This window comes from Hyla sarda, unplaced genomic scaffold (assembly GCF_029499605.1).
Source record: "Hyla sarda isolate aHylSar1 unplaced genomic scaffold, aHylSar1.hap1 scaffold_1739, whole genome shotgun sequence".
Classification (NCBI taxonomy): domain Eukaryota; kingdom Metazoa; phylum Chordata; class Amphibia; order Anura; family Hylidae; genus Hyla; species Hyla sarda.
This window is the reverse complement of record NW_026608381.1, coordinates 159-72247: the sequence shown is the minus strand read 5'-3', so window position 1 is coordinate 72247 and position 72089 is coordinate 159. Positions and strand designations below refer to the sequence as shown.

Sequence of the window (72089 nt, the reverse complement as noted above, 5' to 3'; positions counted from 1 at the left end):
ACTGACACCTCTCATCCCCCCCCATACTATATAACACTGACACCTCTCATCCCCCCCATACTATATAACACTGACACCTCTCATCCCCCCCATACTATATAACACTGACACCTATCATCCCTCCAATACTATATAACATTGACACCTCTTATCCCTCCATACTATATAACACTGACACCTCTCACCACCCCCTATACTATAACACTGACACCTCTCATTCCCCCCATACTATATAACACTGACACCTCTCATCCCCCCCATACTATATAACACTGACACCTCTCATCCCTCCCATACTATATAACACTGACACCTCTCATCCTTCCATACTATATAATACTGACACCTCTCCTCCCCCCCATACTATAGAACACTGACACCTCTCTTCCCCCCCATACTATATATCTATAACACTGCCACCTCTCATCCCTCTCATACTATATAACACTGACACCTCTCATCCTTCCATACTATATAATACTGACACCTCTTATCCCCCCATACTATATAACACTGACACCTCTCATCCCCCCCATACTATATAACACTGACACCTCTCATCCCCCCCATACTATATAACACTGACACCTCTCATCCCCCCCATACTATATAACACTGACACCTATCATCCCTCCAATACTATATAACACTGACACCTCTCATCCCCCCCATACTATATAACACTGACACCTCTCATCCCCCCCATACTATATAACATTGACACCTCTTATCCCTCCATACTATATAACACTGACACCTCTCACCACCCCCTATACTATAACACTGACACCTCTCATTCCCCCCATACTATATAACACTGACACCTCTCATCCCCCCCATACTATATAACACTGACACCTCTCATCCCTCCCATACTATATAACACTGACACCTCTCATCCCCCCATACTATACAACACTGACACCTCTCATCCCCCCCATACTATATAACATTGACTCATCTCATCCCTCCATACTATATAATACTGACACCTTTTATCCCCCATACTATATAACACTGACACCTCTCATCCCCCCCATACTATATATAACACTGCCACCTCTCATCCCTCCCATACTATATAATACTGACACCTCTCATCCCCCCATACTATATAACACTGACACCTCTCATCCCTCCATACTATATAACACTGACACCTCTCATCCCCCCATACTATATTACACTGACACCTCTCATCCCCCCATACTATATAACACTGCCACCTCTCATCCCTCCCATACTATATAACACTGACACCTCTCATCCCCCCCATACTATATAACACTGACACCTCTCATCCCTCCCATACTATATAACACTGACACCTCTCATCCTTCCATACTATATAATACTGACACCTCTCCTCCCCCCCATACTATATAACACTGACACCTCTCATCCCTCCCATACTATATAACACTGACACCTCTCATCCTTCCATACTATATAACACTGACACCTCTCATCCCTCTCATACTATATAACACTGACACCTCTCATCCTTCCATACTATATAATACTGACACCTCTTATCCCCCCATACTATATAACACTGACACCTCTCATCCCCCCCCCATACTATATAACACTGACACCTCTCATCCCTCCATACTATATAACACTGACACCTCTCATCCCCCCCATACTATATAACATTGACACCTCTCATCCCTCCATACTATATAACACTGACACCTCTCATCCCTCCATACTATAGAACACTGCCACCTCTCATCCCCCCCATACTATATAACACTGACACCTCTCATCCCTCCATACTATATAACACTGACACCTCTCACCACCCCCTATACTATAACACTGACACCTCTCATTCCCCCCATACTATATAACACTGACACCTCTCATCCCTCCCATACTATATAACACTGACACCTCTCATCCCCTCCATACTATATAATACTGCCACCTCTCATCCCCCCCCATACTATATAACATTGACTCATCTCATCCCTCCATACTATATAATACTGACACCTTTTATCCCCCATACTATATAACACTGACACCTCTCATCCCTCCAATACTATATAACACTGACACCTCTCATCCCCCCCATACTATATAACACTGACACCTCTCATCCCCTCCATATTATATAACACTGACACCTCTCATCCCCCCATACTATATAACACTGACACCTCTCATCCCTCCAATACTATATAACACTGACACCTCTCATCCCCCCCATACTATATAACACTGACACCTCTCATCCCCCCCATACTATATAACACTGACACCTCTCATCCCTCCAATACTATATAACACTGACACCTCTCATCCCCCCCCCCATACTATACAACACTGACACCTCTCATCCCTCCAATACTATATAACACTGACACCTCTCATCCCTCCAATACTATATAACACTGACACCTCTGATCCCCCCCCATACTATATAACACTGACACCTCTCATCCCTCCCATACTATATAACACTGACACCTCTCATCCCCTCCATACTATATAACACTGACACCTCTTATCACCCCCATACTATATAACACTGACACCTCTCATCCCCCCCCCATACTATATAACACTGACACCTCTCATCCCCTCCATATTATATAACACTGACACCTCTCATCCCCCCCATACTATATAACACTGACACCTCTCATCCCTCCAATACTATATAACACTGACACCTCTCATCCCCCCATACTATATAACACTGACACCTCTCATCCCCCCCCATACTATACAACACTGACACCTCTCATCCCTCCAATACTATATAACACTGACACCTCTCATCCCTCCAATGCTATATAACACTGACACCTCTCATCCCCCCCATACTATATAACACTGACACCTCTCATCCCCCCCATACTATATAACACTGACACCTCTCATCCCCCCATACTATATAACACTGACACCTCTCATCCCCCCCATACTATATAACACTGACACCTCTCATCCCTCCCATACTATATAACACTGACACCTCTCATCCTTCCATACTATATAATACTGACACCTCTCCTCCCCCCCATACTATAGAACACTGACACCTCTCTTCCCCCCCATACTATATATCTATAACACTGCCACCTCTCATCCCTCTCATACTATATAACACTGACACCTCTCATCCTTCCATACTATATAATACTGACACCTCTTATCCCCCCATACTATATAACACTGACACCTCTCATCCCCCCCATACTATATAACACTGACACCTCTCATCCCCCCCATACTATATAACACTGACACCTCTCATCCCCCCCATACTATATAACACTGACACCTATCATCCCTCCAATACTATATAACATTGACACCTCTTATCCCTCCATACTATATAACACTGACACCTCTCACCACCCCCTATACTATAACACTGACACCTCTCATTCCCCCCATACTATATAACACTGACACCTCTCATCCCCCCCATACTATATAACACTGACACCTCTCATCCCTCCCATACTATATAACACTGACACCTCTCATCCTTCCATACTATATAATACTGACACCTCTCCTCCCCCCCATACTATAGAACACTGACACCTCTCTTCCCCCCCATACTATATATCTATAACACTGCCACCTCTCATCCCTCTCATACTATATAACACTGACACCTCTCATCCTTCCATACTATATAATACTGACACCTCTTATCCCCCCATACTATATAACACTGACACCTCTCATCCCCCCCATACTATATAACACTGACACCTCTCATCCCCCCCATACTATATAACACTGACACCTCTCATCCCCCCCATACTATATAACACTGACACCTATCATCCCTCCAATACTATATAACACTGACACCTCTCATCCCCCCCATACTATATAACACTGACACCTCTCATCCCCCCCATACTATATAACATTGACACCTCTTATCCCTCCATACTATATAACACTGACACCTCTCACCACCCCCTATACTATAACACTGACACCTCTCATTCCCCCCATACTATATAACACTGACACCTCTCATCCCCCCCATACTATATAACACTGACACCTCTCATCCCTCCCATACTATATAACACTGACACCTCTCATCCCCCCATACTATACAACACTGACACCTCTCATCCCCCCCATACTATATAACATTGACTCATCTCATCCCTCCATACTATATAATACTGACACCTTTTATCCCCCATACTATATAACACTGACACCTCTCATCCCCCCCATACTATATATAACACTGCCACCTCTCATCCCTCCCATACTATATAATACTGACACCTCTCATCCCCCCATACTATATAACACTGACACCTCTCATCCCTCCATACTATATAACACTGACACCTCTCATCCCCCCATACTATATAACACTGACACCTCTCATCCCCCCATACTATATAACACTGCCACCTCTCATCCCTCCCATACTATATAACACTGACACCTCTCATCCCCCCCATACTATATAACACTGACACCTCTCATCCCTCCCATACTATATAACACTGACACCTCTCATCCTTCCATACTATATAATACTGACACCTCTCCTCCCCCCCCATACTATATAACACTGACACCTCTCATCCCTCCCATACTATATAACACTGACACCTCTCATCCTTCCATACTATATAACACTGACACCTCTCATCCCTCTCATACTATATAACACTGACACCTCTCATCCTTCCATACTATATAATACTGACACCTCTTATCCCCCCATACTATATAACACTGACACCTCTCATCCCCCCCCCATACTATATAACACTGACACCTCTCATCCCTCCATACTATATAACACTGACACCTCTCATCCCCCCCATACTATATAACATTGACACCTCTCATCCCTCCATACTATATAACACTGACACCTCTCATCCCTCCATACTATAGAACACTGCCACCTCTCATCCCCCCCATACTATATAACACTGACACCTCTCATCCCTCCATACTATATAACACTGACACCTCTCACCACCCCCTATACTATAACACTGACACCTCTCATTCCCCCCATACTATATAACACTGACACCTCTCATCCCTCCCATACTATATAACACTGACACCTCTCATCCCCTCCATACTATATAATACTGCCACCTCTCATCCCCCCCCATACTATATAACATTGACTCATCTCATCCCTCCATACTATATAATACTGACACCTTTTATCCCCCATACTATATAACACTGACACCTCTCATCCCCCCCATACTATATATAACACTGCCACCTCTCATCCCCCCATACTATATAATACTGACACCTCTCATCCCCCCATACTATATAACACTGACACCTCTCATCCCTCCATACTATATAACACTGACACCTCTCATCCCCCCATACTATATAACACTGACACCTCTCATCCCCCCATACTATATAACACTGACACCTCTCATCCCCCCCCATACTATATAACACTGACACCTCTCATCCCCCCCCATACTATATAACACTGACACCTCTCATCCTTCCATACTATATAATACTGACACCTCTCCTCCCCCCCCATACTATAGAACACTGACACCTCTCTTCCCCCCCATACTATATATCTATAACACTGCCACCTCTCATCCCTCTCATACTATATAACACTGACACCTCTCATCCTTCCATACTATATAATACTGACACCTCTTATCCCCCCATACTATATAACACTGACACCTCTCATCCCCCCCCATACTATATAACACTGACACCTCTCATCCCTCCATACTATATAACACTGACACCTCTCATCCCCCCCCATACTATATAACATTGACACCTCTCATCCCTCCATACTATATAACACTGACACCTCTCATCCCTCCAATACTATATAACACTGACACCTCTCATCCCTCCATACTATAGAACACTGCCACCTCTCATCCCCCCCCATACTATATAATACCGATACCTCTCATCCCCCCATACTATATAACACTGACACCTCTCATCCCCCCCATACTATATAATACCGATACCTCTCATCCCTCCATACTATTTAACACTGACACCTCTCATCCCTCCAATACTATATAACACTGACACCTCTCATCCCTCCATACTATAGAACACTGCCACCTCTCATCCCCCCCATACTATATAATACCGATACCTCTCATCCCCCCATACTATATAACACTGACACCTCTCACCACCCCCCCCATACTATAACACTGACACCTCTCATCCCCCCTTACTATATAACACTGACACCTCTCATCCCCCCCATACTATATAACATTGACTCATCTCATCCCTCCATACTATATAATACTGACACCTTTTATCCCCCATACTATATAACACTGACACCTCTCATCCCCCCATACTATATATAACACTGCCACCTCTCATCCCCCCATACTATATAATACTGCCACCTCTTATCCCCCCATACTATATAACACTGACACCTCTCATCCCTCCATACTATATAACACTGACACCTCTCATCCCTCCAATACTATATAACACTGACACCTCTCATCCCCCCATACTATATAACACTGACACCTCTCATCCCCTCCATACTATATAATACTGCCACCTCTCATCCCTCCATACTATATAACACTGACACCTCTCATCCCTCCATACTATATAACACTGACACCTCTCACCCCCCCATACTATATAACACTGACACCTCTCATCCCCCCATACTATATAACACTGACACCTCTCATCCCCCCATACTATATAACACTGACACCTCTCATCCCCCCATACTATATAACACTGACACCTCTCATCCCCTCCATACTATATAACACTGACACCTCTCATCCCCCCATACTATATAACACTGACACCTCTCATCCCCCCCATACTATATAACACTGCCACCTCTCATCCCTCCATACTATATAACACTGACACCTCTCATCCCCCCATACTATATAACACTGACACCTCTCATCCCCCCCATACTATATAACACTGACACCTCTCATCCCCCCATACTATATAACACTGACACCTCTCATCCCCTCCATACTATATAATACTGCCACCTCTCATCCCTCCATACTATATAACAATTACACCTCTTATCCCCCCATACTATCTAATACACCTCTTATCCCCCCATACTATATAATACTGACACCTCTCATCCCCCCATACTATATAACACTGACACCTCTCATCCCTCCAATACTATATAACACTGACACCTCTCACCCCCCCCATACTATATAACACTGACACCTCTCATCCTTCCATACTATATAACACTGACACCTCTCCTCCCCCCCATACTATAGAACACTGACACCTCTCTTCCCCCCCGTACTATATATCTATAACACTGCCACCTCTCATCCCTCTCATACTATATAACACTGACACCTCTCATCCTTCCATACTATATAATACTGACACCTCTTATCCCCCCATACTATATAACACTGACACCTCTCATCCCCCCCATACTATATAACACTGACACCTCTCATCCCCCCCATACTATATAACACTGACACCTCTCATCCCCCCCATACTATATAACACTGACACCTATCATCCCTCCAATACTATATAACACTGACACCTCTCATCCCCCCCATACTATATAACACTGACACCTCTCATCCCCCCCATACTATATAACATTGACACCTCTTATCCCTCCATACTATATAACACTGACACCTCTCACCACCCCCTATACTATAACACTGACACCTCTCATTCCCCCCATACTATATAACACTGACACCTCTCATCCCCCCCATACTATATAACACTGACACCTCTCATCCCTCCCATACTATATAACACTGACACCTCTCATCCCCCCATACTATACAACACTGACACCTCTCATCCCCCCCATACTATATAACATTGACTCATCTCATCCCTCCATACTATATAATACTGACACCTTTTATCCCCCATACTATATAACACTGCCACCTCTCATCCCTCCCATACTATATAATACTGACACCTCTCATCCCCCCATACTATATAACACTGACACCTCTCATCCCTCCATACTATATAACACTGACACCTCTCATCCCCCCATACTATATAACACTGACAACCTCTCATCCCCCCATACTATATAACACTGCCACCTCTCATCCCTCCCATACTATATAACACTGACACCTCTCATCCCCCCCCATACTATATAACACTGACACCTCTCATCCCTCCCATACTATATAACACTGACACCTCTCATCCTTCCATACTATATAATACTGACACCTCTCCTCCCCCCCCATACTATATAACACTGACACCTCTCATCCCTCCCATACTATATAACACTGACACCTCTCATCCTTCCATACTATATAACACTGACACCTCTCATCCCTCTCATACTATATAACACTGACACCTCTCATCCTTCCATACTATATAATACTGACACCTCTTATCCCCCCATACTATATAACACTGACACCTCTCATCCCCCCCCCATACTATATAACACTGACACCTCTCATCCCTCCATACTATATAACACTGACACCTCTCATCCCCCCCATACTATATAACATTGACACCTCTCATCCCTCCATACTATATAACACTGACACCTCTCATTCCCCCCCATACTATATAACACTGACACCTCTCATCCCTCCCATACTATATAACACTGACACCTCTCATCCCCTCCATACTATATAATACTGCCACCTCTCATCCCCCCCCCATACTATATAACATTGACTCATCTCATCCCTCCATACTATATAATACTGACACCTCTCATCCCTCCATACTATATAACACTGACACCTCTCATCCCCTCCATACTATATAACACTGACACCTCTCATCCCCCCATACTATATAACACTGACACCTCTCATCCCCCCCATACTATATAACACTGCCACCTCTCATCCCTCCATACTATATAACACTGACACCTCTCATCCCCCCATACTATATAACACTGACACCTCTCATCCCCCCCATACTATATAACACTGACACCTCTCATCCCCCCATACTATATAACACTGACACCTCTCATCCCCTCCATACTATATAATACTGCCACCTCTCATCCCCCCCATACTATATAACAATTACACCTCTTATCCCCCCATACTATCTAATACACCTCTTATCCCCCCATACTATCTAATACTGACACCTCTCATCCCCCCATACTATAGAACACTGACACCTCTCACCCCCCCCCCATACTATATATATAACACTGCCACCTCTTATCCCCCCATACTATATAATAGCGACACCTCTCATCCCTCCCATACTATATAACACTGACACCTCTCATCCCTCCATACTATATAACAATTACACCTCTTATCCCCTCATACTATATAACACTGACACCTCTCATCCCCCCCCATACTATATAACACTGACACCTCTCATCCCCCCCCATACTATATAACACTGACACCTCTCATCCTTCCATACTATATAATACTGACACCTCTCCTCCCCCCCATACTATAGAACACTGACACCTCTCTTCCCCCCCATACTATATATCTATAACACTGCCACCTCTCATCCCTCTCATACTATATAACACTGACACCTCTCATCCTTCCATACTATATAATACTGACACCTCTTATCCCCCCATACTATATAACACTGACACCTCTCATCCCCCCCATACTATATAACACTGACACCTCTCATCCCTCCATACTATATAACACTGACACCTCTCATCCCCCCATACTATATAACATTGACACCTCTCATCCCTCCATACTATATAACACTGACACCTCTCATCCCTCCAATACTATATAACACTGACACCTCTCATCCCTCCATACTATAGAACACTGCCACCTCTCATCCCCCCCATACTATATAATACCGATACCTCTCATCCCCCCATACTATATAACACTGACACCTCTCATCCCCCCCATACTATATAATACCGATACCTCTCATCCCTCCATACTATTTAACACTGACACCTCTCATCCCTCCAATACTATATAACACTGACACCTCTCATCCCTCCATACTATAGAACACTGCCACCTCTCATCCCCCCCATACTATATAATACCGATACCTCTCATCCCCCCATACTATATAACACTGACACCTCTCACCACCCCCCCCATACTATAACACTGACACCTCTCATCCCCCCTTACTATATAACACTGACACCTCTCATCCCCCCCATACTATATAACATTGACTCATCTCATCCCTCCATACTATATAATACTGACACCTTTTATCCCCCATACTATATAACACTGACACCTCTCATCCCCCCATACTATATATAACACTGCCACCTCTCATCCCCCCATACTATATAATACTGCCACCTCTCATCCCCCCATACTATATAACACTGACACCTCTCATCCCTCCATACTATATAACACTGACACCTCTCATCCCTCCAATACTATATAACACTGACACCTCTCATCCCCCCATACTATATAACACTGACACCTCTCATCCCCTCCATACTATATAATACTGCCACCTCTCATCCCTCCATACTATATAACACTGACACCTCTCATCCCTCCATACTATATAACACTGACACCTCTCACCCCCCCATACTATATAACACTGACACCTCTCATCCCTCCATACTATAGAACACTGCCACCTCTCATCCCCCCCATACTATATAATACCGATACCTCTCATCCCCCCATACTATATAACACTGACACCTCTCATCCCCCCCATACTATATAACACTGACACCTCTCATCCCCCCATACTATATAACACTGACACCTCTCATCCCCTCCATACTATATAACACTGACACCTCTCATCCCCCCATACTATATAACACTGACACCTCTCATCCCCCCCATACTATATAACACTGCCACCTCTCATCCCTCCATACTATATAACACTGACACCTCTCATCCCCCCATACTATATAACACTGACACCTCTCATCCCCCCCATACTATATAACACTGACACCTCTCATCCCCCCATACTATATAACACTGACACCTCTCATCCCCTCCATACTATATAATACTGCCACCTCTCATCCCTCCATACTATATAACAATTACACCTCTTATCCCCCCATACTATCTAATACACCTCTTATCCCCCCATACTATCTAATACTGACACCTCTCATCCCCCCATACTATAGAACACTGACACCTCTCATCCCCCCCCATACTATATATATAACACTGCCACCTCTTATCCCCCCATACTATATAATAGCGACACCTCTCATCCCTCCCATACTATATAACACTGACACCTCTCATCCCTCCATACTATATAACAATTACACCTCTTATCCCCTCATACTATATAACACTGACACCTCTCATCCCCCCCATACTATATAACACTGACACCTCTCATCCCCCCCATACTATATAACACTGACACCTATCATCCCTCCAATACTATATAACACTGACACCTCTTATCCCCCCATACTATATAACACTGCCACCTCTCATCCCCCCATACTATATAACACTTACACCTCTCATCCCCCATACTATATAACTCTGACACCTCTCATCCCCCCCCATACTATATAACACAGACACCTCTCATCAACCCCATACTATATTACACTGACACCTCTCATCCCCCCTCATACTATAGAATACCGACACCTCTTATCCCCCCATACTATATAACACTGACACCTCTCATTCCCCCCATACTATATAACACTGACACCTCTCATCCCCCCCATACTATATAACACTGACACCTCTCATCCCCCCCATACTATATAACACTGACACCTCTCATCCCCCCCCATACTATATAACACTGACACCTCTCATCCCCCCCATACTATATTACACTGACACCTCTTATCCCCCCCCATACTATATAACACTGACACCTCTCATTCCTCCATACTATATAATACTGACACCTCTCACCCCCCCCCATACTATATAACACTGACACCTCTCATCCCTCCCATACTATATAACACTGACACCTCTCATCCCCCCATACTATATAACACTGACACCTCTCATCCCCCCCATACTATATAACACTGACACCTCTCATCCCCCCCATACTATATAACACTGACACCTCTCATCCCCCCCATACTATATAACACTGACACCTCTCATCCCCCCCATACTATATAACACTGACACCTCTCATCCCCCCCATACTATATAACACTGACACCTCTCATCCCCCCATACTATATAATACTGACACCTTTTATCCCCCATACTATATAACACTGACACCTCTCATCCCTCCCATACTATATAACACTGACACCTCTCATCCCCCCCATACTATATAACACTGACACCTCTCATCACCCCCATACTATATAACACTGACACCTCTCATCCCTCCCATACTATATAACACTGACACCTCTCATCCTTCCATACTATATAATACTGACACCTCTCCTCCCCCCCATACTATATATCTATAACACTGCCACCTCTCATCCCTGTCATACTATATAACACTGACACCTCTCATCCTTCCATACTATATAATACTGACACCTCTTATCCCCCCATACTATATAACACTGCCACCTCTCATCCCCCATACTATATAACTCTGACACCTCTCATCAACCCCATACTATATAACACAGACACCTCTCATCAACCCCATACTATATTACACTGACACCTCTCATCCCCCCTCATACTATAGAATACCGACACCTCTTATCCCCCCATACTATATAACACTGACACCTCTCATTCCCCCCATACTATATAACACTGACACCTCTCATCCCCCCCATACTATATAACACTGACACCTCTCATCCCCCCCATACTATATAACACTGACACCTCTCATCCCCCCCCATACTATATAACACTGACACCTCTCATCCCCCCCATACTATATAACACTGACACCTCTCATCCCCCCCATACTATATAACACTGACACCTCTCATCCCCCCCCATACTATATAACACTGACACCTCTCATCCCCCCCATACTATATAACACTGACACCTCTCATCCCCCCCATACTATATAACACTGACACCTCTCATCCCTCCCATACTATACAACACTGACACCTCTCATCCCCCCATACTATATAACACTGACACCTCTCATCCCCCAATACTATATAACACTGACACCTCTCATCCCCCCATACTATATTACACTGACACCTCTCATCCCCCCCCATACTATATAACACTGACACCTCTCATCCCTCCATACTATATAATACTGACACCTCTCATCCCCCCCCCATACTATATAACACTGACACCTCTCATCCCTCCATACTATATAATACTGACACCTCTCATCCCCCCCCCATACTATATAACACTGACACCTCTCATTCCCATACTATATAATACTGACACCTCTCATCCCCCCCCCCATACTATATAACACTGACACCTCTCATCCCTCCATACTATATAACACTGACACCTCTCATCCCCCCCCCCATACTATATAACACTGACACCTCTCATTCCCATACTATGTAATACTGACACCTCTCATCCCCCCATACTATATAACACTGACACCTCTCATCCCCCCATACTATATAACACTGACACCTCTCATCCCTCCCATACTATATAACACTGACACCTCTCATCCCCCCCCATACTATATAACACTGACACCTTTCATCCCCCCCCCATACTATATAACACTGACACCTCTCATCCCCCCCCCATACTATATAACACTGACACCTCTCATCCCTCCCATACTATATAACACTGACACCTTACATTGTGTTTTTGTGCCCTTGTTATGTAACCTCTGTGTCCCTTGGTTGGATAGGGTTGTAAGCTGCAGTATCTTCTATAGTACAGATCAGGACATATTTCCAGTGAATTAGACTTTATTTTGTGTTAACAAATCCAAGGTACAATATAGCATTACAGAGTAGTAAGATAGCAGCACATTGCTGTATGCAGGGTCACATAGCACTGGTGACACACATAGCGAGGTCATGTACAGGGTCTACTGACCTCACATACAGGTTTTACACACTGGAACATAAGCCCCTCCTACTTACTATCCCCCCGTCTGTGCACAGTCTGGAGCAATCAGTTCAGTACAAAGAGAATGGAGGGGGATACATCTCCATTATAGCGAAATAAGAGGATCTGCTGAGCTGGTGATCAGAGCCTTATCAGAAGTGAGAGTGAGCATCATTGGGAGAGATCTGAGCCTTATTGGAGGGGATCTGAGCTTTATAAAAGGAATCGGAGCCTTATCAGAAGTGAGAGTGAGCATCATTGGGAGAGATCTGAGCCTTATTGGAGGGGATCTGAGCTTTATAAAAGGAATCGGAGCCTTATCAGAAGTGAGAGTGAGCATCATTGGGAGAGATCTGAGCCTTATTGGAGGGGATCTGAGCTTTATAAAAGGAATCGGAGCCTTATCAGAAGTGAGAGTGAGCATCATTGGGAGAGATCTGAGCCTTATTGGAGGGGATCTGAGCTTTATAAAAGGAATCGGAGCCTTATCAGAAGTGAGAGTGAGCATCATTGGGAGAGATCTGAGCCTTATTGGAGGGGATCTGAGCTTTATAAAAGGAATCGGAGCCTTATCAGAAGTGAGAGTGAGCATCATTGGGAGAGATTTGAGCCTTATTGGAGGGGATCTGAGCTTTATAAATGGGTTCCTTGTCTAATTAGAGAGGATCAGAGCCTTACTGCATGGGAATCTGAGCATTATTAAAGGGGATCGGAGTCTTACTATAATGGATTCCAAGATGTACTGTAAGGAATCTGAGCATTATTGGAAAGGAACCAAGCCTTATTAGAGGGAATTTGAGCCTTATCAGAGGGGGTCAGAGCATTATTAGAGAGTACCCATGATTATACTCATATGTGAACAAGATCTCCCAGTACAGCGATATCAGATTATATAGAACCAGAGCCTAATTACATAAGTTTTAAGCCTTTTAGGGGACTCTGGACCTAACAACGTATTATGTTTTTTTTATTTAGGATCTCAGCCTATTATTGTATTACAGTGGGGTAAAAGCCTTATTTATTGTAACACAGACCTATTGGAACCCTACACCAGGGCCTGTGATTTTTTTTTTAAGAATATGGTAAAATATGAGCCTTTTGGGTATCCCGGTTCTAAAAACAGTACTGAGGGATCTAAGCCTTTTATACTGGGGCTCTGACCCTAATAATCAAGGGATCAGGGCAATTTACTGTATATGGTAAATCTGAGCTTAATAAGAGAACAAAAGGAATAGAGCTTTATTACAGAAGAGGGATTGGAGCCTTTTATATGGGGATTAGAGTCTAATGTCAAAGTGCCGAGGGATCAGGACATTTTATATGTGGTCTAAGCCTAGTAAGATGTATGTAGGGATCCCCAGCCTTTTACATGGGGTATTAGAGCCTATGGAGGGATCAGAGTCTTTTATATGGATCTATGGAAAACAGAGCTTTGATACGAGATCTGTCCTTATACCACATTGGGAATACAACCTCCTAGACTCTGCCCACTTAGATGATGTCATCAGTTCTTTTACCTCATAATTAATTCACAAATCCCAGATATGACCTAGAGCATTGTCTACCAGTCGATCCCTCTGTTCCATGTCCCTCACACACGAGACGATTACTGGAGCAGGAAGCGTTCTGGAGATCACCATCAATAATCCTCCTCATTCCATACTTCTTGTCCTCAACATTTCTTACCCTGAATTCTCAGATGTCACTGATCATAAAGAGCGGGGACTGATCAGTGTCTAAGGATAGAGAACGGTGACTGATCAGTGTCTAAGGATACAGAGCGGTGACTGATCAGTGTCTGAGGATACAGAGCGGTGACTGATCAGTGTCTAAGGATAGAGAACGGTGACTGATCAGTGTCTAAGGATACAGAGCGGTGACTGATCAGTGTTTAAGGATACAGAGCGGTGACTGATCAGTGTCTAAGGATACAGAGCGGTGACTGATCAGTGTCTAAGGATAGAGAGCGGTGACTGATCAGTGTCTAAGGATAGAGAGCGGTGACTGATCAGTGTCTAAGGATAGAGAACGGTGACTGATCAGTGTCTAAGGATAGAGAACAGTGACTGATCGGTGTCTGAGGATACAGAGCGGTGACTGATCAGTGTCTAAGGATACAGAGCGGTGACTGATCAGTGTCTAAGGATAGAGAACGGTGACTGATCAGTGTCTAAGGATAGAGAACGGTGACTGATCAGTGTCTAAGGATAGAGAGCGGCGAATGATCAGTGTCTAGGGATAGAGAGCGGTGACTGATCAGTGTCTGAGGATACAGAGCGGTGACTGATCAGTGTCTAAGGATACAGAGCGGTGACTGATCAGTGTCTATGTATTGAGAGCGGTGACTGATCAGTGTCTGAGGATTGAGAGCGGTGACTTTTCAGTGTCTAAGGATAGAGAGTGGGGACTCATCAGTGTCTGAGGATACAGAGGTGACTGATCAGTGTCTAAGGATACAGAGCGTGACTGATCAGTGTCTAAGGATACAAAGAGGTGACTGATCAGTGTCTGAGGATACATAGCGTGACAGATCAGTGTCTAAGGATAGAGAGCGGGGACTCATCAGTGTCTAATGATACAGAGCGGGGACTCATCAGTGTCTGAGGATACAGAGCGGTGACTGATCATTGTGAGGACACAGAGAGGTGACTGATCAGTGTCTAAGGATACAGAGCGTGACTGATCAGTGTCTATGGATACAAAGAGGTGACTGATCAGTGTCTGAGGATACAGAGCGGTGACTGATCAGTGATATCACTTTCCTTCAGGATTCTTGTCCTCAGCCCCTGTATTCTTGTTCTCTCTGGTTAAAGGGGTCCTCCAGCCCTAATACATCTTATCCCCTATCCAAAGGCCATCACGCCCCCTCCCATAGACTTGTATCGAGGGGGGCAGGGTGTGACTTCACACGGGGGCGGAGTTGTGACATCATGATACTCTGGCCCCATGGTCGTCACGCTACACATTTGGAGACTCCAGCGCTGCAGAGAGCTCACAAAAGGTGGGTGCGCAATGACCGATTATGGGGGTCCCCGGCGGCGGGACCCCCACGACCAGACATCTTATCCCCTATCCTTTGGATAGGGGATAAGATGTATTAGGGCTGGAGTACCCATTTAAGGTGTTAGTTCTGAATTCACTTTGGCGTTTTTTTTTTGTTTGTTTTTTACAGATCTGTCACTGACTAATTTCCTCTGTTCGTTGTGGTGGACATTCTCTATTTTCGTGGCTTGTTGTTCTCTATTCAGACAGTGACCCATTTCTGCATGTTCTCCTTTATGTCCTTCCCAATGTTTTATTCAGTTGACTGGGAACAACCAACATCTTCTGCTGGAGCTTTCCATATTGAAGATGTTGTATGATCCATCCCACTGATAAGTGGCAGCTCTCTTTTTGGGGCGATGTTTTCTATGAATTAAGCCCGGTCCACAGCTCGGTAAGGTCTGTAGCTCTTCCCCTCTTATCTACGTAATAATTTACATTTTTAGACCTTGATTTGTTCTAGAAATGTTTTCTACGGATACCTTGGCCAGTGATACAATAGGAGGAGGCATTGTGGAGCAGCTCTTAGATATTGCTTGTGTCATATCTGGGATGTGAAGTAATAAATTGGTGAAATCCGGAACGTGATGAGAGTCCAGGATATTGGCAGGGGGTTGTGGTCTTACATCAGGTGTAACAGACCGATCCCTTGTGTTATGGGGTCTATGGAGGATATAGGAAAGAATCTGGACTATATTAGATGCCGGGCAATGGGATGATTCCTGGAGAATGCCAAAGCTGTAGACTAGAGAGGACCAGAGGTCACAGCAAGAGGTCAGAGCCTGGAGCCACCATCCCTGCAGGGGTTCAGTCAGTGAAGTGCCGAAGGAGGCTGGGGCACCCGCCAGAATGGTAGACACGTACCCAGCAAGGTTACGGGAAAAGCCGATGTCACGAGCCTGGTGGCCTCTTCGGTCTGCCTTATGCTGACCCTACACATGGGAAATCTATCTTGGATCGTCTGCTGAGACTCTTCTCATTGGTTGTTGACCAGTGGAACATTTCACCTTATACACTGGTGCAATAAAATATAGAAAAAAAAAAATGAGGCACAACCGCATCTCCTCCTGCAGTTACGTGACCTGGGGCAGTTATTGTGCTGTGAAGCTGGGTGTATATACAGCGGCCGGGGCAGCACATCAGACAACCATGAGAGCACCCCCACATCTTTAGTCCCTGATGGTGCCCAGTCAGTCTGAGCCTACATATCTCCAACTTGATGACACCAGGGACATCCATACAGCGTGCTGTCATGTGACATCATCCAGACGATGGGTAGAGATGATCCGCTCCATCAGTAAAACCTCAACCACCACAACCTATGACACAAGGGCCACAGAACTCCCGAATTCACAAGAGCCCCAGGGACCTCATCACCAGGAGTTAGGAACACAGCCTGACATGCACAGGGCTTGTACAGAGACAGCGGAGACATGTGGTAAACATGCACACAAAGGGTTACACTCCGTATATATATCCATGTGTTACTGTGGGGTTTAGTACTTAGTATTATAGTGTCCTGCAAGACATCAGAACTGACGGCCTAACGTTTGATCTACCACTAAAACAAGGCTAGCCCCTTCAGCATTCGGCACGGTTACGGTATGTAACGGGCGCCGCGGTCACTGGAGGCTTAAAATAAAAAGATCTCCTGCCCATGTGGTTCCAGCACTTGTCCCATCACTACGACCTGTGTGACCTCCTTCACCCACTAACCGACCTCACCGCGCCAAGAGGCCCCTAGAACTCGCTCAAGCTGTGCCACTTGGCAATCAGCTTGCGGGGGTTATTGCAGACCTCGCGCCAATGTTCAATGCCGTTGGCAGTGACGCTGTGCGCCCCCAGGATGAGCCGGCCCACCACCTGGTTCTTGGTGGTGCGATCAAAGTCGATGACAAGAAACTCAATGCTGATGTCCGGCAAGAGGTCTATGGGAATGTCGTATATGAAGGACTCGTTAAACACCGGGCTGAGCGTGCACTTCTTCACGTGCGTCTTCTTCTTGGCAATTCGCTTCTGACCATAATAGACGTTCACCTTGACGTAAGGATCTGTGGAGAGAAGAACTCTGACATTACACTGTCCTGGAATAACCTCCGGCCATAGAGGACCCACTAAGGATCACAGAGATGTAGAGGCTGAAGATAGTGGCTGGAGATGGATGAGAGAAGAGGAGAAGATCTATAGAGGCCGGAGATGAATGAGAGAAGAGGAGATCTATAGAGGACGAAGATGGATGAGAGAAGAGGAGATCTATAGAGGATGGAGATGGATGAGAGAAGAGGAGATCTATAGAGGCCGGAGATGGATGAGAGAAGAGGAGGAGATCTATAGAGGCCGGAGATGGATGAGAGAAGAGGAGGAGATCTATAGAGGCCGGAGATGGATGAGAGAAGAGGAGGAGATCTATAGAGGATGGAGATGGATGAGAGAAGAGGAGGAGATCTATAGAGGCCGGAGATGGATGAGAGAAGAGGAGGAGATCTATAGAGGCCGGAGATGGATGAGAGAAGAGGAGGAGATCTATAGAGGATGGAGATGGATGAGAGAAGAGGAGATCTATAGAGGATGGAGATGGATGAGAGAAGAAGAGATCTTTAGAGGACAGAGATGGATGAGAGAAGAGGAGGAGATCTATAGAGGAAGGAGATGGATGAGATCTATAGAGGCCGGAGATGGATGAGAGAAGAGGAGGAGATCTATAGAGGAAGGAGATGGATGAGAGAAGAGGAGATCTATAGAGGACGGAGATGGATGAGAGAAGAGGAGGAGATCTATAGAGGCTGGAGATGGATGAGAGAAGAGGAGGAGATCTATAGAGGCCGGAGATGGATGAGAGAAGAGGAGGAGATCTATAGAGGCCGGAGATGGATGAGAGAAGAGGAGGAGATTTATAGAGGCCGGAGATGGATGAGAGAAGAGGAGGAGATCTATAGAGAACGGAGATGGATGAGAGAAGAGGAGATCTATAGAGGCCGGAGATGGATGAGAGAAGAGGAGATCTATAGAGGACGGAGATGGATGAGAGAAGAGGAGATCTATAGAGGACGGAGATGGATGAGAGAAGAGGAGGAGATCTATAGAGGCTGGAGATGGATGAGAGAAGAGGAGGAGATCTATAGAGGCCGGAGATGGATGAGAGAAGAGGAGGAGATTTATAGAGGCCGGAGATGGATGAGAGAAGAGGAGGAGATCTATAGAGAACGGAGATGGATGAGAGAAGAGGAGATCTATAGAGGATGGAGATGGATGAGAGAAGAGGAGATCTATAGAGGACAGAGATGGATGAGAGAAGAGGAGGAGATCTATAGAGGAAGGAGATGGATGAGATCTATAGAGGCCGGAGATGGATGAGAGAAGAGGAGGAGATCTATAGAGGAAGGAGATGGATGAGAGAAGAGGAGATCTATAGAGGCCGGAGATGGATGAGAGAAGAGGAGATCTATAGAGGATGGAGATGGAGGAGAGAAGAGGAGAGAAGAGGAGATCTATAGAGGACGGAGATGGATGAGAGAAGAGGAGGAGATCTATAGAGAACGGAGATGGATGAGAGAAGAGGAGATCTATAGAGGACGGAGATGGATGAGAGAAGAGGAGATCTATAGAGGCCGGAGATGGATGAGAGAAGAGGAGATCTATAGAGGACGGAGATGGATGAGAGAAGAGAAGGAGATCTATAGAGGATGGAGATGGATGAGAGAAGAGGAGATCTATAGAGGAAGGAGATGGATGAGAGAAGAGGAGATCTATAGAGGACAGAGATGGATGAGAGAAGAGGAGGAGATCTATAGAGGATGGAGATGGATGAGAGAAGAGGAGATCTATAGAGAACGGAGATGGATGAGAGAAGAGGAGATCTATAGAGGAAGGAGATGGAGGAGAGAAGAGGAGATCAATAGAGGACGGAGATGGATGAGAGAAGAGGAGGAGATCTATAGAGGACGGAGATGGATGAGAGAAGAGGAGGAGATCTATAGAGGCTGGAGATGGATGAGAGAAGAGGAGGAGATCTATAGAGGCCGGAGATGGATGAGAGAAGAGGAGGAGATCTATAGAGGATGGAGATGGATGAGAGAAGAGGAGATCTATAGAGGATGGAGATGGATGAGAGAAGAAGAGATCTTTAGAGGACAGAGATGGATGAGAGAAGAGGAGGAGATCTATAGAGGAAGGAGATGGATGAGATCTATAGAGGCCGGAGATGGATGAGAGAAGAGGAGGAGATCTATAGAGGAAGGAGATGGATGAGAGAAGAGGAGATCTATAGAGGACGGAGATGGATGAGAGAAGAGGAGGAGATCTATAGAGGCTGGAGATGGATGAGAGAAGAGGAGGAGATCTATAGAGGCCGGAGATGGATGAGAGAAGAGGAGGAGATCTATAGAGGCCGGAGATGGATGAGAGAAGAGGAGGAGATTTATAGAGGCCGGAGATGGATGAGAGAAGAGGAGGAGATCTATAGAGAACGGAGATGGATGAGAGAAGAGGAGATCTATAGAGGCCGGAGATGGATGAGAGAAGAGGAGATCTATAGAGGACGGAGATGGATGAGAGAAGAGGAGATCTATAGAGGACGGAGATGGATGAGAGAAGAGGAGGAGATCTATAGAGGCTGGAGATGGATGAGAGAAGAGGAGGAGATCTATAGAGGCCGGAGATGGATGAGAGAAGAGGAGGAGATTTATAGAGGCCGGAGATGGATGAGAGAAGAGGAGGAGATCTATAGAGAACGGAGATGGATGAGAGAAGAGGAGATCTATAGAGGATGGAGATGGATGAGAGAAGAGGAGATCTATAGAGGACAGAGATGGATGAGAGAAGAGGAGGAGATCTATAGAGGAAGGAGATGGATGAGATCTATAGAGGCCGGAGATGGATGAGAGAAGAGGAGGAGATCTATAGAGGAAGGAGATGGATGAGAGAAGAGGAGATCTATAGAGGCCGGAGATGGATGAGAGAAGAGGAGATCTATAGAGGATGGAGATGGAGGAGAGAAGAGGAGAGAAGAGGAGATCTATAGAGGACGGAGATGGATGAGAGAAGAGGAGGAGATCTATAGAGAACGGAGATGGATGAGAGAAGAGGAGATCTATAGAGGACGGAGATGGATGAGAGAAGAGGAGATCTATAGAGGCCGGAGATGGATGAGAGAAGAGGAGATCTATAGAGGACGGAGATGGATGAGAGAAGAGAAGGAGATCTATAGAGGATGGAGATGGATGAGAGAAGAGGAGATCTATAGAGGAAGGAGATGGATGAGAGAAGAGGAGATCTATAGAGGACAGAGATGGATGAGAGAAGAGGAGGAGATCTATAGAGGATGGAGATGGATGAGAGAAGAGGAGATCTATAGAGAACGGAGATGGATGAGAGAAGAGGAGATCTATAGAGGAAGGAGATGGATGAGAGAAGAGGAGATCTATAGAGGACAGAGATGGATGAGAGAAGAGGAGGAGATCTATAGAGGATGGAGATGGATGAGAGAAGAGGAGATCTATAGAGGATGGAGATGGATGAGAGAAGAGGAGATCTATAGAGGACAGAGATGGATGAGAGAAGAGGAGGAGATCTATAGAGGATGGAGATGGATGAGAGAAGAGGAGATCTATAGAGAACGGAGATGGATGAGAGAAGAGGAGATCTATAGAGGACGGAGATGGATGAGAGAAGAGGAGATCAATAGAGGACGGAGATGGATGAGAGAAGAGGAGGAGATCTATAGAGGACGGAGATGGATGAGAGAAGAGGAGGAGATCTATAGAGGCTGGAGATGGATGAGAGAAGAGGAGGAGATCTATAGAGGCTGGAGATGGATGAGAGAAGAGGAGGAGATCTATAGAGGATGGAGATGGATGAGAGAAGAGGAGATCTATAGAGGACTGAGATGGATAAGAGAAGAGGAGGAGATCTATAGAGGACGAAGATGGATGAGAGAAGAGGAGATCTATAGAGGATGGAGATGGATGAGAGAAGAGGAGATCTATAGAGGCCGGAGATGGATGAGAGAAGAGGAGATCTATAGAGGATGGAGATGGATGAGAGATGAGGAGGAGATCTTTAGAGGCCGGAGATGGATGAGAGAAGAGGAGGAGATCTATAGAGGCCGGAGATGGATGAGAGAAGAGGAGGAGATCTATAGAGGATGGAGATGGATGAGAGAAGAGGATGAGATCTATAGAGGACGGAGATGGATGAGAGAAGAGGAGATCTATAGAGGATGGAGATGGAGGAGAGAAGAGGAGATCTAAAGAGGACGGAGATGGATGAGAGAAGAGGAGGAGATCTATAGAGGACGGAGATGGATGAGAGAAGAGGAGATCTATAGAGGACTGAGATGGATAAGAGAAGAGGAGGAGATCTATAGAGGACTGAGATGGATGAGAGAAGAGGAGGAGATCTATAGAGGATGGAGATGGAGGAGAGAAGAGGAGATCTAAAGAGGATGGAGATGGATGAGAGAAGAGGAGATCTATAGAGGAAGGAGATGGATGAGAGAAGAGGAGGAGATCTATAGAGGATGGAGATGGATGAGAGAAGAGGAGGAGATCTCTAGAGGATGGAGATGGATGAGAGAAGAGGAGATCTATAGAGGACTGAGATGGATAAGAGAAGAGGAGGAGATCTATAGAGGATGGAGATGGATGAGAGAAGAGGAGATCTATAGAGGACGGAGATGGATGAGAGAAGAGGAGATCTATAGAGGACGGAGATGGATGAGAGAAGAGGAGGAGATCTATAGAGGATGGAGATGGATGAGAGAAGAGGAGATCTATAGAGGAAGGAGATGGATGAGAGAAGAGGAGGAGATCTATAGAGGATGGAGATGGATGAGAGAAGAGGAGGAGATCTCTAGAGGATGGAGATGGATGAGAGAAGAGGAGATCTATAGAGGACTGAGATGGATAAGAGAAGAGGAGGAGATCTATAGAGGATGGAGATGGATGAGAGAAGAGGAGATCTATAGAGGACGGAGATGGATGAGAGAAGAGGAAATCTATAGAGGATGGAGATGGAGGAGAGAAGAGGAGATCTATAGAGGACGGAGATGGATGAGAGAAGAGGAGGAGATCTATAGAGGATGGAGATGGATGAGAGAAGAGGAGGAGATCTATAGAGGACGGAGATGGATGAGAGAAGAGGAGATCTATAGAGGACGGAGATGGATTAGAGAAGAGGAGGAGATCTATAGAGGATGGAGATGGAGGAGAGAAGAGGAGATCTATAGAGGATGGAGATGGAGGAGAGAAGAGGAGATCTATAGAAGACGGAGATGGATGAGAGAAGAGGAGGAGATCTATAGAGGATGGAGATGGAGGAGAGAAGAGGAGAGAAGAGGAGATCTATAGAGGACGGAGATGGATGAGAGAAGAGGAGGAGATCTATAGAGGATGGAGATGGAGGAGAGAAGAGGAGATCTATAGAGGACGTAGATGGATGAGAGAAGAGGAGGAGATCTATAGAGGATGGAGATGGAGGAGAGAAGAGGAGATCTATAGAGGACGGAGATGGATGAGAGAAGAGGAGGAGATCTATAGAGGATGGAGATGGAGGAGAGAAGAGGAGATCTATAGAGGACGGAGATGGATGAGAGAAGAGGAGGAGATCTATAGAGGCCGGAGATGGATGAGAGAAGAGGAGGAGATCTATAGAGAATGGAGATGGATGAGAGAAGAGGAGATCTATAGAGAACGGAGATGGATGAGAGAAGAGGAGATCTATAGAGGATGGAGATGGATGAGAGAAGAGGAGATCTATAGAGGACAGAGATGGATGAGAGAAGAGGAGATCTATAGAGGACGGAGATGGATGAGAGAAGAGGAGGAGATCTATAGAGGCCGGAGATGGATGAGAGAAGAGGAGATCTATAGAGGACTGAGATGGATAAGAGAAGAGGAGGAGATCTATAGAGGATGGAGATGGATGAGAGAAGAGGAGATCTATAGAGGATGGAGATGGATGAGAGAAGAGGAGATCTATAGAGGACGGAGATGGATGAGATCTATAGAGGCCGGAGATGGATGAGAGAAGAGGAGGAGATCTATAGAGGATGGAGATGGATGAGAGAAGAGGAGATCTATAGAGAACGGAGATGGATGAGAGAAGAGGAGATCTATAGAGGACGGAGATGGATGAGAGAAGAGGAGATCTATAGAGGACGGAGATGGATGAGAGAAGAGGAGGAGATCTATAGAGGACGGAGATGGATGAGAGAAGAGGAGGAGATCTATAGAGGACGGAGATGGATGAGAGAAGAGGAGGAGATCTATAGAGGCTGGAGATGGATGAGAGAAGAGGAGGAGATCTATAGAGGATGGAGATGGATGAGAGAAGAGGAGATCTATAGAGGCCGGAGATGGATGAGAGAAGAGGAGATCTATAGAGAATGGAGATGGATGAGAGAAGAGGAGGAGATCTATAGAGGCCGGAGATGGATGAGAGAAGAGGAGGAGATCTATAGAGGACGGAGATGGATGAGAGAAGAGGAGGAGATCTATAGAGGATGGATGAGAGAAGAGGAGATCTATAGAGGACGGAGATGGATGAGAGAAGAGGAGGAGATCTATAGAGGATGGAGATGGAAGAGAGAAGAGGAGAGAAGAGGAGATCTATAGAGGACGGAGATGGATGAGAGAAGAGGAGGAGATCTATAGAGGATGGAGATGGAGGAGAGAAGAGGAGATCTATAGAGGACGTAGATGGATGAGAGAAGAGGAGGAGATCTATAGAGGATGGAGATGGAGGAGAGAAGAGGAGATCTATAGAGGACGGAGATGGATGAGAGAAGAGGAGGAGATCTATAGAGGATGGAGATGGAGGAGAGAAGAGGAGATCTATAGAGGACGGAGATGGATGAGAGAAGAGGAGATCTATAGAGGACGGAGATGGATGAGAGAAGAGGAGGAGATCTATAGAGGATGGAGATGGAGGAGAGAAGAGGAGATCTATAGAGGATGGAGATGGAGGAGAGAAGAGGAGATCTATAGAGAACGGAGATGGATGAGAGAAGAGGAGGAGATCGATAGAGGATGGAGATGGAGGAGAGAAGAGGAGATCTATAGAGGACGGAGATGGATGAGAGAAGAGGAGGAGATCTATAGAGGATGGAGATGGAGGAGAGAAGAGGAGATCTATAGAGGACGGAGATGGATGAGAGAAGAGGAGGAGATCTATAGAGGATGGAGATGGAGGAGAGAAGAGGAGATCTATAGAGGACGGAGATGGATGAGAGAAGAGGAGATCTATAGAGGACGGAGATGGATGAGAGAAGAGGAGGAGATCGATAGAGGATGGAGATGGAGGAGAGAAGAGGAGATCTATAGAGGACGGAGATGGATGAGAGAAGAGGAGGAGATCTATAGAGGATGGAGATGGAGGAGAGAAGAGGAGAGAAGAGGAGATCTATAGAGGACGGAGATGGATGAGAGAAGAGGAGGAGATCTATAGAGGATGGAGATGGAGGAGAGAAGAGGAGATCTATAGAGGACGTAGATGGATGAGAGAACAGGAGGAGATCTATAGAGGATGGAGATAGAGGAGAGAAGAGGAGATCTATAGAGGACGGAGATGGATGAGAGAAGAGGAGGAGATCTATAGAGGATGGAGATGGATGAGAGAAGAGGAGGAGATCTATAGAGGACGGAGATGGATGAGAGAAGAGGAGGAGATCTATAGAGGCCGGAGATGGATGAGAGAAGAGGAGGAGATCTATAGAGGCCGGAGATGGATGAGAGAAGAGGAGATCTATAGAGGATGGAGATGGATGAGAGAAGAGGAGGAGATCTATAGAGGACGGAGATGGATGAGAGAAGAGGAGGAGATCTATAGAGGCCGGAGATGGATGAGAGAAGAGGAGGAGATCTATAGAGGCCGGAGATGGATGAGAGAAGAGGAGGAGATCTATAGAGGCCGGAGATGGATGAGAGAAGAGGAGGGGGGGGGGGTCCGTGGTAGATAAATAGCTGCTACCTGAGAGGCCGGTGATGTCCATTCTCGGCAGGTGTTTGGCTTTCAGCACCACGACCGTCATTCTTTGTGCCACCGGCTGATAAGACAACGACACCTGTAGTTCACCGCGACTGACACATTTCTGTGGTGACAAGGACAGGTGTTATCATGTGGGCAGAAGTCATGGGGTCATCCATCAGATTAACTACTACACCCATCATCATCATCAGTGTCACCTGACAATCTACAATCAGTACAGGATCACTACTACACCCATCATCACAGTCTATAATCAGTACAGGATCACTACTACACCCATCATCATCATCCTAGTCTACAATCAGTACAGGATCACTACTACACCCATCATCACAGTCTATAATCAGTACAGGATCACTACTACACCCATCATCATCATCCTAGTCTACAATCAGTACAGGATCACTACTACACCCATCATAATCATCCTAGTCTACAATCAGTACAGGATCACTACTACACCCATCATCATCCTAGTCTACAATCAGTACAGGATCACTACTACACCCATCATTATCCTAGTCTACATTCAGTACAGGATCACTACTACAGCCATCATCATCACAGTCTATAATGAGTACAGGATCACTACCACACCCATCATCATCATCACAGTCTATAATCAGTACAGGATCACTACTACACCCATCATCCTCATCATTATCCTAGTCTACAATCCGTACAGGATCACTACTACACCCATCATCATAATCACAGTCTACAATCAGTACAGGATCACTACTACAGCCATCATCATCACAGTCTACAATCAGTACAGGATCACTACTACACCCATCATCACAGTCTATAATCAGTACAGGATCACTACTACACCCATCATCATCATCACAGTCTACAATCAGTACAGGATCACTACTACACCCATCATCACAGTCTATAATCAGTACAGGATCACTATTACACCCATCATCATCATCCTAGTCTACAATCAGTACAGGATCACTACTACACCCATCATCATCCTAGTCTACAATCAGTACAGGATCACTACTACACCCATCATCATCACAGCCTACAATCAGTACAGGATCACTACAACACCCATCATAATCATCCTAGTCTACAATCAGTACAAGATCACTACTACACCCATCATCATCCTAGTCTACAATCAGTACAGGATCACTACTACAGCCATCATCATCACAGTCTACAATGAGTACAGGATCACTACTACACCCATCATCATCATCATCCTAGTCTACAATCAGTACAGGATCACTACTACACCCATCATCATCATCCCAGTCTACAATCAGTACAGGATCACTACTACACCCATCATCATCATCATCACAGTCTACAATCAGTACAGGATCACTACTACACCCATCATCATCATCATCCTAGTCTACAATCAGTACAGGATCACTACTACACCCATCATCATCATCACAGTCTACAATCAGTACAGGATCACTACTACACCCATCATCATCCTAGTCTACAATCAGTACAGGATCACTACTACACCCATCATCATCATCATCACAGTCTACAATCAGTACAGATCACTACTACACCCATCATCATCATCCTAGTCTACAATCAGTACAGGATCACTACAACACCCATCATCATCACAGTCTACAATCAGTACAGGATCACTACTACACCCATCATCATCATCATCCTAGTCTACAATCAGTACAGGATCACTACTACACCCATCATCATCATCCCAGTCTACAATCAGTACAGGATCACTACTACACCCATCATCATCATCACAGTCTACAATCAGTACAGGATCACTACTACACCCATCATCCTCATCATTATCCTAGTCTACAATCAGTACAGGATCACTACTACACCCATCATCATCATCCTAGTCTACAATCAGTACAGGATCACTACTACACCCATCATCATCATCACAGTCTACAATCAGTACAGGATCACTACTACACCCATCATCATCATCCTAGTCTACAATCAGTACAGGATCACTACAACACCCATCATCATCACAGTCTACAATCAGTACAGGATCATCACTACTACACCCATCATCATCATCCCTGTCTACAATCAGTACAGGATCACTACTACACCCATCATCATCATCACAGTCTACAATCAGTACAGGATCATCACTACTACACCCATCATCATCATCCTAGTCTACAATCAGTACAGGATCACTACTACACCCATCATCATCCTAGTCTACAATCCGTACAGGATCACTACTACACCCATCATCATCATCACAGTCTACAATCAGTACAGGATCACTACAACACCCATCATCATCCTAGTCTACAATCAGTACAGGATCACTACTACACCCATCATCATCATTCTAGTCTACAATCAGTACAGGATCACTACTACACCCATCATCATCACAGTCTACAATCAGTACAGGATCACTACAACACCCATCATCATCACAGTCTACAATTAGTACAGGATCACTACTACACCCATCATTATCATCCTAGTCTACAATCAGTACAGGATCACAACTACACCCATCATCATCATCCTAGTCTACAATCAGTATAGGGTCACTACTACACCCATCATCACAGTCTACAATCAGTACAGGATCACTACTACACCCATCATCATCATCCTAGTCTACAATCAGTACAGGATCACTACTACACCCATCATCATCATCACAGTCTACAATCAGTACAGGATCACTACTACACCCATCATCATCACTGTATACAATCAGTACAGGATCACTACTACACCCATCATCATCATCACAGTCTACAATCAGTACAGGATCACTACTACACCCATCATCATCACAGTCTACAATCAGTACAGGATCACTACTACACCCATCATCATCATCACAGTCTACAATCAGTACAGGATCACTACTACACCCATCATCACAGTCTACAATCAGTACAGGATCACTACTACACCCATCATCATCATCACAGTCTACAATCAGTACAGGATCACTACTACACCCATCATCCTCATCATTATCCTAGTCTACATTCAGTACAGGATCACTACTACACCCATCATCATAATCACAGTCTACAATCAGTACAGGATCACTACTACACCCATCATCATCATCACAGTCTACAATCAGTACAGGATCACTACTACACCCATCATCATAATCACAGTCTACAATCAGTACAGGATCACTACAACACCCATCATCATCACAGTCTACAATTAGTACAGGATCACTACTACACCCATCATCATCATCACAGTCTACAATCAGTACAGGATCACTACTACACCCATCATCATCATCACAGTCTACAATCAGTACAGGATCACTACTACACCCATCATCATAATCACAGTCTACAATCAGTACAGGATCACTACAACACCCATCATCATCACAGTCTACAATTAGTACAGGATCACTACTACACCCATCATCATCATCACAGTCTACAATCAGTACAGGATCACTACTACACCCATCATCATCACAGTCTACAATCAGTACAGGATCACTACTACACCCATCATCATCATCACAGTCTACAATCAGTACAGGATCACTACAACACCCATCATCATCACAGTCTACAATTAGTACAGGATCACTACTACACCCATCATTATCATCCTAGTCTGCAATCAGTACAGGATCACTACTACACCCATCATCATTATCCTAGTCTACAATCAGTACAGGATCACTACTACACCCATCATCATCATCACAGTCTACAATTAGTACAGGATCACTACTACACCCATCATCATCATCACAGTCTACAATCAGTACAGGATCACTACTACACCCATCATCATCATCACAGTCTACAATCAGTACAGGATCACTACTACACCCATCATCATCACAGTCTACAATCAGTACAGGATCACTACTACACCCATCATCATCATCCTAGTCTACAATCAGTACAGGATCACTACTACACCCATCAGCATCATCCTAGTCTACAATCAGTACAGGATCACTACTACACCCATCATCATCATCATCACAGTCTACAATCAGTACAGGATCACTACTACACCCATCATCATCCTAGTATACAATCAGTACAGGATCACTACTACACCCATCATCATCATCACAGTCTACAATCAGTACAGGATCACTACTACACCCATCATCATCATCATCCTCCTAGTCTACAATCAGTACAGGATCACTACTACACCCATTATCATCACAGTCTACAATCAGTACAGGATCACTACTACACCCATCATCATCATCACAGTCTACAATCAGTACAGGATCACTACTACACCCATCATCATCACAGTCTACAATTAGTACAGGATCACTACTACACCCATCATCATCATCACAGTCTACAATCAGTACAGGATCACTACAACACCCATCATCATCACAGTCTACAATTAGTACAGGATCACTACTACACCCATCATCATCATCACAGTCTACAATTAGTACAGGATCACTACTACACCCATCATCATCATCACAGTCTACAATCAGTACAGGATCACTACTACACCCATCATCATCATTCTAGTCTACAATCAGTACAGGATCACTACTACACCCATCATCATCCTAGTCTACAATCAGTACAGGATCACTACTACACCCATCATCATCCTAGTCTACAATCAGTACAGGATCACTACTACACCCATCATCATCATCCTAGTCTACAATCAGTACAGGATCACTACTACACCCATCATCATCCTAGTCTACAATCAGTACAGGATCACTACAACACCCATCATCATCACAGTCTACAATTAGTACAGGATCACTACAACACCCATCATCATCACAGTCTACAATGAGTACAGGATCACTACTACACCCATCATTATCATCCTAGTCTACAATCAGTACAGGATCACTACTACACCCATCATCATCACAGTCTACAATCAGTACAGGATCACTACTACACCCATCATCACAGTCTACAATCAGTACAGGATCACTACTACACCCATCATCATCATCACAGTCTACAATCAGTACAGGATCACTACTACACCCATCATCATCATTCTAGTCTACAATCAGTACAGGATCACTACTACACCCATCATCACAGTCTACAATCAGTACAGGATCACTATTACACCCATCATCATCATCCTAGTCTACAATCAGTACAGGATCACTACTACACCCATCATCATCACAGTCTACAATCAGTACAGGATCACTACTACACCCATCATCATCACAGTCTACAATCAGTACAGGATCACTACTACACCCATCATCATCACAGTCTACAATCAGTACAGGATCACTACTACACCCATCATCATCATCCTAGTCTACAATCAGTACAGGATCACTACTACACCCATCATCATCATCCTAGTCTACAATCAGTACAGGATCACTACTACACCCATCATCATCCTAGTCTACAATCAGTACAGGATCACTACTACACCCATCATCATCACAGTCTACAATCAGTACAGGATCACTACTACACCCATCATCATCATCCTAGTCTACAATCAGTACAGGATCACTACTACACCCATCATCATCATCACAGTCTACAATCAGTACAGGATCACTACTACACCCATCATCATCCTAGTCTACAATCAGTACAGGATCACTACTACACCCATCATCATCACAGTCTACAATCAGTACAGGATCACTACTACACCCATCATCATCATCCTAGTCTACAATCAGTACAGGATCACTACTACACCCATCATCATCACAGTCTACAATCAGTACAGGATCACTACTACACCCATCATCATCCTAGTCTACAATCAGTACAGGATCACTACTACACCCATCATCATCCTAGTCTACAATCAGTACAGGATCACTACTACACCCATCATCATCACAGTCTACAATCAGTACAGGATCACTACTACACCCATCATCATCCTAGTCTACAATCAGTACAGGATCACTACTACACCCATCATCATCACAGTCTACAATCAGTACAGGATCACTACTACACCCATCATCATCCTAGTCTACAATCAGTACAGGATCACTACTACACCCATCATCATCATCACAGTCTACAATCAGTACAGGATCACTACTACACCCATCATCATCACAGTCTACAATCAGTACAGGATCACTACTACACCCATCATCATCACAGTCTACAATTAGTACAGGATCACTACTACACCCATCATCATCATCACAGTCTACAATCAGTACAGGATCACTACTACACCCATCATCATCATTCTAGTCTACAATCAGTACAGGATCACTACTACACCCATCATCATCATTCTAGTCTACAATCAGTACAGGATCACTACTACACCCATCATCATCACAGTCTACAATCAGTACAGGATCACTACTACACCCATCATCCTCATCACAGTCTACAATCAGTACAGGATCACTACTACACCCATCATCATCACAGTCTACAATCAGTACAGGATCACTACTACACCCATCATCATCACAGTCTACAATCAGTACAGGATCACTACTACACCCATCATCATCATCACAGTCTACAATCAGTACAGAATCACTACTACACCCATCATCATCCTAGTCTACAATCAGTACAGGATCACTACTACACCCATCATCATCATCACAGTCTACAATCAGTACAGGATCACTACTACACCCATCATCATCCTAGTCTACAATCAGTACAGGATCACTACTACACCCATCATCATCCTAGTCTACAATCAGTACAGGATCACTACTACACCCATCGTCATCCTAGTCTACAATCAGTACAGGATCACTACTACACCCATCATCATCATTCTAGTCTACAATCAGTACAGGATCACTACTACACCCATCATCCTCCCCAGCGGCCCCTCTGTTCACCTGGATGTTTCTCCTCACAATGTCCCTGGTGATCTGGACTCTCCCGGTGCTGGGATCCACCCCCGATAGCGGCACCATCACCTCCCCGATCACATCGTCTCGTGAGAATCGGTCAAAGCTGAGCACCAGGAAGTGAAGCAGCAGGTCCTGGAGCTGACTGTAGGGGACGCCGTAGAAGGTGAAGGTCTCATCGAACACGGGGTCCAGGGTCTTCCGCAGGACGCGAGTCTTCACTCGATGCTTCTTGTCAGGCAGGATGGTCATCTTGATGTAAGGGTCGGAGCCCCGGGCCTGCTCGTCCATCACCGGAAGGCCATGAGCCTCCTGTATAGTCACCACCAGGGCCTTCTTAGGGAAGTTGTAGTCCACAGCGATGGTCAGGGTCCCCAGGGGGCGCTCCTCGTCAGGGGAGGAGGGGGAGGACGTCTTGGTCCCACTGGAGCTGGTGCTCACACATGGACTCACCTCTGCCCCGTAGTTGGGGTTGATGGGCAGCTGGGTGACGGCAGTGGCAAGACCATTAGGACCCTTCTCCGGCCCCATTAGTCCTGCCTCAGCACTACCCCCATCAGGCCGCTCCCTGCGCACGTGGAAGGTCTTCTTTTTGTTACTCAGGGTCTCGGGGTAGATACTGATCCCCTTCAGCATGTGAATGAACTTGTATGGGGGGTTCTTATACTTCTTTTCTGCGCGGCTGTGACAGCAGCTCCAGATAAAGACCGCCACCGAGACCGACACCACCAACACCGCCGCTCCAATAAACCCTGCCGCGATGGGAGACATATCTGCGGGAGAAAACAAGAATATCATCGTCACCCCTGTAATCTCACATACACCGCACATGCCTGACCTCTACATGTGACATCACCTCATACACCTCACATACCTGTCCTCTACATGTGACATCACCTCATACACCTCACATACCTGTCCTCTACATGTGACATCACCTCATACACCTGACCTCTACATGTGACATCACCTCATACATCTCACATACCTGACATCTACATGTGACATCACCTCATACACCTCACATACCTGTCCTCTACATGTGACATTACGTCATACACCTCATACACCTGACCTCTACATGTGACATCACCTCATACACCGCACATACCTGTCCTCTACATGTGACATCACCTCATACACCTGACCTCTACATGTGACATCACCTCATACACCGCACATACCTGACCTCTACATGTGACATCACCTCATACACCGCACATACCTGACCTCTACATGTGACATCACCTCATACACCGCACATACCTGACCTCTACATGTGACATCACCTCATACACCTCACATACCTGACCTCTACATGTGACATCACCTCATACACCTGACCTCTACATGTGACATCACCTCATACACCTCACATACCTGTCCTCTACATGTGACATCACCTCATACATCTCACATACCTGACATCTACATTTGACATCACCTCATACACTGCACAAGCCTGACCTCTAAATGTGACATCACCTCATACACCGCACATACCTGACCTCTACATGTGACATCACCTCATACACTGCACATACCTGACATTTACATGTGACATCACCTCATACACCTCACATACCTGACCTCTACATGTGACATCACCTCATACACCGCACAAGCCTGACCTCTACATGTGACATCACCTCATACACCTGACCTCTACATGTGACATCACCTCATACACCTCACATACCTGACCTCTACATGTGACATCACCTCATACACCTGACCTCTACATGTGACATCACCTCATACACCTCATACACCTGACCTCTACATGTGACATCACCTCATACACCTCACATACCTGACCTCTACATGTGACATCACCTCATACACCGCACAAGCCTGACCTCTACATGTGACATCACCTCATACACCGCACATTCCTGACCTCTACATGCTACATCACCTCATACACCTGACCTCTACATGTGACATCACCTCATACACCTCACATACCTGACCTCTACATGTGACATCACCTCACATACCTGACATCTACATGTGACATCACCTCAAACACCTCACATACCTGTCCTCTACATGTGACATCACCTCATACACCTCACATACCTGTCCTCTACATGTGACATCACCTCATACACCTCACATACCTGTCCTCTACATGTGACATCACCTCATACACCGCACATACCAGTCCTCTACATGTGACATCACCTCCTACACCTCACATACCTGACATCTACATGTGACATCACCTCATACACCTCACATACCTGACCTCTACATGTGACATCACCTCATACACCTCACATACCTGTCCTCTACATGTGACATCACCTCATACACCTCACATACCTGTCCTCTACATGTGACATCACCTCATACACCTCACATACCTGTCCTCTACATGTGACATCACCTCATACACCTCACATACCTGTCCTCTACATGTGACATCACCTCATACATCTCACATACCTGTCCTCTACATGTGACATCACCTCATACACCTCACATACCTGTCCTCTACATGTGACATCACCTCATACACCTCACATACCTGTCCTCTACATGTGACATCACCTCATACACCTCACATACCTGTCCTCTACATGTGACATCACCTCATACACCTCACATACCTGTCATCTACATGTGACATCACCTCATACACCTCACATACCTGTCCTCTACATGTGACATCACCTCATACACCTCACATACCTGTCCTCTACATGTGACATCACCTCATACATCTCACATACCTGTCCTCTACATGTGACATCACCTCATACACCTCACATACCTGTCCTCTACATGTGACATCACCTCATACACCGCACATACCTGTCCTCTACATGTGACATCACCTTATACACCTCACATACCTGTCCTCTACATGTGACATCACCTCATACACCTCACATACCTGTCCTCTACATGTGACATCACCTCATACACCTCACATACCTGTCCTCTACATGTGACCACCTCATACACCGCACATACCTGTCCTCTACATGTGACATCACCTTATACACCTCACATACCTGTCCTCTACATGTGACCACCTCATACACCTCACATACCTGACATCTACATGTGACATCACCTCATACACCTCACATACCTGTCCTCTACATGTGACATCACCTCATACACCGCACATATCTGTCCTCTACATGTGACATCACCTCATACACCGCACATATCTGTCCTCTACATGTGACATCACCTCATACACCTCACATACCTGACCTCTAGATGTGACATCACCTCATACACCTCACATACCTGTCCTCTACATGTGACATCACCTCCTACACCTCACATACCTGTCCTCTACATGTGACATCACCTCATACACCTCACATACCTGTCCTCTACATGTGACATCACCTCATACACCTCACATACCTGTCCTCTACATGTGACATCACCTCATACACCTCACATACCTGTCCTCTACATGTGACATCACCACATACACCTCACATACCTGTCCTCTACATGTGACATCACCTCATACACCTCACATACCTGTCCTCTACATGTGACATCACCTCATACACCTCACATACCTGACATCTACATGTGACATCACCTCATACATCTCACATACCTGACATCTACATGTGACATCACCTCATACACCTCACATACCTGTCCTCTACATGTGACATCACCTCATACACCTCACATACCTGACATCTACATGTGACATCACCTCATACACCTCACATACCTGTCCTCTACATGTGACATCACCTCATACACCTCACATACCTGTCCTCTACATGTGACATCACCTCATACACCTCACATACCTGTCCTCTACATGTGACATCACCTCATACACCTCACATACCTGTCCTCTACATGTGACATCATCTCATACACCTCACATACCTGTCCTCTACATGTGACATCACCTCATACACCTCACATACCTGTCCTCTACATGTGACATCACCTCATACACCTCACATACCTGTCCTCTACATGTGACATCACCTCATACACGGCACATACCTGTCCTCTACATGTGACATCACCTCATACACCTCACATACCTGATATCTACATGTGATATCACCTCATACACCTCACATACCTGTCCTCTACATGTGACATCACCTCATACACCTCACATACCTGACATCTACATGTGACATCACCTCATACACCGCACATACCTGTCCTCTACATGTGACATCACCTCATACACCTCACATACCTGTCCTCTACATGTAACATCACCTCATACACCTCACATACCTGACATCTACATGTGACATCACCTCATACATCTCACATACCTGTCCTCTACATGTGACATCACCTCATACACCTCACATACCTGTCCTCTACATGTGACATCACCACATACACCTCACATACCTGTCCTCTACATGTGACATCACCTCATACACCTCACATACCTGTCCTCTACATGTGACATCACCTCATACACCTCACATACCTGACATCTACATGTGACATCACCTCATACATCTCACATACCTGACATCTACATGTGACATCACCTCATACACCTCACATACCTGTCCTCTACATGTGACATCACCTCATACACCTCACATACCTGACATCTACATGTGACATCACCTCATACACCTCACATACCTGTCCTCTACATGTGACATCACCTCATACACCTCACATACCTGTCCTCTACATGTGACATCACCTCATACACCTCACATACCTGTCCTCTACATGTGACATCACCTCATACACCTCACATACCTGTCCTCTACATGTGACATCACCTCATACACCTCACATACCTGTCCTCTACATGTGACATCACCTCATACACCTCACATACCTGTCCTCTACATGTGACATCACCTCATACACCTCACATACCTGTCCTCTACATGTGACATCACCTCATACACGGCACATACCTGTCCTCTACATGTGACATCACCTCATACACCTCACATACCTGTCCTCTACATGTGACATCACCTCATACACGGCACATACCTGTCCTCTACATGTGACATCACCTCATACACCTCACATACCTGTCCTCTACATGTGACATCACCTCATACACCTCACATACCTGACATCTACATGTGACATCACCTCATACACCGCACATACCTGTCCTCTACATGTGACATCACCTCATACCATCACATACCTGTCCTCTACATGTGACATCACCTCATACACCTCACATACCTGACATCTACATGTGACATCACCTCATACATCTCACATACCTGACATCTACATGTGACATCACCTCATACACCTCACATACCTGTCCTCTACATGTGACATCACCTCATACACCTCACATACCTGTCCTCTACATGTGACATCACCTCATACACCTCACATACCTGTCCTCTACATGTGACATCACCTCATACACCTCACATACCTGACATCTACATGTGACATCACCTCATACACCTCACATACCTGTCCTCTACATGTGACATCACCTCATACACCGCACATACCTGTCATCTACATGTGACATCACCTCATACACCTCACATACCTGACATCTACATGTGACATCACCTCATACACCTCACATTCCTGTCCTCTACATGTGACATCACCTCATACACCTCACATACCTGTCCTCTACATGTGACATCACCTCATACACCTCACATACCTGTCCTCTACATGTGACATCACCTCATACACCGCACATACCTGTCCTCTACATGTGACATCATCTCATACACCTCACATACCTGTCCTCTACATGTGACATCACCTCATACACCTCACATACCTGTCCTCTACATGTGACATCACCTCATACACCTCACATACCTGACATCTACATGTGACATCACCTCATACACCTCACATACCTGTCCTCTACATGTGACATCACCTCATACACCTCACATACCTGTCCTCTACATGTGACATCACCTCATACACCGCACATACCAGTCCTCTACATGTGACATCACCTCATACACCTCACATACCTGTCCTCTACATGTGACATCACCTCATACACCTCACATACCTGTCCTCTACATGTGACATCACCTCATACACCTCACATACCTGTCCTCTACATGTGACATCACCTCCTACACCTCACATACCTGACCTCTACATGTGACATCACCTCCTACACCTCACATACCTGACCTCTAGATGTGACATCACCTCATACACCTCACATACCTGTCCTCTACATGTGACATCACCTCATACACCGCACATACCTGTCCTCTACATGTGACATCACCTCATACACAGCACATACCTGTCCTCTACATGTGACATCACCTCATACACCTCACATACCTGTCCTCTACATGTGACATCACCTCATACACCTCACATTCCTGTCCTCTACATGTGACATCACCTCATACACCTCACATACCTGACATCTACATGTGACATCACCTCATACACCGCACATACCTGTCCTCTACATGTGACATCACCTCATACACCTCACATACCTGTCCTCTACATGTGACATCACCTCATACACCTCACATACCTGTCCTCTACATGTGACATCACCTCATACACCTCACATACCTGTCCTCTACATGTGACATCACCTCATACACCTCACATACCTGTCCTCTACATGTGACATCACCTCATACACGGCACATACCTGTCCTCTACATGTGACATCACCTCATACACCTCACATACCTGACATCTACATGTGATATCACCTCATACACCTCACATACCTGTCCTCTACATGTGACATCACCTCATACACCTCACATACCTGACATCTACATGTGACATCACCTCATACACCGCACATACCTGTCCTCTACATGTGACATCACCTCATACACCTCACATACCTGTCCTCTACATGTGACATCACCTCATACACCTCACATACCTGACATCTACATGTGACATCACCTCATACATCTCACATACCTGACATGTACATGTGACATCACCTCATACACCTCACATACCTGTCCTCTACATGTGACATCACCTCATACACCTCACATACCTGTCCTCTACATGTGACATCACCTCATACACCTCACATACCTGTCCTCTACATGTGACATCACCTCATACACCTCACATACCTGACATCTACATGTGACATCACCTCATACACCGCACATACCTGTCCTCTACATGTGACATCACCTCATACACCTCACATACCTGTCATCTACATGTGACATCACCTCATACACCTCACATACCTGTCCTCTACATGTGACATCACCTCATACACCTCACATACCTGTCCTCTACATGTGACATCACCTCATACATCTCACATACCTGTCCTCTACATGTGACATCACCTCATACACCTCACATACCTGTCCTCTACATGTGACATCACCTCATACACCTCACATACCTGTCCTCTACATGTGACATCACCTCATACACCTCACATACCTGACATCTACATGTGACATCACCTCATACACCTCACATACCTGTCCTCTACATGTGACATCACCTCATACACCTCACATACCTGTCCTCTACATGTGACATCACCTCATACACCTCACATACCTGACCTCTACATGTGACATCACCTCATACACCTCACATACCTGACATCTACATGTGACATCACCTCATACACCTCACATACCTGTCCTCTACATGTGACATCACCTCATACACCTCACATACCTGTCCTCTACATGTGACATCACCTCATACACCTCACATACCTGACATCTACATGTGATATCACCTCATACACCTCACATACCTGACATCTACATGTGACATCACCTCATACACCTCACATACCTGTCCTCTACATGTGACATCACCTCATACACCTCACATACCTGTCCTCTACATGTGACATCACCTCATACACCTCACATACCTGACATCTACATGTGACATCACCTCATACACCTCACATACCTGTCCTCTACATGTGACATCACCTCATACACCTCACATACCTGTCCTCTACATGTGACATCACCTCATACACCTCACATACCTGTCCTCTACATGTGACATCACCTCATACACCTCACATACCTGACATCTACATGTGACATCACCTCATACACAGCACATACCTGTCCTCTACATGTGACATCACCTCATACACCTGACCTCTACATGTGACATCACCTCATACACCTCACATACCTGTCCTCTACATGTGACATCACCTCATACACCTCACATACCTGTCCTCTACATGTGACATCACCTCATACACCTCACATACCTGTCCTCTACATGTGACCACCTCATACACCGCACATACCTGTCCTCTACATGTGACATCACCTCATACACCTCACATACCTGTCCTCTACATGTGACATCACCTCATACACCTCACATACCTGTCCTCTACATGTGACATCACCTCATACACCTCACATACCTGTCCTCTACATGTGACATCACCTCATACACCTCACATACCTGTCCTCTACATGTGACATCACCTCATACACCTCACATACCTGTCCTCTACATGTGACATCACCTCATACACCTCACATACCTGTCCTCTACATGTGACATCACCTCATTCATGACATAGTTTTCCAAAGATGATGTCACTTTTACAGACCCGGCATCGGCTCTGATGACGTCATAATAACAATAAGGCCGCTGACATCAGAGGAGTTTGATGCTGAGCTGCGGCTCCACATCCTTCTCCCCCAGGGGCCACACCCCGCCTCGGGGCCCTCACACCGAAGCTCCGCTCCGTGGAACCCGGCGGCCCTAACATCAGACGCGGCACAGGCTTACCGAAGCTGGGGGCGAGGCTGGTGATCTCCGCCATGCTGACCGTATGCGCTGCCGGAGAGGCCTCACTTCATGTCCTGTTCACACGATGCTGCTCCCCGGGATACGGCCGCCGCTCTGCCTGTGGTCCTGATGAAAGCCGGCCCCTCCCTCCACCTCCGGAAACACCCGAACAGCCGAAGCCTTGATCCCGCCCCCTGCTTACAACTGACCCCTCCCTTTGCCTCCGGAAAAACCCGAACAGCCGATGCTTGGTACCACACCGTCTCACTCCGCCCCCTGCTGACAGCCGAATCCTGGGCCCCGCCCATCAGACCAAGCCGCGGCCTCACCACACCCACCTGACGGAGAAAGCCGAATGCTCTCGGATCTGCCCAAACGAGCCAATCAGATCGCAGCGTTCTGGTACTAGAGAAGGTGGCGGGATAAATACTGCAATCTGATTGGCTCATACCTCAGGTTCACCCACAAAGACAACCAGCGGAGCCGACTGTGGGCAGGCGCAGGGGCCCCTCCTGTATTATCACTAGACACCGGCTGTGAGGGGCCCCTCCTCTATTATCACTAGAGACCGGCTGTGAGGGGCCCCTCCTGTATTATCACTAGAGACCGGCTGTGAGGGGCCCTCCTCTATTATCACTAGAGACCGACTGTGAGGGGCCCCTCCTCTATTATCACTAGAGACCAGCTGTGAGGGGCCCCTCCTGTATTATCACTAGAGACCAGCTGTGAGGGGCCCCTCCTCTATTATCACTAGAGACCGGCTGTGAGGGGCCCCTCCTCTATTATCACTAGAGACCGGCTGTGAGGGGCCCCTCCTGTATTATCACTAGACACCGGCTGTGAGGGGCCCCTCCTGTATTATCACTAGACACCGGCTGTGAGGGGCCCCTCCTCTATTATCACTAGAGACCGGCTGTGAGGGGCCCCTCCTGTATTATCACTAGAGACCGGCTGTGAGGGGCCCCTCCTGTATTATCACTAGAGACCGACTGTGAGGGGCCCCTCCTCTATTATCACTAGAGACCGGCTGTGAGGGGCCCCTCCTGTATTATCACTAGACACCGGCTGTGAGGGGCCCTCCTCTATTATCACTAGAGACCGACTGTGAGGGGCCCCTCCTCTATTATCACTAGACACCGGCTGTGAGGGGCCCCTCCTCTATTATCACTAGAGACCAGCTGTGAGGGGCCCCTCCTCTATTATCACTAGAGACCGGCTGTGAGGGGCCCCTCCTCTATTATCACTAGACACCGGCTGTGAGGGGCCCCTCCTCTATTATCACTAGAGACCGGCTGTGAGGGGCCCCTCCTGTATTATCACTAGACACCGGCTGTGAGGGACCCCTCCTGTATTATCACTAGAGACCGGCTGTGAGGGGCCCCTCCTCTATTATCACTAGACACCGGCTGTGAGGGGCCCCTCCTGTATTATCACTAGACACCGGCTGTGAGGGGCCCCTCCTCTATTATCACTAGACACCGGCTGTGAGGGGCCCCTCCTCTATTATCACTAGAGACCGGCTGTGAGGGGCCCCTCCTGTATTATCACTAGAGACCGGCTGTGAGGGGCCCCTCCTGTATTATCACTAGACACGGCTGTGAGGGGCCCCTCCTCTATTATCACTAGAGACCGGCTGTGAGGGGCCCCTCCTGTATTATCACTAGACACCGGCTGTGAGGGGCCCCTCCTGTATTATCACTAGAGACCGGCTGTGAGGGGCCCCTCCTGTATTATCACTAGAGACCGGCTGTGAGGGGCCCCTCCTGTATTATCACTAGACACCGGCTGTGAGGGGCCCCTCCTGTATTATCACTAGAGACCGGCTGTGAGGGGCCCCTCCTCTATTATCACTAGAGACCGGCTGTGAGGGGGCCCCTCCTCTATTATCACTAGACACCGGCTGTGAGGGGCCCCTCCTGTATTATCACTAGAGACCGGCTGTGAGGGGCCCCTCCTCTATTATCACTAGACACCGGCTGTGAGGGGCCCCTCCTCTATTATCACTAGACACCGGCTGTGAGGGGCCCCTCCTCTATTATCACTAGACACCGGCTGTGAGGGGCCCCTCCTCTATTATCACTAGACACCGGCTGTGAGGGGCCCCTCCTGTATTATCACTAGAGACCGGCTGTGAGGGGCCCCTCCTCTATTATCACTAGAGACCGGCTGTGAGGGGCCCCTCCTCTATTATCACTAGACACCGACTGTGAGGGGCCCCTCCTCTATTATCACTAGACACCGGCTGTGAGGGGCCCCTCCTGTATTATCACTAGACACCGGCTGTGAGGGGCCCCTCCTCTATTATCACTAGACACCGGCTGTGAGGGGCCCCTCCTCTATTATCACTAGAGACCGGCTGTGAGGGGCCCCTCCTCTATTATCACTAGACACCGGCTGTGAGGGGCCCCTCCTCTATTATCACTAGAGACCGGCTGTGAGGGGCCCCTCCTCTATTATCACTAGAGACCGGCTGTGAGGGGCCCCTCCTGTATTATCACTAGAGACCGGCTGTGAGGGGCCCCTCCTGTATTATCACTAGACACCGGCTGTGAGGGGCCCCTCCTCTATTATCACTAGAGACCGGCTGTGAGGGGCCCCTCCTCTATTATCACTAGAGACCGGCTGTGAGGGGCCCCTCCTGTATTATCACTAGACACCGGCTGTGAGGGGCCCCTCCTGTATTATCACTAGAGACCGGCTGTGAGGGGCCCCTCCTGTATTATCACTAGACACCGGCTGTGAGGGGCCCCTCCTCTATTATCACTAGAGACCAGCTGTGAGGGGCCCCTCCTCTATTATCACTAGACACCGGCTGTGAGGGGCCCCTCCTGTATTATCACTAGAGACCGGCTGTGAGGGGCCCCTCCTCTATTATCACTAGAGACCGGCTGTGAGGGGCCCCTCCTCTATTATCACTAGAGACCGGCTGTGAGGGGCCCCTCCTGTATTATCACTAGAGACCGGCTGTGAGGGGCCCCTCCTGTATTATCACTAGAGACCGGCTGTGAGGGGCCCCTCCTCTATTATCACTAGAGACCGGCTGTGAGGGACCCCTCCTGTATTATCACTAGAGACCGGCTGTGAGGGGCCCCTCCTCTATTATCACTAGAGACCGGCTGTGAGGGGCCCCTCCTCTATTATCACTAGAGACCGGCTGTGAGGGGCCCCTCCTGTATTATCACTAGAGACCGGCTGTGAGGGGCCCCTCCTGTATTATCACTAGAGACCGGCTGTGAGGGGCCCCTCCTCTATTATCACTAGAGACCGGCTGTGAGGGACCCCTCCTGTATTATCACTAGAGACCGGCTGTGAGGGGCCCCTCCTGTATTATCACTAGAGACCGGCTGTGAGGGGCCCCTCCTGTATTATCACTAGAGACCGGCTGTGAGGGGCCCCTCCTCTATTATCACTAGAGACCGGCTGTGAGGGACCCCTCCTGTATTATCACTAGAGACCGGCTGTGAGGGGCCCCTCCTGTATTATCACTAGAGACCGGCTGTGAGGGGCCCCTCCTCTATTATCACTAGAGACCGGCTGTGAGGGGCCCCTCCTGTATTATCACTAGAGACCGGCTGTGAGGGGCCCCTCCTCTATTATCACTAGAGACCAGCTGTGAGGGGCCCCTCCTGTATTATCACTAGAGACCGGCTGTGAGGGGCCCCTCCTGTATTATCACTAGACACCGGCTGTGAGGGGCCCCTCCTGTATTATCACTAGAGACCGGCTGTGAGGGGCCCCTCCTCTATTATCACTAGAGACCGGCTGTGAGGGGCCCCTCCTGTATTATCACTAGAGACCGGCTGTGAGGGGCCCCTCCTGTATTATCACTAGACACCGGCTGTGAGGGGCCCCTCCTCTATTATCACTAGAGACCGGCTGTGAGGGGCCTCTCCTCTATTATCACTAGAGACCGGCTGTGAGGGGCCCCTCCTCTATTATCACTAGAGACCGGCTGTGAGGGGCCCCTCCTGTATTATCACTAGAGACCGGCTGTGAGGGGCCCCTCCTGTATTATCACTAGACACCGGCTGTGAGGGGCCCCTCCTGTATTATCACTAGAGACCAGCTGTGAGGGGCCCCTCCTCTATTATCACTAGAGACCGGCTGTGAGGGGCCCCTCCTGTATTATCACTAGAGACCGGCTGTGAGGGGCCCCTCCTCTATTATCACTAGAGACCAGCTGTGAGGGGCCCCTCCTGTATTATCACTAGAGACCGGCTGTGAGGGGCCCCTCCTGTATTATCACTAGACACCGGCTGTGAGGGGCCCCTCCTGTATTATCACTAGAGACCGGCTGTGAGGGGCCCCTCCTCTATTATCACTAGAGACCGACTGTGAGGGGCCCCTCCTGTATTATCACTAGAGACCGGCTGTGAGGGGCCCCTCCTGTATTATCACTAGACACCGGCTGTGAGGGGCCCCTCCTCTATTATCACTAGAGACCGGCTGTGAGGGGCCCCTCCTGTATTATCACTAGAGACCGGCTGTGAGGGGCCCCTCCTGTATTATCACTAGACACCGGCTGTGAGGGGCCCCTCCTGTATTATCACTAGAGACCGGCTGTGAGGGGCCCCTCCTCTATTATCACTAGACACCGGCTGTGAGGGGCCCCTCCTGTATTATCACTAGAGACCGGCTGTGAGGGGCCCCTCCTCTATTATCACTAGACACCGGCTGTGAGGGGCCCCTCCTCTATTATCACTAGAGACCGGCTGTGAGGGGCCCCTCCTCTATTATCACTAGACACCGTCTGTGAGGGGCCCCTCCTCTATTATCACTAGACACCGGCTGTGAGGGGCCCCTCCTGTATTATCACTAGACACCGGCTGTGAGGGGCCCCTCCTCTATTATCACTAGACACCGGCTGTGAGGGGCCCCTCCTCTATTATCACTAGAGACCGGCTGTGAGGGGCCCCTCCTCTATTATCACTAGACACCGGCTGTGAGGGGCCCCTCCTCTATTATCACTAGAGACCGGCTGTGAGGGGCCCCTCCTCTATTATCACTAGAGACCGGCTGTGAGGGGCCCCTCCTGTATTATCACTAGACACCGGCTGTGAGGGGCCCCTCCTGTATTATCACTAGACACCGGCTGTGAGGGGCCCCTCCTCTATTATCACTAGAGACCGGCTGTGAGGGGCCCCTCCTCTATTATCACTAGAGACCGGCTGTGAGGGGCCCCTCCTCTATTATCACTAGAGACCGGCTGTGAGGGGCCCCTCCTGTATTATCACTAGAGACCGGCTGTGAGGGGCCCCTCCTCTATTATCACTAGAGACCGGCTGTGAGGGGCCCCTCCTGTATTATCACTAGAGACCGGCTGTGAGGGACCCCTCCTGTATTATCACTAGAGACCGACTGTGAGGGGCCCCTCCTCTATTATCACTAGAGACCGGCTGTGAGGGGCCCCTCCTGTATTATCACTAGAGACCGGCTGTGAGGGGCCCCTCCTGTATTATCACTAGAGACCGGCTGTGAGGGGCCCCTCCTCTATTATCACTAGAGACCGGCTGTGAGGGGCCCCTCCTCTATTATCACTAGAGACCGGCTGTGAGGGGCCCCTCCTCTATTATCACTAGACACCGGCTGTGAGGGGCCCCTCCTCTATTATCACTAGAGACCAGCTGTGAGGGGCCCCTCCTCTATTATCACTAGACACCGGCTGTGAGGGGCCCCTCCTGTATTATCACTAGAGACCGGCTGTGAGGGGCCCCTCCTCTATTATCACTAGAGACCGGCTGTGAGGGGCCCCTCCTCTATTATCACTAGAGACCGGCTGTGAGGGGCCCCTCCTGTATTATCACTAGAGACCGGCTGTGAGGGGCCCCTCCTGTATTATCACTAGAGACCGGCTGTGAGGGGCCCCTCCTGTATTATCACTAGACACCGGCTGTGAGGGGCCCCTCCTCTATTATCACTAGAGACCGGCTGTGAGGGGCCCCTCCTCTATTATCACTAGACACCGGCTGTGAGGGGCCCCTCCTCTATTATCACTAGAGACCGGCTGTGAGGGACCCCTCCTGTATTATCACTAGAGACCGGCTGTGAGGGGCCCCTCCTCTATTATCACTAGAGACCAGCTGTGAGGGGCCCCTCCTCTATTATCACTAGAGACCGGCTGTGAGGGGCCCCTCCTCTATTATCACTAGAGACCGGCTGTGAGGGACCCCTCCTGTATTATCACTAGAGACCGGCTGTGAGGGGCCCCTCCTGTATTATCACTAGAGACCGGCTGTGAGGGGCCCCTCCTCTATTATCACTAGAGACCGGCTGTGAGGGGCCCCTCCTGTATTATCACTAGAGACCGGCTGTGAGGGGCCCCTCCTCTATTATCACTAGAGACCAGCTGTGAGGGGCCCCTCCTGTATTATCACTAGAGACCGGCTGTGAGGGGCCCCTCCTGTATTATCACTAGACACCGGCTGTGAGGGGCCCCTCCTGTATTATCACTAGAGACCGGCTGTTAGGGGCCCCTCCTCTATTATCACTAGAGACCGGCTGTGAGGGGCCCCTCCTGTATTATCACTAGAGACCGGCTGTGAGGGGCCCCTCCTGTATTATCACTAGACACCGGCTGTGAGGGGCCCCTCCTCTATTATCACTAGAGACCGGCTGTGAGGGGCCCCTCCTCTATTATCACTAGAGACCGGCTGTGAGGGACCCCTCCTGTATTATCACTAGAGACCGGCTGTGAGGGGCCCCTCCTCTATTATCACTAGAGACCGGCTGTGAGGGGCCCCTCCTGTATTATCACTAGAGACCGGCTGTGAGGGGCCCCTCCTGTATTATCACTAGACACCGGCTGTGAGGGGCCCCTCCTGTATTATCACTAGAGACCAGCTGTGAGGGGCCCCTCCTCTATTATCACTAGAGACCGGCTGTGAGGGGCCCCTCCTGTATTATCACTAGAGACCGGCTGTGAGGGGCCCCTCCTCTATTATCACTAGAGACCAGCTGTGAGGGGCCCCTCCTGTATTATCACTAGAGACCGGCTGTGAGGGGCCCCTCCTCTATTATCACTAGAGACCGGCTGTGAGGGGCCCCTCCTGTATTATCACTAGAGACCGGCTGTGAGGGGCCCCTCCTGTATTATCACTAGACACCGGCTGTGAGGGGCCCCTCCTCTATTATCACTAGAGACCGGCTGTGAGGGGCCCCTCCTGTATTATCACTAGAGACCGGCTGTGAGGGGCCCCTCCTGTATTATCACTAGACACCGGCTGTGAGGGGCCCCTCCTCTATTATCACTAGAGACCGGCTGTGAGGGGCCCCTCCTCTATTATCACTAGACACCGGCTGTGAGGGGCCCCTCCTCTATTATCACTAGAGACCGACTGTGAGGGGCCCCTCCTGTATTATCACTAGACACCGGCTGTGAGGGGCCCCTCCTGTATTATCACTAGAGACCGACTGTGAGGGGCCCCTCCTGTATTATCACTAGAGACCGGCTGTGAGGGGCCCCTCCTGTATTATCACTAGAGACCGGCTGTGAGGGGCCCCTCCTGTATTATCACTAGACACCGACTGTGAGGGGCCCCTCCTCTATTATCACTAGACACCGGCTGTGAGGGGCCCCTCCTCTATTATCACTAGAGACCGGCTGTGAGGGGCCCCTCCTCTATTATCACTAGAGACCGGCTGTGAGGGGCCCCTCCTGTATTATCACTAGAGACCGGCTGTGAGGGGCCCCTCCTGTATTATCACTAGACACCGACTGTGAGGGGCCCCTCCTCTATTATCACTAGACACCGGCTGTGAGGGGCCCCTCCTCTATTATCACTAGACACCGGCTGTGAGGGGCCCCTCCTGTATTATCACTAGACACCGGCTGTGAGGGGCCCCTCCTGTATTATCACTAGACACCGGCTGTGAGGGGCCCCTCCTGTATTATCACTAGACACCGGCTGTGAGGGGCCCCTCCTCTATTATCACTAGACACCGGCTGTGAGGGGCCCCTCCTCTATTATCACTAGACACCGGCTGTGAGGGGCCCCTCCTGTATTATCACTAGAGACCGGCTGTGAGGGGCCCCTCCTGTATTATCACTAGAGACCGGCTGTGAGGGGCCCCTCCTCTATTATCACTAGACACCGGCTGTGAGGGGCCCCTCCTGTATTATCACTAGAGACCGGCTGTGAGGGGCCCCTCCTGTATTATCACTAGAGACCGGCTGTGAGGGGCCCCTCCTGTATTATCACTAGACACCGGCTGTGAGGGGCCCCTCCTCTATTATCACTAGAGACCGGCTGTGAGGGGCCCCTCCTCTATTATCACTAGAGACCGGCTGTGAGGGGCCCCTCCTCTATTATCACTAGAGACCGGCTGTGAGGGGCCCCTCCTGTATTATCACTTATTTTATAACAAAATCTGCGGCAAAACAAAAAATAGAATAATTTGTGAGGTGAAATAATAAAAAAAAGAAAAGACATTTTGATTCTTTTGGGTAAACATGACCCCTTATCTTTATTCTGTTGGTCGTTTCGGTCACAAGGAAACACAATTTATATAGGTTTTATTTTATTTAACTATTAGTGTCTTCTGACCCCTATAACTTTATTATTTTTCCGTACACAGGATGTGTTCGGGTCATTTTTTGCGCCATAGTCTGAACTTTTTATCAGTAGCATTTTTGTATTCATGGGACTTTTTGACAGTTTTTTATAATTTTTTTTATGGTATATGAAGTGACAAAAAATGCACATTTTTGGGCTTTGGTATTTTTTACGTGTACACCATCGATCGTGCGGTTTAACTAACCTTATATATTAATAGTTCAGACTCTTACGCACACAACGATATCACATGTTTATTTTTAAATACTTTATTTTAAATACAAATGGGAAAAAGGGGAATTCAAACTTTTACTAATGGCTTATTCACATTGATTATTACATTTGATCTTGTGATTATTACATGTGATCTTGTGATTATTATTACATCTGATCCTGTGATTATTATTACATGTGATCTTGTGATTATTATTACATCTGATCCTGTGATTATTATTACATGTGACCTTGTGATTACTATTACATGTGATCCTGTGATTATTATTACATGTGATCCTGTGATTATTATTACATCTGATCCTGTGATTATTATTACATGTGACCTTGTGATTACTATTACATGTGATCCTGTGATTATTATTACATGTGATCCTGTGATTATTATTACATCTGATCCTGTGATTATTATTACATGTGACCTTGTGATTACTATTACATCTGATCCTGTGATTATTACATGTGATCTTTTGATTATTATTACATCTGATCCTGTGATTATTATTACATGTGACCTTGTGATTATTACATCTGATCTTGTGATTACTATTACATCTGATCCTGTGATTATTATTACATGTGATCTTGTGATTATTACATCTGATCTTGTGATTACTATTACATGTGATCCTGTGATTATTATTACATGTGACCTTGTGATTATTATTACATCTGATCCTGTGATTATTATTACATGTGACCTTGTGATTACTATTACATCTGATCCTGTGATTATTACATGTGATCTTTTGATTATTATTACATCTGATCCTGTGATTATTATTACATGTGACCTTGTGATTATTACATCTGATCTTGTGATTACTATTACATCTGATCCTGTGATTATTATTACATGTGATCTTGTGATTATTACATCTGATCTTGTGATTACTATTACATGTGATCCTGTGATTATTATTACATGTGACCTTGTGATTATTATTACATGTGACCTTGTGATTATTATTACATGTGATCCTGTGATTATTATTACATGTGATCCTGTGATTATTATTACATCTGATCCTGTGATTATTATTACATCTGATCTTGTGATTATTACATGTGATCTTGTGATTATTACATCTGATCTTGTGATTACTATTACATGTGACCTTGTGATTATTACATGTGATCATGTGTTTATTATTACATGTGATCCTGTGATTACTATTACATGTGATCTTGTGATTACTATTACATGTGATCTTGTGATTACTATTACATGTGATCCTGTGATTATTATTACATGTGACCTTGTGATTATTATTATTACATCTGATTCTGTAATTACTATTACATGTGATCTTGTGATTTTTACATGTGACCTTGTGATTATTATTACATGTGATCTTGTGATTACTATTATGTGATCCCCTGATTATTATTAGATGTGATTATTACATGTGATCCCGTGATTATTATTACATCTGATCCTGTGAATATTATTACATGTGATCTTGTGATTATTTCATCTGATCCTGTGATTACTATTACATGTGACCTTGTGATTATTACATGTGATCTTGTGATTACTATTACATGTGACCTTGTGATTATTATTACATGTGATCCTGTGATTAATATTACATGTGATCTTTTGATTACTATTACATGTGATTATTATTACATGTGATCTTGTGATTATTATTACATCTGATCCTGTGATTATTATTACATCTGATCCTGTGATTATTATTACATGTGACCTTGTGATTATTATTACATCTGATCCTGTGATTATAATTACATGTGATCTTGCGATTATTACATGTGATCTTGTGATTATTACATCTGATCTTGTGATTACTATTACATGTGACCTTGTGATTATTACATGTGATCATGTGTTTATTATTACATGTGATCCTGTGATTACTATTACATGTGATCTTGTGATTACTATTACATGTGATCCTGTGATTATTATTACATGTGACCTTGTGATTATTATTATTATTACATCTGATCCTGTGATTACTATTACATGTGATCTTGTGATTTTTACATGTGACCTTGTGATTATTATTACATGTGATCTTGTGATTATTACATGTGATCCTGTGATTATTATTACATGTGATCTTGTGATTATTACATGTGATCTTGGGATTATTATTACATCTGATACTGTGATTATTATAACATGTGATCTTCTGATTATTACATCTGATCTTCTGATTATTACATCTGATCTTGTGATTATTACATCTGATCTTGTGATTACTATTACATGTGACCTTCTGATTATTACATGTGATCTTGTGTTTATTATTACATGTGATCCTGTGATCACTATTACATGTGATCTTGTGATTACTATTATATGTGATCTTGTGATTACTATTACATGTGATCCTGTGATTATTATTACATGTGACCTTGTGATTATTATTATTATTACATCTGATCCTGTGACTACTATTACATGTGATCTTGTGATTTTTACATGTGACCTTGTGATTATTATTACATGTGATCTTGTGATTACTACATGTGATCTTGTGATTACTATTACATGTGATCCCGTGATTATTATTACATGTGAACTTGTGATTACTGTTACATTTGATCTTTTTATTACTATGACATGTGATCTTGTAATTATTACATGTGATCTTGTGATTATTATTACATGTGACCTTGTGTTTATTATTACATCTGATCCTGTGATTACTATTACATGTGATCTTGTGATTACTATTACATGTGATCTTGTGATTACTATTACATGTGATTATTATTACTACATGAGATCTTGTGATTATTATTACATGTGATCATGTGATTATTATTACATGTGATCTTATGATTATTATTTCATCTGATCCTGTGATTATTATTACATGTGATCTTGTGATTATTACATCTGATCCTGTGATTATTACATCTGATCCTGTGATTACTATGACATGTGACCTTGTAATTATTATTACATGTGATCTTGTGATTACTATTCCGTGATCCCCTGATTATTATTACATGTGATGTGATTATTACATGTGATCCTGTGATTACTATTACATGTGATATTGTGTTCATTATTACACGTGACCCTGTGATTACTATTACATGTGATCTTGTGATTATTACATGTGATCTTGTGATTACTATTACATGTGACCTTGTGATTATTATTATTACATGTGATCTTGTGATTATTACATGTGATCTTGTGATTACTATTACATGTGATCTTGTGATTACTATTACATGTGATCTTGTGATTACTATTATGTGATCCCCTGATTATTATTACATGTGATCCCGTGATTATTATTACATGTGAACTTGTGATTACTGTTACATGTAATCTTGTGATTATTATTACGTTATCCTGTGATTACTATTACATGTGATCCTGTGATTGTTATTACATGTGATCTTGTGATTACTACTACATGTGATCCTGTGATTACTATTACATGTGATCTTGTGATTATTATTACATGTTATCCTGTGATTACTATTACATGTGATCCTGTGATTATTATTACATGTGATCTTGTGATTATTATTATTACATGTGATCATGTGATTATTATTACATGTTATCCTGTGATTACTATTACATGTGATCCTGTGATTATTATTACATGTGATCTTGTGATTGATATAACATGTGATCTTGTTATTACTATTACATGTGATCTTGTGATTACTATTACATGTGATTGTGATTATTATTACATGTGATCTTGTGATTATTTCATGTGATCTTGTGATTATTACATGTGATCATGTGATTATTATTACATGTGATCTTATGATTACTATTACACATGATCTTGTGATTACTAGTGATCTTATGATTACTATTTCACATGATCTTGTGATTACTATTACATGTGATCTTATGATTACTATTACACATGATCTTGTGATTACTATTACATGTGATCTTGTGATTATTACATGTGATCTTGTGATTATTATTACATGTGATCGTGATTACTATTACATTTGATCTTGTGATTATTACATGTGATCTTGTGATTATTATTACGTGATCTTGTGATTATTACATGTGATCCTGTGATTATAACATGTGATCCTGTGATTATTATTACATGTGATCTTGTGATTATTACATGTGATCGTGTGATTATTATTACATGTGATCTTATGATTACTATTACGTGATCTTGTGATTACTATTACACATGATCTTGTGATTACTAGTGATCTTATGATTACTATTACACATGATCTTGTGATTACTATTACATGTGATCGTGTGATTATTATTACATATGATCTTGTGATTACTATTACATGTGATCTTGTGATTCCATACTCTGTTCTGGGATCAGTGTTATCTGCGCTCCATTGCTCCTGCCTGCAGAGGTTGGGACATCAGATCACCAATCAGACGGTGAGTAGGCAGGAAGGGGCACTTCCGCTGTCCTCTCAGCTGACTGGGACATTATCATCATTTTACTTTCATCTAAAGGGTTAATGCCAGGCATCGGCACAATCGGTGATGCCCGGCATTATCCCCTTCCCACAAATGGACGTATATTTACGTCCACTGCAGGCTCCCGCTGTATGACGCACACTTGGCAGGTGAGCGCGCATCATACCCAGTGGGTCCCGGTTACTATCAGCATACGGGACAGCGGCTAATACCGGACATTGCCGATCGGGCTGATGTCTGGCATTAACCCTTTGGACGCTGCGATCAAAGTTGATTGCGGTGTCTAAACAGGAGAAAACAGTTGCCGGTTAGCTCAGTGGACTGTTGGGGACCACCACAGTGAAATCACGGTGTCCCGAACAGCTGAGAGGAACAGCGGGAGGCTTCTCACCTTCCTCCTCGCTATCCGATCTGTGTTCTAATGCTCCAAGCCTGCCATGCAGAGCACCGATAACACTGATCAATGCTCTCCTAATGAGAAGCATTGATCAGTGTATACAATCTAAAGACTGTATGTTATAGTCCCCTATATAATAAAACATGATCAAAATAAAAATGGTCCCGATAAAAACTTCAGATCATGGCGCAAAAAATTAGCCCTCATACATTCATATATATGGAAAAATTCAAAAAAGCTGTATCGAAAAGTGCACTGCGTAGAAACGGAAGCCCCCAAAATTTATAAAATGGCATATTTCTTTTCAATTTTGCCCCACAAATATTTTTTTTCTGGTTTCAACGTAGATTTTATGGTGAAATGCTTAATGGTATTACAAAGTAAGATTGGTAGTGCAAAAAGCAAGCCCTCATATGGGTCTGTAGGTGAAAATTTAAAGTGTTATGATTTTTCAAAGGTGCGAAAACAAAAGTACAAAAATGAAAAATGGCCTGAGAGGGAAGGGGATAAGATGTCAGATCGCCGGGGTCCCGCTGCTGGAGACCCCCTGGATCTACCATACAGCACCCACCTGTAGCGGCTTCCTCAGGCTGAGTCCATCTTGACCACCAGGACATAAGAACGTGACGTCACGACTCCGCCCCGTCAGACATCACACCCCGCCCCTCAATGCAAGTCTATAGGAGGGGGTGTGACAGCGGGACCCCAGCGATCTCACAGCTTATCCCCTAGATGTCTAGAGGCGGAGTACTCCTTTAAGGACCAGGCCAATTTTATTTTTGCATTTTCGTTTTTTCCTCCTCGTCTTCTAAAAATCGTAACTTTTATATTTTCATCCACAGACTAGCATGAGGGCTCCTTTTTTGTGCCATGATCTGTACATTTTATTGATACCACATTTGTGTATATAAAGCTTTTTATAAAAAAAAAATGTATTAATTTTTTAATAAAATGTGACAAAAGCAGCAATTTTGCGCTTTTTATTTTTTTTACGTTCATGCCGTTCACCGTACGGGATCAATAACATTATATTTTAATAGTTCGGACATTTACGCACGCGGCGATACCAAACATGTATATTAAAGGGAACCAATCATCAGATTTTACCCTATATAACGCTTGGCAAAGCGTTATATAGGGTAAAATCTTTATTTTCCCCATTCCCGGGGGACGCTCCTGCCCCCAGGGAGGGTGAAGATATGAAGTTATAAACTAGTCACCGCCGCCGCCGTAAGTAGTCACCTGGGCGGGAGCTCCACTCACCTACTCCCGTTCTTCGGCCGGCAGCGACGCCCCCTCCGCTTGATTGACAGGCCGCGTCATCGCTCTGCTCCATCTGTTCAGTGAGCGGAACAATGCCGTGGCCCATCAATCAAGCAGAGGGGGCGTCGCTGCCGGCCGAAGAACAGGAGTAGGTGAGTGGAGCTCCCGCCCAGGTGACTACTTACGGCGGCGGCGGTGACTAGTTTATAACTTCATATCTTCACCCTCCCTGGGGGCAGGAACGTCCCCTGGGAATGGGGAAAATAAAGATTTTACCCTATATAACGCTTTGCCAAGCGTTATATAGGGTAAAATCTGATGATTGGTTCCCTTTAATTTTTTTATTTTTTTTACACTTTATGGGGGGTAAAATGGGAAAAAAGGACATTTTAAATTTTTATTGGGGGAGGGGATTTTTCAAATTTTTTTTACTTTTATTTTTACACTTTAATAGTCCCTATAGGGGACTATTTATAGCAATCATTCGATTACTAATACTGTGCAGTGCTATGTATAGGACACAGCACTGATCAGTGTTATCGGTCATCTACTGCTCTGGTCTGCTCAATCTCAGGACCCCGGGAGACGGCCAGAGCCAGGTGAGGGGACCTCCGGCTGCCGTTCTGGATGATCGGATCCCCGCGGCAGCACTATGGGCGATCCGATCATTCATTTAAAGTACCGCACTGCCGTGATCTGTATTGATCACGGCATCTGAGGGGTTAATGGCGGACATCCGTGTGATCACGGATGTCGGCCGCGGGTCCCTGGCTGCTCGGGACTTGCCGCACATGACGCGAGCACCGATCCGGTGCTCGCAGTCATGACACAGTGTAAATTACGCCATGGTGCGTTAAGTACCACGGCCCCATGACCTACATTTACGTCCATTGTCGTTAACGGATTAAAAATCTTAACCCTTGCAGTACTTATCAGCTGCTGTATGCTCCACAGGAAGTTGTGTAGTTCTTTTCAGTCTGACCACAGTGCTCTCTGCTGACACCTCTGTCCATGTCAGGAACTGTCCAGAGCAGAAACATTCCCATAGCAAACCTCTCCTGCTCTGGACAGTTCCTTACTATTATTACTACTGTTATTAATGTTATCACTACAATTATTATCACTGTTATTATTATTACTACTGTGATCACGATTATTGTTATTACTGTTATCACTATTATTAATAATGTTATTACTACTAATATAATTATTACTACTATTATTACTATTATTATCACTGTTATTATTATTACTACAGTGATTACGATTATTGTTATTACTATTATCACTATGAATTATTATAATTACTGTTATCACTATTATTAATAATGTTATTACTACTAATATAATTATTACTATTATTATCACTATTATTATTATTACTACTGTGATCACGATTATTGTTATTACTGTTATCACTATTATTAATAATGTTATTACTACTAATATAATTATTACTATTATTATCATTATTATTACTACAGTGATTACGATTATTGTTATTACTATTATCACTATGAATTATTATAATTACTGTTATCACTATTATTAATAATGTTATTACTACTAATATAATTATTACTATTATTATCACTATTATTATTATTACTACTGTGATCACGATTATTGTTATTACTGTTATCACTATTATTAATAATGTTATTACTACTAATATAATTATTACTATTATTATCATTATTATTACTACAGTGATTACGATTATTGTTATTACTATTATCACTATGAATTATTATAATTACTGTTATCACTATTATTAATAATGTTATTACTACTAATATAATTATTACTATTATTATCACTATTATTATTATTACTACTGTGATCACGATTATTGTTATTACTGTTATCACTATTATTAATAATGTTATTACTACTAATATAATTATTACTATTATTATCATTATTATTACTACAGTGATTACGATTATTGTTATTACTGTTATCACTATTATTAATAATGTTATTACTACTAATATAATTATTACTACTATTATTACTATTATTATCACTGTTATTATTATTACTACAGTGATTACGATTATTGTTATTACTGTTATCACTATTATTAATAATGTTATTACTACTAATATAATTATTACTACTATTATTACTATTATTATCACGATTATTGTTATTACTATTATCACTATGAATTATTATAATTACTGTTATCACTATTATTAATAATGTTATTACTACTAATATAATTATTACTATTATTATCACTATTATTATTATTACTACTGTGATCACGATTATTGTTATTACTGTTATCACTATTATTAATAATGTTATTACTACTAATATAATTATTACTACTATTATTACTATTATCGGCGTATAACACGCACTTTTTAGGCTAACATTTTTAGCCTAAAGTCTACCTGCGTGTTATACGCCAATAAACCGCTGCAGTTCAATGATTTAAAGCGGGCGCTTTAAATCAATGAACTGCAGCGGCTTTGCAGGTCCAGAGACCGCCAGTGCTGCCAGCTTCTCTGCCCCTGCCTGTCCTGGGGTCTAGAGCCCTGCTGCCAGCCCTTCTCTCCCCCTGTCTGTCAGCGCCGCTTCTCTCCCCCTGTCTGTCAGCGCCGCTTCTCTCCCCCTGTCTGTCAGCGCCGCTTCTCTCCCCCTGTTTGTCAGCGCCGCTTCTCTCCCCCTGTCTGTCAGCGCCGCTTCTCTCATTCCTGTCTATCAGCGCCGCTTCTCTTCCCTTGTCTATCAGCGCCGCTTCTCTCCCCCTGACTATCGGTGCCGGCAATGGGGCGCCGGCACCGATAGTCAGGGGGAGAGAACGGGCAACGGCGCCGATAGACAGGGGGAGAGAAGCGGCGGCAGCAGGGCTCTAGACCCCAGGACAGGCAGGGGCAGAGAAGCGGGCAGCGACGGCCTCTCTCTCCTCCTGCCTTTCCTGGGGGTGTATCGGGGTATATACACGCGCACACACGCACCCTCATTTTACCATGGATATTTGGGTAAAAAACTTTTTTTACCCAAATATCCTTGGTAAAATGAGGGTGCGTGTTATAGGCCGGTGCGTGGTATACCCTGATAAATACAGTATCTCTATTATTTACAGATGAGCGAACTTACAGTAAATTCGATTCGTCACGAACTTCTCAGCTCGGCAGATGATGACTTTTCCTGCATAAATTAGTTCAGCTTTCAGGTGCTCCGGTGGCTGGAAAAGGTGGATACATTCCTAGGAAAGAGTCTCCAGCCACCGGAGCACCGGAAAGCTGAACTAATTTATGCAGGAAAAGTCATCATCTGCCGAGCTGAGAAGTTCGTTACGAATCGAATTTACTGTAAGTTCGCTCATCTCTAGTATTATTATTATAATATTATCACTATTATCATTATTACTACTGTGATCACGATTATTGTTATTACTATTATCACTATTAATTATTATAATTACTGTTATCACTGTTATTAATAATGTTATTACTACTAATATAATTATTACTACTATTATTACTATTATTATTACTACTAATATAATTATTACTACTATTATTACTATTATTATTACTACTAATATAATTATTACTACTATTATTATTATTATCACTATTATCATTATTACTACTGTGATCACGATTATTGTTATTACTATTATCACTATTAATTATTATAATTACTGTTATCACTATTATTAATAATGTTATTACTACTAATATAATTATTACTACTATTATTACTATTATTATTACTACTAATATAATTATTACTACTATTATTACTATTATTATTACTACTAATATAATTATTACTACTATTATTATCACTATTAATTATTATAATTACTGTTATTACTATTATTAATAATGTTATTACTACTAATATAATTATTACTACTATTATTACTATTATTATTACTACTAATATAATTATTACTACTATTATTACTATTATTATTACTACTAATATAATTATTACTACTATTATTACTATTATTATTACTACTAATATAATTATTACTACTATTATTATTATTATCACTATTAATTATTATAATTACTGTTATTACTATTATTAATAATGTTATTACTACTAATATAATTATTACTACTATTATTACTATTATTATTACTACTAATATAATTATTACTACTATTATTATTATTATCACTATTAATTATTATAATTACTGTTATCACTATTATTAATAATGTTATTACTACTAATATAATTATTACTACTATTATTATAATATTATCACTATTATCATTATTACTACTGTGATCACGATTATTGTTATTACTATTATCACTATGAATTATTATAATTACTGTTATCACTATTATTAATAATGTTATTACTACTAATATAATTATTACTACTATTATTACTATTATTATTATTATCATTATTATTATTACTATTATTATTATTATTACTACTATTATCTCCATTATTATTACTATTGTTATTATTACTACTATTATTACCATTATTATTACTTCTACTATCACTATTAATTATTATTACTACTATTATTATGCAGTAGCTTAGAATAGTTTAGAAAGATTAAAAAACATAAAACAAATCATACACCTCATCCTCCTCCACTACAGATCATAAACCTCCTCCTCCTCCACTACAGATCATACACCTCCTCCACTACAGATCATACACCTCCTCCACTACAGATCATACACCTCCTCCACTACAGATCATACACCTCCTCCTCCTCTACAGATCATACACCTCCTCCTCCTCTACAGATCATACACCTCCTCCACTACAGATCATACACCTCCTCCACTACAGATCATACACCTCCTCCACTACAGATCATACACCTCCTCCTCCTCCACTACAGATCATACACCTCCTCCTCCTCTACAGATCATACACCTCCTCCACTACAGATCATACACCTCCTCCTCCACTACAGATCATACACCTCCTCCTCCTCCACTACAGATCATACACCTCCTCCTCCTCCACTACAGATCATACACCTCCTCCTCTACAGATCATACACCTCCTCCTCTACAGATCATACACCTCCTCCACTACAGATCATACACCTCCTCCTCCTCCACTACAGATCATACACCTCCTCCTCCTCCACTACAGATCATACACCTCCTCCTCTACAGATCATACACCTCCTCCTCTACAGATCATACACCTCCTCCACTACAGATCATACACCTCCTCCTCCACTACAGATCATACACCTCCTCCTCCTCCACTACAGATCATACACCTCCTCCTCCTCCACTACAGATCATACACCTCCTCCACTACAGATCATACACCTCCTCCACTACAGATCATACACCTCCTCCTCCTCCACAGATCATACACCTCCTCCTCCTCCTCTACAGATCATAAACCTCCTCCTCCTCCACTACAGATCATACACCTCCTCCACTACAGATCATACACCTCCTCCTCTACAGATCATACACCTCCTCCTCCTCTACAGATCATACACCTCCTCCACTACAGATCATACACCTCCTCCACTACAGATCATACACCTCCTCCACTACAGATCATACACCTCCTCCTCCTCCACTACAGATCATACACCTCCTCCTCCTCTACAGATCATACACCTCCTCCACTACAGATCATACACCTCCTCCTCCACTACAGATCATACACCTCCTCCTCCTCCACTACAGATCATACACCTCCTCCTCCTCCACTACAGATCATACACCTCCTCCTCTACAGATCATACACCTCCTCCTCTACAGATCATACACCTCCTCCACTACAGATCATACACCTCCTCCTCCACTACAGATCATACACCTCCTCCTCCTCCACTACAGATCATACACCTCCTCCTCCTCCACTACAGATCATACACCTCCTCCACTACAGATCATACACCTCCTCCACTACAGATCATACACCTCCTCCTCCTCTACAGATCATACACCTCCTCCACTACAGATCATACACCTCCTCCACTACAGATCATACACCTCCTCCTCCTCCACTACAGATCATACACCTCCTCCTCCTCCACTACAGATCATACACCTCCTCCTCTACAGATCATACACCTCCTCCACTACAGATCATACACTTCCTCCACTACAGATCATACACCTCCTCCACTACAGATCATACACCTCCTCCACTACAGATCATACACCTCCTCCACTACAGATCATACACCTCCTCCTCTACAGATCATACACCTCCTCCTCTACAGATCATACACCTCCTCCTCCTCCACTACAGATCATACACCTCCTCCTCCTCCACTACAGATCATACACCTCCTCCTCTACAGATCATACACCTCCTCCACTACAGATCATACACCTCCTCCTCTACAGATCATACACCTCCTCCACTACAGATCATACACCTCCTCCTCTACAGATCATACACCTCCTCCACTACAGATCATACACCTCCTCCTCTACAGATCATACACCTCCTCCTCCACTACAGATCATACACCTCCTCCTCCACTACAGATCATACACCTCCTCCACTACAGATCATACACCTCCTCCACTACAGATCATGCACCTCCTCCTCTACAGATCATACACCTCCTCCTCTACAGATCATACACCTCCTCCACTACAGATCATACACCTCCTCCTCTACAGATCATACACCTCCTCCACTACAGATCATACACCTCCTCCACTACAGATCATACACTTCCTCCTCCTCCTCCACTACAGATCATACACCTCCTCCACTACAGATCATACACCTCCTCCTCCTCTACATATCATACACCTCCTCCACTACAGATCATACACCTCCTCCTCCTCCACTACAGATCATCCACCTCCTCCACTACAGATCATACACCTCCTCCTCCACTACAGATCATACACCTCCTCCACTACAGATCATACACCTCCTCCACTACAGATCATGCACCTCCTCCTCTACAGATCATACACCTCCTCCTCTACAGATCATACACCTCCTCCACTACAGATCATACACCTCCTCCTCTACAGATCATACACCTCCTCCACTACAGATCATACACCTCCTCCACTACAGATCATACACCTCCTCCTCCTCCACTACAGATCATACACCTCCTCCACTACAGATCATACACCTCCTCCTCCTCTACATATCATACACCTCCTCCACTACAGATCATACACCTCCTCCTCCTCCACTACAGATCATCCACCTCCTCCACTACAGATCATACACCTCCTCCTCCTCTACAGATCATACACCTCCTCCTCCACTACAGATCATACACCTCCTCCACTACAGATCATACACCTCCTCCACTACAGATCATACACCTCCTCCACTACAGATCATACACCTCCTCCTCTACAGATCATACACCTCCTCCTCTACAGATCATACACCTCCTCCACTACAGATCATACACCTCCTCCACTACAGATCATACACCTCCTCCACTACAGATCATACACCTCCTCCACTACAGATCATACACCTCCTCCACTACAGATCATACACCTCCTCCACTACAGATCATACACCTCCTCCACTACAGATCATACACCTCCTCCTCCTCTACAGATCATACACCTCCTCCTCCACTACAGATCATACACCTCCTCCTCCTCCTCCTCCACTACAGATCATACACCTCCTCCGCTACAGATCATACACCTCCTCCACTACAGATCATACACCTCCTCCACTACAGATCATACACCTCCTCCTCCACTACAGATCATACACCTCCTCCACTACAGATCATACACCTCCTCCACTACAGATCATACACCTCCTCCACTACAGATCATACACTTCCTCCTCCACTACAGATCATACACTTCCTCCTCTACAGATCATACACCTCCTCCTCTACAGATCATACACCTCCTCCACTACAGATCATACACCTCCTCCTCCTCTACAGATCATACACCTCCTCCACTACAGATCATACACTTCCTCCTCTACAGATCATACACTTCCTCCTCTACAGATCATACACCTCCTCCTTTACAGATCATACACCTCCTCCACTACAGATCATACACCTCCTCCTCTACAGATCATACACCTCCTCCTCTACAGATCATACACCTCCTCCACTACAGATCATACACCTCCTCCTCCTCTACAGATCATACACCTCCTCCACTACAGATCATACACCTCCTCCACTAGATCATACACTTCCTCCTCTACAGATCATACACTTCCTCCTCTACAGATCATACACCTCCTCCTCTACAGATCATACACCTCCTCCACTACAGATCATACACCTCCTCCTCTACAGATCATACACCTCCTCCTCTACAGATCATACACCTCCTCCACTACAGATCATACACCTCCTCCACTACAGATCATACACTTCCTCCACTACAGATCATACACCTCCTCCTCTACAGATCATACACCTCCTCCACTACAGATCATACACCTCCTCCTCCACTACAGATCATACACCTCCTCCACTACAGATCATACACCTCCTCCTCTACAGATCATACACCTCCTCCTCCACTACAGATCATACATCTCCTCCACTACAGATCATACACCTCCTCCTCTACAGATCATACACCTCCACCTCCACTACAGATCATACACTTCCTCCTCTACAGATCATACACCTCCTCCACTACAGATCATACACCTCCTCCACTACAGATCATACACCTCCTCCACTACAGATCATACACCTCCTCCACTACAGATCATACACCTCCTCCTCCACTACAGATCATACACCTCCTCCACTACAGATCATACACCTCCTCCTCCTCTACAGATCATACACCTCCTCCTCTACAGATCATACACCTCCTCCTCCACTACAGATCATACACCTCCTCCTCCTCCTCCTCCACTACAGATCATACACCTCCTCCGCTACAGATCATACACCTCCTCCACTACAGATCATACACCTCCTCCACTACAGATCATACACCTCCTCCTCCACTACAGATCATACACCTCCTCCACTACAGATCATACACCTCCTCCACTACAGATCATACACCTCCTCCACTACAGATCATACACTTCCTCCTCCACTACAGATCATACACTTCCTCCTCTACAGATCAAACACCTCCTCCTCTACAGATCATACACCTCCTCCACTACAGATCATACACCTCCTCCTCCTCTACAGATCATACACCTCCTCCACTACAGATCATACACTTCCTCCTCTACAGATCATACACTTCCTCCTCTACAGATCATACACCTCCTCCTTTTCAGATCATACACCTCCTCCACTACAGATCATACACCTCCTCCTCTACAGATCATACACCTCCTCCTCTACAGATCATACACCTCCTCCACTACAGATCATACACCTCCTCCTCCTCTACAGATCATACACCTCCTCCACTACAGATCATACACCTCCTCCACTAGATCATACACTTCCTCCTCTACAGATCATACACTTCCTCCTCTACAGATCATACACCTCCTCCTCTACAGATCATACACCTCCTCCACTACAGATCATACACCTCCTCCTCTACAGATCATACACCTCCTCCTCTACAGATCATACACCTCCTCCACTACAGATCATACACCTCCTCCTCCTCTACAGATCATACACCTCCTCCACTACAGATCATACACCTCCTCCACTACAGATCATACACTTCCTCCTCTACAGATCATACACTTCCTCCTCTACAGATCATACACCTCCTCCTCTACAGATCATACACCTCCTCCACTACAGATCATACACCTCCTCCTCTACAGATCATACACCTCCTCCTCTACAGATCATACACCTCCTCCACTACAGATCATACACCTCCTCCTCCTCTACAGATCATACACCTCCTCCTCTACAGATCATACACCTCCTCCTCCACTACAGATCATACACCTCCTCCTCCACTACAGATCATACACCTCCTCCTCCACTACAGATCATACACCTCCTCCTCCTCTACAGATCATACACCTCCTCCACTACAGATCATACACCTCCTCCTCCTCTACAGATCATACACCTCCTCCTCTACAGATCATACACCTCCTCCTCCTCTACAGATCATACACCTCCTCCTCTACAGATCATACACCTCCTCCTCCACTACAGATCATACACCTCCTCCTCCTCTACAGATCATACACCTCCTCCTCCTCTACAGATCATACACCTCCTCCTCCACTACAGATCATACACCTCCTCCTCCTCTACAGATCATACACCTCCTCCTCCTCCACTACAGATCATACACCTCCTCCTCCTCTACAGATCATACACCTCCTCCTCTACAGATCATACACCTCCTCCTCTACAGATCATACACCTCCTCCTCCTCCACTACAGATCATACACCTCCTCCACTACAGATCATACACCTCCTCCACTACAGATCATACACCTCCTCCACTACAGATCATACACCTCCTCCTCTACAGATCATACACCTCCTCCTCCTCTACAGATCATACACCTCCTCCTCCTCCACTACAGATCATACACCTCCTCCTCCTCTACAGATCATACACCTCCTCCTCTACAGATCATACACCTCCTCCTCTACAGATCATACACCTCCTCCTCCTCCACTACAGATCATACACCTCCTCCACTACAGATCATACACCTCCTCCTCTACAGATCATACACCTCCTCCACTACAGATCATACACCTCCTCCACTACAGATCATACACCTCCTCCTCTACAGATCATACACCTCCTCCTCCTCTACAGATCATACACCTCCTCCACTACAGATCATACACCTCCTCCTCCACTACAGATCATACACCTCCTCCACTACAGATCATACACCTCCTCCTCCTCTACAGATCATACACCTCCTCCTCCTCTACAGATCATACACCTCCTCCTCCACTACAGATCATACACCTCCTCCTCCACTACAGATCATACACCTCCTCCTCCACTACAGATCATACACCTCCTCCTCCACTACAGATCATACACCTCCTCCTCCTCTACAGATCATACACCTCCTCCTCTACAGATCATACACCTCCTCCACTACAGATCATACACCTCCTCCACTACAGATCATACACCTCCTCCACTACAGATCATACACCTCCTCCACTACAGATCATACACCTCCTCCTCCACTACAGATCATACACCTCCTCCACTACAGATCATACATCTCCTCCTCCTCTACAGATCATACACCTCCTCCTCTACAGATCATACACCTCCTCCTCTACAGATCATACACCTCCTCCACTACAGATCATACACCTCCTCCACTACAGATCATACACCTCCTCCACTACAGATCATACACCTCCTCCACTACAGATCATACACCTCCTCCTCCTCCACTACAGATCATACACCTCCTCCACTACAGATCATACACCTCCTCCACTACAGATCATACACCTCCTCCTCCTCCACTACAGATCATACACCTCCTCCACTACAGATCATACACCTCCTCCTCTACAGATCATACACCTCCTCCTCCTCCACTACAGATCATACACCTCCTCCACTACAGATCATACACCTCCTCCACTACAGATCATACACCTCCTCCACTACAGATCATACACCTCCTCCTCTACAGATCATACACCTCCTCCTCCTCTACAGATCATACACCTCCTCCTCCTCCACTACAGATCATACACCTCCTCCTCCTCTACAGATCATACACCTCCTCCTCTACAGATCATACACCTCCTCCTCTACAGATCATACACCTCCTCCTCCTCCACTACAGATCATACACCTCCTCCACTACAGATCATACACCTCCTCCTCTACAGATCATACACCTCCTCCTCTACAGATCATACACCTCCTCCACTACAGATCATACACCTCCTCCACTACAGATCATACACCTCCTCCTCTACAGATCATACACCTCCTCCTCCTCTACAGATCATACACCTCCTCCACTACAGATCATACACCTCCTCCACTACAGATCATACACCTCCTCCACTACAGATCATACACCTCCTCCTCCACTACAGATCATACACCTCCTCCACTACAGATCATACACCTCCTCCTCCTCTACAGATCATACACCTCCTCCTCCTCTACAGATCATACACCTCCTCCTCCACTACAGATCATACACCTCCTCCTCCACTACAGATCATACACCTCCTCCTCCACTACAGATCATACACCTCCTCCTCCTCCTCTACAGATCATACACCTCCTCCTCCTCTACAGATCATACACCTCCTCCTCTACAGATCATACACCTCCTCCACTACAGATCATACACCTCCTCCACTACAGATCATACACCTCCTCCACTACAGATCATACACCTCCTCCACTACAGATCATACACCTCCTCCACTACAGATCATACACCTCCTCCACTACAGATCATACACCTCCTCCTCCTCCACTACAGATCATACACCTCCTCCTCTACAGATCATACACCTCCTCCTCCACTACAGATCATACACCTCCTCCACTACAGATCATACACCTCCTCCACTACAGATCATACACCTCCTCCACTACAGATCATGCACCTCCTCCTCTACAGATCATACACCTCCTCCACTACAGATCATACACCTCCTCCACTACAGATCATACATCTCCTCCACTACAGATCATACACCTCCTCCTCTACAGATCATACACCTCCTCCTCTACAGATCATACACCTCCTCCTCTACAGATCATACACCTCCTCCACTACAGATCATACACCTCCTCCTCCACTACAGATCATACACCTCCTCCACTACAGATCATACATCTCCTCCTCTACAGATCATACCCTCCTCCTCTACAGATCATACACCTCCTCCACTACAGATCATACACCTCCTCCACTACAGATCATACACCTCCTCCTCCACTACAGATCATACACCTCCTCCACTACAGATCATACACCTCCTCCTCCTCTACAGATCATACACCTCCTCCACTACAGATCATACACCTCCTCCACTACAGATCATACACCTCCTCCACTACAGATCATACACCTCCTCCACTACAGATCATACACCTCCTCCACTACAGATCATACACCTCCTCCACTACAGATCATACACCTCCTCCTCTACAGATCATACATCTCCTCCACTACAGATCATACACCTCCTCCTCTACAGATCATACACCTCCTCCACTACAGATCATACACCTCCTCCACTACAGATCATACACCTCCTCCACTACAGATCATACACCTCCTCCTCTACAGATCATACATCTCCTCCACTACAGATCATACACCTCCTCCTCTACAGATCATACACCTCCTCCACTACAGATCATACACCTCCTCCTCTACAGATCATACACCTCCTCCTCTACAGATCATACACCTCCTCCTCTACAGATCATACACCTCCTCCACTACAGATCATACACCTCCTCCACTACAGATCATACACCTCCTCCACTACAGATCATACACCTCCTCCTCTACAGATCATACACCTCCTCCACTACAGATCATACACCTCCTCCACTACAGATCATACACCTCCTCCACTACAGATCATACACCTCCTCCACTACAGATCATACATCTCCACTACAGATCATACACCTCCTCCACTACAGATCATACACCTCCTCCTCTACAGATCATACACCTCCTCCTCCACTACAGATCATACACCTCCTCCTCCACTACAGATCATACACCTCCTCCACTACAGATCATACACCTCCTCCTCCACTACAGATCATACACCTCCTCCACTACAGATCATACACCTCCTCCTCCTCTACAGATCATACACCTCCTCCACTACAGATCATACATCTCCTCCACTACAGATCATACACCTCCTCCTCTACAGATCATACACCTCCTCCACTACAGATCATACACCTCCTCCTCTACAGATCATACACCTCCTCCACTACAGATCATACACCTCCTCCACTACAGATCATACACCTCCTCCACTACAGATCATACACCTCCTCCTCCTCTACAGATCATACACCTCCTCCACTACAGATCATACACCTCCTCCTCCACTACAGATCATACACCTCCTCCTCCACTACAGATCATACACCTCCTCCTCCACTACAGATCATACACCTCCTCCTCCACTACAGATCATACACCTCCTCCTCTACAGATCATACACCTCCTCCTCCACTACAGATCATACATCTCCTCCTCCACTACAGATCATACACCTCCTCCTCCACTACAGATCATACATCTCCTCCTCCACTACAGATCATACACCTCCTCCTCCACTACAGATCATACACCTCCTCCTCTACAGATCATACACCTCCTCCTCTACAGATCATACACCTCCTCCACTACAGATCATACACCTCCTCCTCCTCTACAGATCAATACACCTCCTCCACTACAGATCATACACCTCCTCCACTACAGATCATACACTTCCTCCTCTACAGATCATACACTTCCTCCTCTACAGATCATACACCTCCTCCTCTACAGATCATACACCTCCTCCACTACAGATCATACACCTCCTCCTCTACAGATCATACACCTCCTCCTCTACAGATCATACACCTCCTCCACTACAGATCATACACCTCCTCCTCCTCTACAGATCATACACCTCCTCCTCTACAGATCATACACCTCCTCCTCCACTACAGATCATACACCTCCTCC

General features: G+C 45.3%; 1 protein-coding gene across 2 annotated transcripts; it reads right to left on the bottom strand.

Moving 5' to 3' along the window:
• Positions 1 to 13858: 13858 nt before the first annotated feature.
• Positions 13859 to 42789, bottom strand: SYT11 (synaptotagmin 11). 2 transcript variants are annotated; one of them, XM_056552617.1, is made up of 4 exons: positions 42631 to 42789; positions 33865 to 34649; positions 27024 to 27147; positions 13859 to 19111 (listed from the first exon to the last, which is right to left on the bottom strand). In XM_056552617.1, the coding sequence occupies exons 1-4, from the start codon at positions 42662 to 42664 to the stop codon at positions 18801 to 18803; spliced, it is 1254 nt and encodes a 417-aa protein (XP_056408592.1). In that variant the 5' UTR covers positions 42665 to 42789; the 3' UTR covers positions 13859 to 18800. The 2 variants fall into 2 exon arrangements, with proteins under 2 accessions (XP_056408592.1, XP_056408593.1); XM_056552618.1 differs by having other exon boundaries at positions 27027 to 27147.
• Positions 42790 to 72089: the final 29300 nt, after the last annotated feature.

Excerpts from the sequence above, each read along its gene's own strand:
- SYT11 (XM_056552617.1), bottom strand. The coding sequence starts at position 42,664 with ATGGCGGAGATCACCAGCCTCGCCCCCAGCTTCG. Across the intron at positions 34,650-42,630 it reads CAGCCTCGCCCCCAGCTTCG|ATATGTCTCCCATCGCGGCA; the intron begins GTAAGCCTGTGC and ends TTTCTCCCGCAG. Across the intron at positions 27,148-33,864 it reads TTGTGAGGAGAAACATCCAG|AAATGTGTCAGTCGCGGTGA; the intron begins GTGAACAGAGGG and ends TTGTCACCACAG.